We start from the raw sequence: 63,239 nt of genomic DNA, 5'->3' as shown, positions 1-63,239 counted from the left end.
CAGCCACTTTCTTGAGACGCCTGTCCAGCAGGCATTTGGCAAGGGCCCATCTTTCCCACTCCCCATGCACGTAAAAGCCGTCGCCACCGACGATTTCACGCACAATTTCGCCGGGAATCTCGTCCCAGTTCCTCAGCGTCATCTCGCAACCGTCCCTGCAGAGCATTGCTTTGGCGGATGCCAAGACCCTTTGACCCGCGCGACCATAGTATTGAATGGTCACGAGCTTGATGAGAGGACCGAGATTGTCGGGATGCATGCGCCGCATGATAGAATCGATGCTAGAGTCAACGAGGTCTTGCATGTCCAGCCAGCACGCCGTCGCAAAGAGACCCAGACACTCGGCATCTTCCTCGTCAGAGATGTCGCATCCATAAAGGCGTTTGAGAGTCAGTTCAAAGGCGTTCTGAGTGATGCATGCGTCTATCTCTTCGGGATGCAGGGTGATCTCCTTCGAGTGGCTCTCGAGCCAAGGGCCTGACAGGGCTGAGCTGAAAAAAGGAGCCTGGTCGAGGACCAGGCGATGTAACTTGTAGCTCTTGCCAAAAGCGCAAACAGTGATGTCCGAGTGCCGGCCATCGAGCAGACCTCGCTGGTAAAGGTGGACGCCGACCGAGCCCAGGGCCATGGCGGGTTGAGCTGACAGCGTTAGCTAGGTTGAAGACGTAGGTAAACTGCGCTAGGGCGTGTTTATACCTAGAGGTCTGATCTGGTTGTAAGATGACATACGTGACGTGTTAGGCGAGGGGCCAGCAAATAGCTTGTTAAGCGTGGTCAGATTCTGAAACTCGCGCCTGTCGGCAGACCGCGACGACTCTACGGGGGTGGTAGGGTCGTCGACATCCTTTTCGGCGCGGGAGATGGGCGGACGGCGCGAGGAGGCGGGCGAAGGGTCGGCTCGGTGCGAAGCGGGCGTGATGGTGAGGGCCGAGGTGATGCTACGGGTTGCTCGCGGGCGTGGACGCTGTGCGCGAGGCGGGGGCGAATCAACGGCGGGGCCAGAGGAAAATAGCGAATTTAAGGCGGTGGCGGCGCTCGGAGCATAGATGGGCAACGAGGCCCGGGGCGAGAGGGCGGGAGCATGAGCAGTAGAGGATGACTGCTCGTGCAGGGCAGGTGCGTCGAGGTTTAAGTTGGACAGCAGGTGGTGGAAGTTGCTGGCGTCTCCATCCATGACACTAACTTAGCTGGTGGGTGTATAGAGGCACTAGAGGCGGCGAAAGTGGAGAAGAAGCAGCACATGTGAGGGAAAGACGGAAGAGAAATGCAGACAGCTGGTGGTTTTGCTGGGGATGACGTTGAAGCTGCGCGTGATCGGCGGGCTGAGAGAGAAACGGGAGCAAGGGAAGTAGTGGGCTGTGGCCCCGCAGAGCACAGTAGCCGTGCTTGAGCGGCATGCGATACCTTGTCGCGGAAGTGCTTTTTTCTGGGGGGACACCTGTGCGGCGCGTGTGCTTGGAGGGTTCAGGCGTCCCTCAGGCCCTTTATTTTTTTTGTTATTTTGGGAGCTGGAGTAGGTAAGCCGTCGCCGTCATTCGCCGCTCGCTCCTGACTCGTGCCACACCGCCCGTCCCGATTCGGAAGGCTGTTATCGTCGCTTTGCACCATGTCGTACCACCAAGCTTCTTTCCCTTCTTTCCCTTCTTTCCTCCTCTTCCTCTTCGCTCGCTTCAGCAGTGATGGCGGCTTCCCTCTTTTCACCTCTGGGGCGCGTGGCCACTCCGCGTCTGCTGTCGCGCGCCTGCTTCTTCCCAGGCTCTACTACCACCACTCCTGCCATTCTCGCCGCCGTCCGATGGAACTCGACCGGACCCAAGCCCAAGTCGCCTCTGGGTGCTCTTGCCGACACTATCACTCGCGTCCCCAAGTCTCCTGCCCCGCTGCAACCCGGCTTCGCGCCCATCAAGCCCACCACCTCCGCCAAGTCCGACCCCAAGTCCGACCCCGTCTACGAATCCACTTCCGATGCCCACTCCTCCAGCTTCCCCAAAGTCAGTGACAAAAAGGTTGGCTACTGGCTGCTTGGCAGTGCTCTCAGCGTCTTTGGCATTGTCGTATGGGGTGGCCTCACCCGCCTGACAGAGTCTGGGTAAATAATTGCCTCCGCCCCTTCCCGTGCCTTCCCTTCCTGACCCCCGCCCAGTCTCAGCATCACCGAATGGCGTCCCGTAACCGGTTCCTTTTACCCCATGACCCAGGAGGCCTGGGACGAAGAGTTCTCCAAGTACCGTGCCTCGCCCGAGTTCGCCCTCCTCAACCCGCGCATGACCCTCGACGAGTTCAAGAAGATTTACTTTATGGAATGGTCGCATCGTCTCTGGGGCCGCTTCATTGGCGTCTCCTTCCTGCTGCCCACCATCTACTTCATCGCCCGTAAGCGCGTGACTAAATCCATGGCATTGAAACTCGTCGGCATCTGTGGCATGATTGGCTTCCAAGGCTTCATCGGCTGGTGGATGGTCGCTAGCGGCCTGAAAGACGACCTGTTTGCGCCTGGTAGCCACCCCCGTGTGTCCCAGTATCGTCTGACTGCCCATCTGGGTGCTGCTTTTGTTGTCTACTCTGCCATGCTTCTCTCTGGTCTCTCCATCCTACGCGAACACCGCTGGCTCAAAGACCCTGCCGCCGCAACCAAGCTCATCCAGGAACTTAGCAACAGCCGTCTCCGCACTTTCAAGCGCCTTGTAACTGCTCTGTCTGCTCTCGTCTTCGTCACGGCCATGTCCGGCGCTTTGGTTGCTGGTCTCGACGCCGGTCTCATTTACAATGAGTTCCCTTGGATGGGTCTGGGCCTGACTCCTCCCAAGAAAGAACTCTTTGACCCCTTCTACAGCCACACTCCCGACCAATCTGACCTTTGGTGGCGCAACATGCTGGAGAACCCATCGCTGGTGCAGCTGGACCACCGCTGTCTGGCCGTCACCACCTTCACTGCCATCATCGGTCTCTTCGCCTTTGCGCGCTACAACACGCGCCTCCGCGCCGCGTTGCCCCGCCCCGCGAAGAAGGGTCTCACCGGTGTCGTACACATCGCGTGGATGCAGGTCGCGCTTGGTATCAGCACACTCATCTACATGGTCCCCACACACCTAGCCGCGACGCACCAGGCCGGCAGCCTCGCGCTACTGAGCATGTCACTCATCCTCTGGAGCAGGCTGCGCACGCCGCGCGGGTTGGTCAAGATGGTCAATACTAAGGCGGCAGCAGGCCCGAGGGCTGCAAGCAGGGTCACTAGGCCGCAGTCAGCGCCGTCAAAGGCTGCGATTGCGGCTGCTTAGTGAGAATGATGGGTGAGCATGTGATTGCTTACTTGCTTGTGTAAACAGACGAACATGACTGAATGACGCGCCGGTAGAGCGTCTGTATATGGCTTCGGCCTGCTCCTTGTATCGCCCTCTTCTCTGTACTATAAAACAAAAGTTAAAATTGTCCAATTGCAAATATGGCCTAGCGCCGACGCCGAGACCAGTTTGGGTCTGGAGGCGAAGAACTCTCTTCTCACTTCACGTCGCTTCGCCATGCGCTGCTGCTGCAGAAGAAGGTTCTAGCAACACTGCTAACGCATCCCTCCATTGACGATTGCATAGCCACAGGGATGGATTTATTTCGTCAAGGGTGCGTTTAAGGCCCGCAGCATGACTACACTGTGGCACTGACTGATGGGTATCTCGCCTCGCAGATTGGAAAACAAGGGATGGTTGGGAATGGATGTGCTGGGCATGGGAAAGATTTCGTCGTGAAGGAAGCGAATCAGAAGACATGAGAAAAATCGAATGAAATAGGGTGATACTGTGGCCCACGAGGACACAAGAAAGTCGGGCTTCACGTGTGTGCCGTGAAGTTGTTGTTTTGATGGTCTCGTGATCGACATCCCCTCGTTCTTCCCATTTCCAGGGTGGAGCGTTGGTGCCCCGGTCAACACCAGCTGCAGCCCATCAGCGACAACGCCATGCGTTACGCCTCCAATAGCGCCGTTAAAGCGGCAGCAGCGAGTAGCACTCGTCCAAAGTCCACCACAGCCGCCAACCTCGACCCTACCGCAGCCTAAAGGGATAGCAACGCGGATATCCCGCAATATGTCATTGGTACCGTATGGCCCGGCTGAATCGCGGCAAATCGTCTTGTAAGTGACGCAGCTATCTACAGCTACCTACCACCCTCCACCTCCTCTCTGTTGAATAAGTGACAGTTAACGTATCATGTAGACGCCATGGATCTGCTGTTGTTGTCTACGACCAGCGCTCGAAGCAGCTCTCTCTGCGCTCTGCGCCTCACGCCTCTGGACTCGAGCTGGCCGACCCCGACTGTCCCTACTGCCATCGACCCCTGCGCGAGCAGACGCGCCACCAAAGTGACGCCGGAGGAAACGATGAAGAGCTACCGGAGACCGGGTTCGTGAACCCCGAATACTTTCGTATGCTGCATCACAGCACGCCTACCTCGACGGCATCTTCTCGCGAACCGTCGCCGCGCCGAAGACTCGACCAACGAACGCTGCGCCATACTTCCGGCAGTTCAGAATTGCACCCGCCCCCTGGCGCCGAGTTCGTCGCGAGCGCTCCTGCTTCGTCCGCATCGCCCCATGGCATCTCCTCGACCGCTTTCAGCCAAAACTACTTCAAAACATTCTTCGAGGAGGAGCGCGAGCTTGGTAGGGGTGGGAAGGGTGTCGTGCTTTTGGTCAAACATGTACTGGATGGTGTTTCCCTTGGGCAATTCGCGTGTAAGCGCGTACCCGTGGGCGACGATCACGAGTGGTTAAAGAAGGTTTTGGTCGAAGTCCAGCTCCTCCAGAACCTCTCCCACCAGAACCTCGTTTCATACAGACATGTTTGGCTGGAAGACTACCAAATCAACTCATTTAGTCCCAGCGTTCCTTGCGCCTTCATCCTTCAACAGTATTGCAACGCTGGTGATCTTCATCATTATGTCCTCAATCCGGCAAAGGAGTCCATAACCGCGCAACAACTCAAAGACCGAATGCGACGTAGGTCGAAAGGACAAGCCGAGCGGCCTCTCCATCTCAATGAACCCCGGCGTATGCAATTTGAGGAAATCTTCTCATTCTTTAAAGACATCACCGCAGGTTTACATCACCTGCATGCGAATGGATACATCCACCGTGATCTGAAGCCTCACAACTGCCTCCTACACACCGTGGGAGGCAAAACGAGAGTACTTGTCAGCGATTTCGGCGAGGTTCAAGTCGTGAACGTTGCGCGAAACTCAACAGGCTCCACTGGAACAATCTCATATTGTGCGCCGGAAGTTCTTCGACGGGAAACCACTGGGGCGTTCGGCAACTTCACGACCAAATCGGATGTCTTTTCGCTAGGCATGATCGTCTACTTTATGTGTTTCGGAGGCCTCCCTTACAAGAACGCCGATGACTTGCACGAAGAAAATGAGGATTTGGATCAGCTAAGGGCGGAGATTTCGCAGTGGATTGGGTTCGAAGATGCGCGCCGAGTCCGATCGGACCTCCCCGACAAGCTGTACTGGTTCCTAAAGCGGCTACTTTCGATGGACCCGAACGAGCGACCGACTACTGAGCAGATCCTGCAGGGCATCGGGGCAGCGTCTGGCCTGGAAGAGGTCAATGGGTTCGGATCAGCATCCATTTTTGAGGATATCCGTCCCCGGATTTCCCCAGCAGACTCGCCTTCCCCAGGGCCGGGGATGATGGGGGCTAGAAAGCAGTCGACAGGGCTTATCCGCCCTCCAACCCTCCGACCACGGCAAGCAACTGCTGAAGAGTATAGGTCGCCCAGTCCGCCGGTCAGCAGAAAACCTGCCCTCAGCCGGTCTTCAACTCCCCCGGAGTCGACAGTCGTGTTGCGGGCGAGAAAGGTTGAGCATCACTCGCCGTCCCCGCCTCCGGAGGCACTGAGTCCGACACCACGTCTTGCGCTGCCTCCGCCTTCAACATTGTCCTTACGACTGCACCATATTTTCTCAAGTCCCCTCACCATAGGCGCTGGCAAACTCGCGATATTCCTCGTAAAAGTGCTTTCAGTTTCCCGGCCATGTTCCCCCTTCGCCGCAAACCCATGGGTTGCATACCCTCTCCTTACCCTTGCAGCGTTTGATTTTGCGCTGGTGGGGTTTTCGCCAGCAGGCTTCCACGCAGGATGGGTCCTCTCGCTCGTGCTCATGACTATCCACTTTTTAGTGACTGGGGCGGCCTTGCGGTGGGATGGCCTGTGTTTGCAAAAATTGCCGGTCTGGCAAGATTTTTCTTCTTGATGGGCATCCTTGAGCGCGAATTTCCGCTGCCCAGGCGCTCCCGCCAACTAGGAGTTTTTTCTCTTTGCGGCGTTGTAGATTAGCTCGCATTAGTAATCGAAAGATCGACATTCAACATTCATGCAGCGGTATCTCCCTAGTTATCGCTTCTGCAATTGCCAGCAAGTGGCCGTCTTTTACGTGGACAGCCAAGTGCACCCCAGAGCGTACGAGTGATGGCCTTTGGCAGTAGATATTCCATATAAAATCATACATTCCAAGAGGTCTTGTTGGCCCTGCCTTAAAAGTTAACCCCACTATCACAACATCCACCAACTTCCAAGGTAGAGGTTGTAGGCCTTACATAAATCGCTCGACGGGCGATAAGACGCTGCGACTGAACGGCGCCGCCAGCGATCCTAGCTTCTCTGTAGGCGAGCAGAGCCGGCCGCAGAGTCCTAGCTCCCTTGACCCATGTCGTCGACCATCCGTGAGAGTAAGACAAAGCAAAGATAGGGCGGATTGTCTAACTCTTCTGGCCTGGACTGGTGTGTACGCAGGTCCCACTGACGTCGGCTGACAGCAGCTTACTACATACGGCAAGCACCGCAGCTAAGGAGCTCTGAGTGCGATGCTGTCTTTGCTGCTGTGCCCGACGATGATCCGCGTCGTCTTAAAAGGCGTCGTATGCCGCTGGTATAGCCGGCCAGTAGCAGCTCTTACCAGTACTCTTACGCTTAAGGTGCTGTCTCTGTTGTCCGAACAGCCGCGCTCTTCCCTGGTCCTGCCTTGACCATCCCTTCCTCCGCGCTGTCGACGAGCAATTCGCGGAAGATGCGCTTCTCCACCATTGCGGCCGGCCTTCTGGCGGCAGGCTCCTCTCTTTCATTGGCATCTCCCTTCGCGGCCGGGGGGTCTGTCGCTCGCCGAAGTGCAGGGGCTGGCATTGCCAAGCCAAAGGTCTTCATCATCAGCATGTTCACGCCGGAGGCGGACGTTTGGTGGGGGATTCCGGAGTTCGACCTCCTGGCAAAGAACGTCACGGTCCCAGGTTTCTCGCCGCTGTTTCCCGATGCTCATTGCACGGCCAATGGCGAGATCTGTCAGCTGGTTACTGGCGAAGGTGGTACGTCAAATTGTTCCTTATTTCTTTTTTTTCCTGTGTAAGATGGATTCGGAGAAAGACGATATTCAATTATTGTCACTTGCACGTGACATGCAGCCCGGCTTTCCCGAGACAGTCACTTACATTGTCCGCAGAAATCAATGCAGCAGTGACCATTGCTTCACTCCTCCGCTCTGGCCTCTTCGATCTTACCTCTACGTACTTCCTGATTGCTGGCATCGCTGGCATAAGCCCCGAGCTGGGTACGCTCGGCTCCGTCTCCTTCGCCCGATTCGCCATCCAGGTTGCGCTCCAGTATGAATTTGATGTGCGCGAGGTTCCCTCGAACTGGAGCACTGGCTATGTCCCTCAAGGCGCCAAGGAGCCACTCCAGTACCCTGTCGACATATACGGCACTGAAGTCTTCGAGGTCAACGACGCTCTTCGCCAAGTCGCCATGTCCTTCGCCAAGAAGGCCAGCCTGAACGACAGCGCCACCGCTGTGGCCTATCGCGCCAAGTATGCTACTTCCGACCTGTACGCAGCCGGTGCGCAGGGCCCTAGTGTCATTGCCTGCGATGTTGCTACCAGTGACGTTTACTACAGCGGCACGATCCTGTCATCTGTCTTTAGCAACTACACCAAGGTTATCACCAACGGCACGGGCGAGTATTGCGCTACGGCGCAGGAGGACAACGCGACACTGGAGGCAATGATGCGTGGTGCTGCCGACGGCATTGTTGACTACAGCCGCATCATCGTCATGCGCACGGCGTCTGACTTTGAGCGCCCTTACCCTGGCCAGGCAACCATTGACAACCTTCTGACGGTTGACCAAGGTGGATTTGAGCCTGCGGTCCAGAACATCTACCTTGCGGGCGTCAAGATCGTCGAGGGTATTCTGGATGGCTGGAACAGCACGTTTGCTAGTGGCGTCAAGGCCACCAATTACCTTGGAGACATCTTTGGCACGCTTGGTGGTCAGCCGGACTTTGGACCGTACGGCCCTTCGAACCCGGCGCTGAAGAAGAAGAGTGTGAAGAGGAACGTTAAGGGCAGACGGAACGTGCCCGTCAAGGTCCGCTTGTAGGTGACGCATGTAGTTATGAAATAGTGAATAGTATTTGTACTGCCCGGATGCGTAAACAGTAAACAGTAAACAGAGAGCAGAGTGGTGGGCTAAGCGAGCTGACCTCACGAGAGGCTTGGCGCATGTTTACCTTTCGCGACTCCCCTGCAACCTTGAACACACCCACAACAACAACAACAGGCGACGACTCTTCTCTTCTTCACGAGACCACCACCCCCGCATCACTGGGGCTCGCATGCTCTTTTAACCCACTGATAGCATCCTGCATCTTTGTTCTGGCTGCCGCTCAATTGCTACCTCGCATCTTATCTTGACCTAGACGCGCCGTGAGCTGGCCGTCGCGCCGCGCCATCCGTCCCCGCATCACCCGCCCGAAATGGCGCCTTCCCCCAACACCAGCGAGTCGCGTTCGAGGCTCATCCGCGAAATGTCCCAGAGCCTGAGAGAGTCCCGCAGAGACTCCGGCAGCAGCAGCAGCAGCAGCCAGCTGCCCTTCCCCACCTCTCCCGCCCGCGAATCCGTCAACAACACCTTGCCGAGCGCCGGCGACCTTGACCTTGGAACCGGCTCCAGCTTCGATCCCACGGCCGACGGCGCGTTTGAGTCGACGCGTAAGATTGACGAGACGACGCAAAATTTTCCCAACATCCGCTCGAGCGCGCAACGTATGAAGTACTGGCAACCACCACAACCTGCTCAGAACGTGAACACTTCCATGGTCGAACAAGAATTCCAAGACTTCTCCGACGAGCACTCTGGCGACGAAAGCAAATCCATCGAAATGAGTCGTGCTCCTCCAAGGAGTTTGCGGAACACCCCCAGCAAGATTGGCGGCGACTTATCGCGGAACAACCTCAGCATTGCTGACGACAGCCTTTACAACCTTTCCGAGGCGCGCAATCGCCCGCGCCCTACACCCAGGAGGAGCGCCGACGGTGTCGAGCGCGGTAGCCTCAGACGTGACGCGCAATTGAGGAGAGCTGCCTCTCTCCCACAGAAGGAGTTGGAATTGGCTTCGACACGCGCCACGAGGAATAACGACCGTGTTTCACCGGAAAAGGCGAAGAACAACGATAGACGCCGTAACACACTGGCGCAATTCCATGCCAGGGCATCGGAAGATGATACTTCCTTCATTGATGAGCGACCACCTACTGTGAACCTGTCCGTCAAGAACACGCGCTTTGGTAATGCGCGATCGCGTCAAGCCTCGGGTCTTCAGAATGATTTCCACACCGCATCCAGTGGTGGCTTGGACCGCAGCATACGGGAGGTCCAGACACCCCAGAGGCCTACGATTGGAACTCCTCGTTCCGCTCCTGGAAACGCGACCAACCAGTCTTTTATGCTTCCCGACCTGCCCAATTTGACCGAACTCGTTTCTGGCGTTTTCAAGGATGGTACGCCAGTTTTCTCTCGTAGCGCAAAGGCTCGTTCCCGGTTCTCTGCTGCGCCCATTCCCAGCCGCCTGAAGGAAGAATCTTCCAAGCACTACCCAATCGAGAATGTCCCAGTCCCTGCGGACGAGAAGGCTCTTTTCGCCGCCTTGCAGCTGCTTAAGGAAAAGCTCTCGCAAATGGAGCACGAGAAGACCGAGGCGGACAAGAAGATTGAAGATTATGAAGCCGAAGTCGCGGGTCTGAAGGCTGAACTTCGCACGCAGGAGCACAGGAAGGGTAGAGACAGTGCGCTTGGCTCCACGGATAGCGAGAGCAACAAGAGAGATAACTGGAGGGTGGAGAAGATGAGTAAGTGTTGATTTATGTAACAATAATGTTGTTTCGTCGCTAACCTATTGGAACAGAACTCGAGTCCGCGATTGATGCTCTTCGAGGCCGTGTGGATCGCGCAGAGCGCAAGAACTCTTTGTCGGAAATTGCTACGAAGCGGATCACTGAGGAGCGTGATAACGCCGTCACCCAACTAGGCGTTGCTTACTACAACTCCGAGGAGCTCAAGGGAGAGCGCGACGCCTTGCAAGCCGAAAACGACACCCTCCGCAATGAGGTCGATACTCTCCGTATCGAGAACGAGGAGCTCCAAATCCGCCTTGCGCAGTTTGAGGAGCGTTCTGAAAAGCTTCAAAAGAGAGCATCTCGCGGAGATAATGCAGTTCGCAAAGAGAACGAGACTCTGCACGCAGAGCTCGAAAAATTCCAAGCCATCCAGGCCGAGCAAGCCAAGCTCAAGGGCGAGAATGAGGCGCTCAAGGCTCAAGTGAATCAAATAAGACAACAGCGCGAAGAGGATACACGGCGCCGCAACCGCAAAGAGGCCGAGCTCCGCAGCAGGTTAGACCGGAGGGATGAAACCATCCAACAACTTCAGGACATGACACAGGAGGAGGTCAACGATACTCTCCGAAACGAGAACGAGGAGCTCCGTATCCAGTTGGCACAACTGGCAGCCCAGCGTGATGATGACGCCCGTGACTGGGCCAAGAGAGAGGCTCGCCTGCAGAGGAAGGTCGAGAAGAGCCAAGACACCGCGCGCGAGGCGCAAGATATCACCAGGGAGATTATGAGCGTCAGGCGTACCGGCTCTCAGAAGCGTGCTTCTAAGGGCGATGACAGGCCTACTCAAACCGAGGTTCGCAACTCTCAGACTACAGGCCGAGAGGAGCCAACTTCCACCTTCCGCTCAAAGTCGAAGTCGAGGCCCGCTCCCGCGAAGGCTTATCGCTCGGCATCCGCCCCTGAGACCCGTACTCAGCAGGACATGGACATCAGCGACGTCGAGTCCACCACGGACCTTGATGCAATGAGCCATGTTCGTAACCCAGGCCGCAACGATGAGCCCACCGGTAACACCACTGAGCTGAGCTTCATGGGACATGATGAGGTCGCACGTTTGAGAAAGGCTCTTGAGGAAGAGCGGGCAGCTGCTCGCAAGAATGTCAGCCAAACCCGTCAGGATGACACTACGCGCTCCCAACGCACTCAACCAGTGCCGCGCAAATCCTCTATGAAGGACCTGACTAACGCATCGGTTCCCATGGACATCACTGAGAGCAAGACTGGACGTATTCTCAGCGGCCACCTTCTCGAGCCCACCTCTACCATCCCCGAAAAGCAAGACACGGAGCGCTCGATCCTTGGCCGGTCTACCCGTCGCCGCCGTCCCAGTGGACCTGGTGAGATGACTTCGGCTTTCATTCTACCAGACATCACTATGCAAGCCAAGACTCCCCTGACCCCCGAGGAGCCCCATGAGAGCACCAACTGCACCGTCTGTCGCAAGACCTCTTGTACAGAGGAGCACTCTGTGCCCATCGACATCCCGGAACCGGTCCCTGTTTCCGAGCGCATGCCTGATGACGTCGACGCGACGATGCGGCCCTCGCAGCCGGCACCGCTCGCCCTCGCCACTGTCATTAAGGAGCTGCAAGATGAGCTCGCGCACCTGAACCTGCAGAAGGCGGCGTACGACTCCCTGCTCCGCGGCCATGATGCCTCGCTCAGCAAGCGCAAGCGTAAGGCCATCGAGGGTAAGATCGCCGACCTCTTGGAGGCCATCAGCACCAAGTCAGACCAGATCTATGCGCTGTACGATGTCGTGGAGGGACAGAAGGCTGCAGGGCAGCTTCACGAAGACAATGACAACAATGAGGACATGGGCGAGAAGGAGATTGAGGAGACGCTGATGAGCGTAGGTATTGACCCTGAGGAGATGCGCGAGAAGACGCAACATAAGCCAGTGCCGGCGGCGGGGCGGAACAACAACAATGGCAAAAGCAAAGGACCGGCCAAGAAAGTCGTCATTGAAGATGGGGGCCACAGCGCTGATGAGAGTGAGGAACTCCCTTGGGAGGGTATCAGTGACTCGGAGAGCTTGCCGGATCTGATGAGCGGGAGGGCGTGGAAGAGGAAGACGGCGGCTTATTAAGAAGTGTATGTAGGTGCCGGTGTTGAAAACGGTTCGAAATCAGGGGAGTGTGCGGTTTGGTTGGGCCTAGGGCGTCTGCGGCTCTCTTTCGGCTACAGTTTGGCGGCGTTGTTAATGGCTAGGATTGGTTGGGGTTTTGGTTACGGAGCTTGTGGATTTGAGCGCTTAGGTTGCTACTACTACCACTACTACTAGCTTTTTATTGGCGGTATCATCATTGCATTTATATATGACAATACTGCTGTGTGTGCTGCTTCTTTTTGTGATTGTTTCCCCCTTAGTCTATTGCCAACATTATAACATTATGGTGTACTATTCATCTATCTTATACATTCAAGCCTTCGCCCCTCCTGCAATGCAGCCCCTCATCCCATCATGTCCTCCACTTCCCTCACACCCACAACGACAACCCTCTCCCTTCCCCACCCTTTACCACACACACCGACACCGCCCACTCCCAGTTCTCTTACCCTTGCCCCGCCCTCAGCACCAGCACCAGCGTGCCACTGACAACATCCCCCCGCACTAGGCCCGTGCCCGCAGTTATGACACGCCCAGAGCGTGGCCCCGTTGGAGGCGGCGCAGGCGCAGCAGTCCCAGTAGGAGGAAGACGAGGACGAGGAGATGGAGGAGATGGGGGAGGCGGGCATGTGTGTTTTTTTGAGTGTGTATGCGAGAGAGAGAGAGAGAAAGAGACCTCTGTCTCTTTCTTCTGGTGTCGTTGGTGGTAAGAGAAAAGATGATGAGGGAGGCGAGGGAAGCGATGATAAGGAGGTGGGATTGGTGGGGTTGAATTGCTTTCCTGAGTGGGTGGACGGATGGGTTTTCGGGCGTGTGCGTGTGTGTGTAGGATGAAGACCTTGAGACTTGCCTGGTTGGTGGCGACGTCTGGTCCAGATGGATGGGTTGTTGGCTCGCTGGTGGATTTCCTTTCAGGTGCGTGGACAAATGTATGTCTAGCCAGGTGAACGGATTCCTAGTAAGACGATGGATATTGGATCCGCGGATCCAGAAATCAAGAGAGGAGGATTGACGATCTCAGTGGCTGTTCTCGCGCGGAGAACAGAGCTGGATATGTAGACGAGAGGCAGTGCCGTAAAGCGGTGGTGATGAATGTTTTATGTTGTTATTTCAATCGCTGTACTCTCTACGACTGCTTCTGATAGATTGGTTGTTTGACTGCCCGCTTCTTAGATAAAATAGGGTTGTAGTCTGGTTTCCGTCTCGCGGTTCGGATGTTTGTGTTTGATGATATATGTATGTATGGATGGATAATCCGCTAACTCTCTCGACAAGTGCTCCGCGATGTTGAATGGACGGCCCGGTCGATAGATGAATAAACAGATAGATGGATCAATGGTTCAATGGATGGATGGGCGTCGCTTTTGTCATATATTGTGCTTCCAGGCACCACTCAACGACAGCGCCACCCATAAGTACCGGTCCTACAGCCATGCTCTCATCATGCCATCATCAGGCGGCGCCGCGAATCTCGTGGTCTCCTCGGCCGCGCCCCAAACGTCCACGCCATCCCGCCCTCTATCAGGCTAAGCGGCCGCCGCCTCCCGCCGCCACGTTGTGCGAGCCGTTCGCTATTCTCCTCGTCACATGCTAGTGTAGACACCAAGACAGGTCCCCTTGCAACCTTTTAAACATATTACCCTTTCCATTTAAACTATCTACTGTGCGCCCTTTGTTCCGGGGAAAGAAGTGCCCCCTTGTCCTCGCGCCCGCTCGTCCTTGCGGGCTAGCTGCATCTCCCTCAAATTGTGTCGTGGACAACAGCAATAATCAGAAAAAGGAAAGTGTGAAGCAAAGATCAAATACGCCTTTTCCCTTTCGAAGAACCGGCTCCGTGGCCCTCCGCCGCCGTCATACCATGGCCATGCAATCTGCGAGCAAGTGCAAAGGAAAGAGACGACCGGTAAAGCAGGGATTGTCGAAAAGCATTAAAAAGTGTTGCGCGTGCAAAACGTTGGGGAAGTGGGGTGGGGTGGTGTGGTTTGATGTGGGGATGATGCTGGAAAGTGGAGTGGAACGGCGAAACGGCAAGATCGTGTGATGGATGCTGCCATCCACGGCCGCAAATGGAGGTTGGGTCATCTCGAATGGGGTTCATGTCCGAAGTAGGGTTTTAGGAAAGATGGAACGCGCCCTGGCCCTCCTTAATGGCGACGAAGAGCTTCTCGCGCAAAATGTCGACGTTGGAGTAGTCGGGCATCTTGAGATAGTTGACGCAAGTCATGACGCTAGGCAGGTAGTCGTCAGACGTGTACGGTGGTTCGCTTGGCTTGCACACGACAGTGAACATGGGCGTGAGAGATTTGAAGCCTATTGCGCAGTTAGCATTTCTGTAGATAATTCAGTAAAGGAATTGAACTGATACGTACCTCCGATGGGAAGCTTCGGGCTGCCAGTCACGAATTGAAGGAAGTCGCGGCGTTGTGGCGGAGTAAGCTCGCTCATAACGTGGAGCAAGTTACGCACGCTCTTGCTGTCAAGGTTGTAGCCGTGATCGGCCTTGATCGAGTCCATGAGTGTCTCAAGCGACCAATCTTCCTCAACGCGGCCAAAGAGCATGACTAGCTCGTCCGATGTGAAGGCCTTCAAGGCAGAGTAAGGGAAGACCTGGGAAAAGCCGATGCGGAATGACTCGGCCTGTCTCTCAACGCCGCTGCCGAGAGTAAAGTCCAAGACCTTCTCGACATACAAACCAACATTGTCGATGGTAACCGGGATCTCAGATCCACCCGGAATCAAATCGATCGGGTATCCGGGAAGCGTGAAGTCGATGCCCAGGTCGTTAATGTGGCATCCCGCAACTTGGATTTCCTGGACTGCCTTGACCTTCTGAGCAGCATCAAGGTGCGGAGTCTCATCGATCTTCTTCTTCGCGTTGGCGAACTGCTTGAACATCGCGAGAGACTTGGCAAGATCCTCGTCGACCGACTTAACCATGCCCAAAGAAGGTGCAGCTGCAGCGCTGTCCCCGATACGGAAGAAAGTAGGGTTGAAAGAGACATCGACGATGCGCGAGTCGAGCATCGAGCGGGCGACGAACTTGCCGAGAATCTTGAAAAGGTGAATAACCTTCTTACCGTTCTCGGTTTCCGCTTGTTCCGCACTCATGGGTGCTGGGAAAAGGCCACGCTTGCCAAAAGCAAACTCATCCTGCTCGTTTGACTCGTTCTCTCTCCACAGCTTGAGCTTCTTCTTTGAGAACTCCTTGGAAACAGTAGAGTAGAACTCCAATGTCGGACCCAAGCCAGTACCAACTTCTTCGAAATACTCCACTTCAAGCACGCTAGGAGACGAACCGTACAGCTCCATGACCTTGACAGCCGATTCAAGAATCTTGGTTCGAGAAATGCGCACCTTCTGTCGTTGCAGCCTGCCCAAGAAGGGCCTCTCATCTCTATGACGATCGTGACGAGAGTCGTTGGCTGACTGTGCGTTCTGCCATCTAGTCATTGACCGCGAGTAACCGAAGGACGTTGACTGAAGGAAAAGGTGACGAGTCTCGAATGGGAAGAGGAAAGGGTAAAACCTCGCAAGGTCCTCGCTCCAGCTAGGCAGGCAGTTGCTCGCGACGATCAAAGGCTCTTCAAGCTGCCGGTTGAGCTTAGCAGTAAGTTTTGTGTTGACAAACTGAGAAGGTGGCTCGCCATTGACCTTGATCTCGTCCTTCTTCTCAGAGAGGACATCATCAAGGTTGGCGTTGAGCTCATGGAGAATGCTCAGCAAACGCAAGATAATCGAAGTGGTAGGATTCTTGTTCAAGGATTGCGGAATGCCAGAGGTCGACTCTAAACTTGCTTCTGGTGGAGGAGTGAGAGAACTCTCCGCTGGTGGTGGTCCTGCAGCACGTTTGAACTTGATAGTGTGAGTTGGCGACCAAATGTTGCGCGAGGCATCAGATCCTTCGGTCTGGCTCATGTGAACGGCACGGTAGATGGTCGTCTCATTGGAAATGGGCTGGTCGTTGACGCTGAACTCGATGTGCCAATCCTGAGGAACGGTCTGGATGGCAGCGGCATAAGACAACGGTCGCGAAGACGATGTAGAGCTGCCACCAAGAGCGCGCTGATAGGCCAAGTTGGCGAGTTGTTCGGTCGCCATTCTCTCTGCCATGGAACGGTCTGCCTGGGCCGCGCGTGCAGAAGAGGGCGTAGCACCGCCAAGTGGAGTAGCGACCCTCGTCCCGTCTTCTTGACGAGCAGTCACTCTTCCGGTTGAGGCGACTTCTACGTTAACCGCAGACGGGTCCGGTACATCCTCGTCCATTTCCTCGTCGAGATCATCAACAATGTCAAGGTCGCCTCCGTCTCCCATATCCTCATCCTCATCGGATAACTGAGCTTCATCAGCACATTCCAGAGTATCTCTGATATCATCCAAAGATGATGCCGCTGGAGGCGGTGGAGGAGGCGGGGGGTTTTGCGCTTGTTCATCGCGTTTCCTGCTCGAGCGCCTCGTGCTGGTCTGCTTAGCAGGCGTTGCACTCGACTCTGGGGCGGCATTTGCGGTAGTTGAGGACTTTGGCTTCGGAGTCCTTCTCGACGAAGACGCGCGGTTCGTGCTGTGGTGAGGGGCCGGTAGAGGCGGTGTGCCAGGGGCATCTCTTCCTGCCATCATGCCACCGCGTCCAGCAATTGCAGCGGCGTAGGCCGCTATGGCACCTGAAACGCCATCCCTGCTCCGCCCCGAAGGTCTAGGACGATCCGCAAGAGCGATCCGAGGCCGTAGATAATCATCCAGCGCCTTGAAATTGGCGATGGCGTGAATAGACACCATGATGTTCCTGTAGGAGCGCGGAATTCCGGAGTCTTCATCAGCAACCAATTTCAACCGCAGCTGTTTGGCCAGCATAGATGCGGCAGAACTGCGATTACTGTCAAATGTGTTTTGATGGACAGTGATGACCTCAAAATGCTCGGCACGGCTAAGCAGATCTTGTAGCTTGCTCACGAGGATGCTGAAAGGAGTGACGGGCGAGGCAATGCTTGCGGTCTTCTGCTTGTTTTGAGTCGTCGTGCCCATGAACGCTTCGAGGAATGCAGTCCTCGCCTCGACCTTGCCCTCGATATTTGAATCAGAGAACAATTCGAGCAAAGACTCGACAATACCAGAGGTAAGCAGTTCGTAGCTGGTTATGCTTTCAAGAGCATCACCGTCGAAATAAGAGGCCAGACGTACGAAGAGGTTGTTGCCGTTGCCAATGTAATCGCCAGTGTAAGAACCCTTGATTTCTTGAGCTAAGCTCCTCAGGCCTTCCAGGATTGCAAGTGCCTTATCGCGCATGTCTTTACCTTGGTTGCTTTCATGGACTTCCATGAACTTCTTCGCACGCATCGTTATGATATCATCAATATTTGGCAGAGGAGCGACCAAGCGGTGGTCAGAGGAGGAAGAAGAATCAGAGTCGTCATCCTCATCATCTTCGTCGTCATGGTCATGGCGGCCCTCATCGTCCTCTTCGGAATGCATGTCGTGGTCCTGGTCGTCGTCCATGCCGCGTTCGAGCTCCTCATCACCTGCCAAGCTGCTCGCTACACTCGAAGTCCCAAGGGGATCACCAGCAGAGGCTTTCTTGGGAGATTTTGGTTTCTCCTCCAGGCTCTTGCATGGCCTCTCGGCCAGTCTTGAGATTTCGGCAATAACGCCCTCGCGGTAGAACTGGTACCTATAAATATGCTCCAGGCGCTTCAGGAGAAGTTCCGCCGCCTGTAGAGCAAAAGTAACTAGGGTCGAGTGGTCTTGTTGAGAAAGGATAGAGGCCAAGTAGGAAGCATACGGCACAGCCCGGAGTGCTTCCTTCAGAATTTCTTCGTCCAAATTGGAGAGCATTTTGAGCTGAGCCGTCAAGACCTTTTGACGTACGCTAAGGTTGACAGTGCTCGAGTAGGCATCGGTCAGGGTTGGCAAAAGGATGACTGCAAAGCGTTTGAGTTCATCTCTGCAGCTTTCCAAGAGCTCCAGCCTCTTCTCGTTCGGAGACTTTTTTGATCTGGTAGACATTGACATCGAGTCATCGCCAGGGTACCCAGCATCAAGTAAATCGTCCAAGTACATGAGTCCATCCTTCTGTACACTAGGTAACAACTCACAAATGACATTCAAGGTCTCGAAGATTTGCTCGCGCGGCCGGTGGATAAGTGCTTGCATAATGACCACGCTATCGATCTTGGTCGCAATGTCCTCAGTACCGTCAGGTGGTGATACACCAGTCAGGATCTGGTAAAGGGTATCCACCACCTGCATCTTGAAGAGCTCCACCGAGAGCCGCGGGCTGGCCCGGGCCGTGATGGAGAGAACACGGAGGAAGAGGGTGTGGATGTTTGGACCGATGAGGTTCGTCGAGCCCGGTAGTAGGAGGCGCAATATAGTTTGAAGCAACTCTGGGCTCACGAGCTCTTCGAGCCTGCTCTCTTGGTATTTGAAACTCTCGACAACCCTCGAAACACAATAGCAGCCTTGCTCAACAACACGCTGGTCACTGCTATTGAGGACGTTGAGGAGAATTGGCATCACGTCCCGGACAGTAGCAAAGCAGTCTCCAGGTATGTTGCGGCAGCAGTTAGCCGCAGTCGTGACAGCGGTCCTCTGCGTGCTCGTGGGGAAAAAGTCCAAATAGGTCAAACAGGCGGTCAATCCGCCTTCACGGACGATAGAGCCAGGGAATTCAACCGAAATCTTTTCGAGTGTCTGTAAAGTGATTAGCATAGGCGCTCCTCTTATTTGCGCCTGAGAGAACTTACGCTCAGGGCCTGTTCCGCCAGATCAATGAAATGAATCTCCAGCAGCTTCTGACACAGAATCGGGACTGCGCCCCCGTAGACGACATTGGCTGTGGCCGCAGGAAGAGCTTCCATCAAGTTTGCGATGCAACGACACGCTAGAAGCATGATTTCCGGATTCTCATCACCGTATTCGTTCGGTTGCATGAGGGTGACTAGCTCTTTGACATACTGGTCTGGCGAGAAGTGACCCGCAAGATTATCTTCAGTCGAAACAAGCAGAATCTCTGAGAGCTCCTGCAGTGCGATCAATTGCACTGATGGGTCGTCTTTGTTTCTCAAGTTCTCCAGTATGTTGCGCAGTCGTGAGGACATTCCCGACATCATGCCACTCAGTGCCCGAAGAGTATTCGACAGCGCTCCTGGCCCACCGCGGGCGAGGAAGCTACCTCCAAACGGATCATCGTCGTCTTCTTCATCGTCCTCGTCGTACCGTGGCATACCCTCACCAGTGCTGTCATCGCTCATGCCATGTCGACCTCTGTCTGCACCCTCGTCTTGTCCTTCCGGAATGTCGTCCTCATCTCCCATGTCGACGTCTTCGTCGGGCTTGCTCGAGTGTTTCTTCGAGCGGCGGCCCGGCGAGGTTGCGGAGGTAGTAGGGTCTAGAACGAGTTAGAGACATCCATGGTTTATGTAGCAATGGCAAGGAGCTTGCGATACTCACCTTGTGCTTCCTTTCTGCGGCTGCTCTTGCGGCGCGTCGACGATGAAGGAGCGGGCGCGGGATTCTTCTCCTCCGAAGGCCCAGCGGATGCTCTGCGCACGTTAGCGTGGTGAGAGTGGGGGAGGGGGGACGAGACGACGGCATACCCAGCACTGGACATGGCTGTGTCTGCTTTACGCTTCCTCCGGGTTGCCGTCGATGGAGCGGGGGGTGGCGGGTCTGGAGCCTCGACTTTGGTTCGCTTGGCGCTCCTGGAGGCAGCGGCTCCACGTCGACCAGCTACGCGAGCTGGAGCAGACTCCTGGGGTTGATCTGGGCTTGGATCGCGAGCTGGTGCTTTCCGTTTCCGAGCAGAGGGCGGCGGCGGAGCAGGTGTGGCGGGGGGCGGGGGGTCGGGAGGAGCTGTGGAGGAACCTGCTGCTGAGCGCCTCGCAGAAGAGCGAGTTACTCTTGAAGACATGAGAAACTGATTGATCTGGCTGAGTGAAGGAGCTCGAAGCGCCGACTGTAGCCCGGCGGGAGGGCGTGGCAGCTATCGGGAGCAGGGCACTCGGCACAGCGGGTGGGTTTGATGGGCGGTGGCGACAAAAAGATGAAGGGCTGATGAGAAGTGGTTGGGGTTGTACCTGGAAGAGACTGGGGTGGGAGTCGAAGCAGCCGTGTGAAGCAGTCCGGATGGTGAATGTGCTGGCGACTGACACTCCCGGTCCATGCCATCAATCTACGACCGGGCGGCCATAGGCGAAGCGGGTGGGAAGCGAGCGGCAAGGCGGGAAGCAGCGAGCTCTTTCGAATATGGAAGGGAGGGAGGGATGTAGATGGTGGCTACTCTCTGGTGCTAGGCCGAGCCCGCTTAATCAGAAGCTTTGGATGGATAGATGACATGGGCTTTCCGCGCGCTTACAGTAAGGTGCCGCTTAGATGGAGGCTGCTGGTGGTCAGCCCTATGCACCACCGCTCCACCCAAAACCTCAGGCCATGGTTCTATCGTCGACGAAACTATATTACCTCACGTCCCTCTCGGCCGTTTTTTCAAGCCAAGGCACGCCGCGATCGTGCGTGAGAATAGTCTCATGTCGGCGATTGCGGCGGCCCCCCCGGACTCGGCAGGGTCTTCTTCTTTAAGACGATCGCGCGCTGCTCTCGTCGGCTTAGGCTAAGCTACCTAACGCCCTCCTCCTTCTCGCGCGACCCCGCCGTCTTTCCATCCATCCACTTCCTTCCAGCCGGTTGCGTCCTCGTTACCTATTTGACCCCTCACCTTCCCACCCTTCCAACCGTGCCCGCCTCTCTGACCTCCGACCGACCTGACCGAACTTCCCGGCCCGCCGCCGTTCGCCTCGGACGTCATACTTCGACTCATATCCGCTTCACCACCGTCTCAACCCTCACCACCTCTCTCCCTCTTCTTTTCCACACCCACCACTTTTTCCCTCCCCAGACGCCGCCATGTCGCAGTCCCCGCAAAATGGCGTCTCTGGCCACTCCACGCCCGCTCTCGAGCTGGCCGACTACCAGTTTCCCACCCAGCGCCTGAAGAAGGTGCTCAGCGACAGCGGCAAGACCCCCCTGGTCTTGGTCGCATGCGGCTCCTTCAGCCCTATTACCTACCTGCACCTGCGCATATTCGAAATGGCCCGGGACTGGGCCCGGTACAACACCGATTTCGAAGTTATCGGTGGTTTTCTTTCACCAGTCGGCGACGCCTACAAGAAAGCTGGGCTCGCTTCTGCAAACCACCGTGTACGGATGTGCGAGCTCGCCGTCGACGACTCGCCTTGGGTCGTCGTTGACAAATGGGAGCCACTGCACAAAGAGTACCAGCCCACGGCCCGTGTGCTAGACCACTTCGACCATGAGCTGAACGAAGTCCTTGGCGGTATTGAGGATTACACGGGCCAGAAGAAGAAGATCAGAGTGGCGCTCCTTGCTGGAGCCGATTTGATCCAGACCATGTCTACCCCGAATCTGTGGGCACCCAAGGATCTCGACCACATTCTGGGAGAGTATGGTGCATTCATTGTCGAGCGCGAAGGCACCGATATCGACGATGCGCTTGCCAGTCTCCAACAATGGCGGAACAACATCTACGTCATCCACCAGCTTGTGAAGAATGACGTTTCCAGCACGAGAATAAGGCTGTTTTTGAAGCGCGACATGTCGATTCGTTACTTGGTGCCAGAGCCGGTCGTCAAGTACATCGAGGCAAACGCACTTTACAATGACGATGTAGCTTCGGTGGCTGGCAAGGACCAGCCCGAGAACAAGGGGAAGGCTATTGCTGAGGCCTCTGGCTCCACGACGGTCTAGATTGATTCTGGACAGCATGCTGTGTTTCGACCGACAGGGGTGGTCGACTTTCTTATTTTTGCCGTTTACGATGGGATACCATGCAATCGAGGCTGGGTAGGTATGGCGTTGGGTTAAATTTAGATATCAGACAGAGAGCCGTCACCGGCGCCACATGGGCGGCTTCTGTCTTTTGTGCATAGAGTAGCAAAGAATTGCAAGATCTCTCACCTATGGATGACGCTCGGCACGGCCCGATGTTGCCCGAGTAACAATTGATTGGCTGTCACTTGCCCATGCAGTCCCTCAGCAGCCTAAGATAAACGCGTGGCTGTGACGCCTCTCCCGCCAGCAAATCACTAGGTATATCCCATCTCCTACACCTTCCCGCCCCGCGCCCTCGTTCCCTCTACGACCGCCGCCCTGATTCCTCCACGCGCGAACCGGCTCCAATGCCCCGGGACTCGTACCGCCGCGACCGCGACTATTCCTACGACCGAGAGCCCGAGCGAGACCGTGATCGTGATCGGCGCCGGGAAAGCAGAGATCGGAGCAGAGCTGCGCGGGGCTCCAGGCACAGAGACAACAGCACCCGCGACAGCGGTCGAGAGAGCGGCAGAGACAGCGACCGGGAAAGAGAAAGGAGACACCGCCGTCGCGAGCGAGAATACCACAGCGGCTACGAGTCCAACAACCGCGACTACGACACCGACCGCGCACGCCGCGAGCGGCACGAGCGCCGCGAACGCTACGAACGCCGCGCACGCCGCGAACGCCCACGCGAGCACGAACATGATCATGACCGCGATCGCTCGCAGCGCAAGCGCCGCGGACATCGCGCGACCGACTCGACGGGGGAGTTGCTGCCAAGGCCGGAGCGCTCGTACGACAGTCCTTACCACGAGGGAAATCGCAGCCCAACCAAATCGCGGCATCCTCGACACCATGCCCGCGGCGAGTCGGCGCCCGATACGGGCGGCAGCGGCGGCCCGCTGCTGATGGACAGCTTGGCGCAGTTGGACAGGCAGAATGCGAAGGGCGGGTGGCGCAGGTATGACGATGAGTATGTGCGTGAGGTGAGGGAGAAGGAAAAGGAGCTGGAGAGGGCACGGAGGAAAGAGGAGAGAGAGGAGAAGAGGGAAAGGGATAGGAGGAGGGAAGAGCGCAGGGCTAGAGAGGTGGAAATGGATAAGAGGAAGAGGTACGAGCAGGAAATGGGTTTCAGAAGGAGCAAGGCCACAGTGGATCCGGAGCTGGAAGACGAGCTGTTGAATCATGAAGAAGACGATGATTATAGTGATGAGGTGGACACGCACTTTGGGCCGGTCCCATTTTTGGATTCTCCCCGAAAAACCAGGCGCAGCGAATATTTGCACTCTCCCGAAAGGCCACTCAAAACCGGCTACACGGAGTCTCCAGGAAGAAGGAAAGAATACACCGAGTCTGAGCTTGATGAGATGGAGGAGCGGCAAATGCAAAGGAAAGGGAAAGCCTACGCCAGCGGCGCCTTTGTGGGAGGGAAGCCCAAAAACCGGGTTGTCAGTGGTCCTTTGCTGGAGAAGGGTGCTCATGAAGAGTACGAATACCATATGACCCGGAGAGGCGGTGGTGCCAGTGTGCCGTCAGATTATGATGATGTTGGACAAGGGAAGCGGAAGAAATGGAAGAGATGGATTATTATTGCGGCCGTCCTCATCGTAATTCTCGCTATTGTCATTCCGGTGGCTGTGGTGATGTCGAAGAAGAGTTCAGACCACGACAGTCCAGCCGCCACTGCGTCTTCGGGTCCTAATAACAGCAACCTGGACGGCATGTCTGAAGACGACATCCCTAAAGATGCTCAGGGCACCATACTGGATCCGTTTACCTGGTACGACACACTGGATTTCAACGTCACATACACTGGGGAGACCGTGGGCGGCCTCTCTGTAATGGGCCTCAATAACAGCTATAATGACAATGTAAGAGCAAACGACAAGGTGCCGCCATTGAACGAAACATTCAAATATGGCAACATGTCAATCCGTGGGGTCAACTTGGGAGGCTGGCTGAGCATTGAGCCTTTCATCACACCATCCTTCTTCGAAAGCTACAGCACAAAGCAAAACGTAATCGACGAGTTTACCCTAACGACAGCTCTGGGTGCAAGCAAAGCTGCCTCCAAGCTAGAGCAGCACTACTCGACCTTTGTAACACGCAAGACGCTCGAAGACATCCGCAACGCCGGCTTCGACCACGTGCGCATCCCCTTCAGCTACTGGGCCGTTAGGACATACGACGACGACCCATACGTGCCGCAGATATCGTGGCGGTACCTTCTCCGTGGGATCGAATGGGCGCGGCAGAATGGGCTGCGGGTGAACCTAGACCTGCACGCGCTGCCAGGGAGCCAAAACGGATGGAACCACAGCGGGCGACAGGGCGTCATCGGATGGCTCAACGGCACCGATGGCGACCTCAACGCGCAACGCAGCCTCGATGTCCACGACCAGTTGTCCAAGTTCTTCGCGCAACCGCGCTACAAGAATCTCGTGACAATGTACGGACTCGCCAACGAGCCGAAAATGGTCGACCTAGACACACAATCCGTACTGGACTGGTACAACCAAGCCATCCCCCTCATCCGCAACAACGGAATCGAAGGCATAATCGTCTTCGGCGACGGCTTCATGGGCCTCGACAACTGGCAAGGCAAGCTGCAAAACTACACGGACCTACTCCTCGACGTGCACCAATACGTCATCTTCAACGTCGACCAAATCGTGCTCTCGCACAGCGAGAAGCTCAACTTCGCCTGCAAAGGCTGGACGCAGCAAAGCACGCGGTCGATGAACAAGGAGACGGGCTTCGGGCCCACCATGTGCGGCGAGTGGAGCCAGGCCGATGCCGACTGCGCGCAGTACATCAACAACGTCGGCTGGGGCACCCGCTGGGAGGGCACGTACAACACGGGCAACGACAGCACCAACGTACTGCAGCCGACGTGCCCGGCCCTGAACGCGACGTGCAGCTGCGCCAACGCCAACGCCGATCCCGCAGAGTACTCGGAGCCGTACAAGAAGTGGCTGCTAGACTTCGCTCTGGCGCAAATGTACAGCTTTGAACAGGGCTGGGGCTGGTTTTACTGGACGTGGAAGACCGAGCGCGCCACCCAGTGGAGCTATGAGCTTGGTATGAAGGCGGGCATTTTGCCCCAAAAGGTTTGGGATCGGGACTTCAGCTGCGAGACTGATAGTATTCCGGATTTTGGGGAGATGGGCTTGCCCGACTATTACTGAGACCGAATGGCTGGGACTAGAATGAGGGAAAGGGGGTATGGTTGCATGGCTTTGAACGCAGGACTGGACGGCATGGCGTTGGGGTGTGGTCGTCGTTGCTTTTGTCTTCGTGCGACGTCTTCGAAATGGGTTCTTGCTTTTTTCTGGCATCGGTCAGCGGTCATGGCATCTTTGGCTTTTCCACCAGCGCGTCGTATAAGTAATGTCGTCGCTCATATGATGAGGATATGCTTTTCTTTACGCATAGCGAGTCGAGGGCTTATGGGACGGCATTTTGTAGACGTCCGAGCTGGTCTCTGGATGTCCAGTTACACGTACATTAGCGACAAGGCGTTTTGCGTTAAGAATATTGGTCAAATGAATCATATTGGAACAAAGAGTCTGCAAGCATTGGAATACCCTGTCTACATGCGAGAGACTGAACGATGTTTGGATAAACGGCCAACGTTGATGGCACCAAACTCCAAAGCTATGGGGTATGACTATACGCCAACATTGTAATATCCCAACTCCCAGATAGATCCGGTGTACAAACAGCCACCCCTATAGTCTCGGTTCCCAATTAATCCCATCTCGTACTCCATGCGAAACGAACAATCTCCGGAACTCCAAACACGACGCGCCCCTATCTCACTTTTTTTTTCTTAAGATCTCCGGGCCACACCCGTAACGATCAGTTCGCCGCTCCCAGCCTCGTACTTCCATCCCTCTTGCATCAACATCCTCCCGACCGCCGGACCGATCTTGCTCTTCCCATCCTCGTTATGCCTGCCCTTACCAGTGATGATAGTGAAACCATCACCGATTCCCCCTCTTCCACCAGAATAACTCTTGATCCTCGCCTCTCCTAGTCCCGCCCACCACGCATTGACGCGCTCTCGCGTGATCCTGGTCGCGTCCTTGACACTTACGCCGTGCAGATCGAGTCGTGTAGGCGTGCTTTGTGCCGCCACGAGCGCGTCTGCCTCCTGTGCGCTGGCGACCTTGAGCGCGCGACTGAGTTCCCGGCCTTGTTCGCCGTAGTACCCGGCCACCGCTTTCATGAGCTTGTCCGACTTGCCCCTGCGGAAGGCGTTCGAAGCCTGGTCGAAAGCCGCCGAGCGGGCGGCGCTGAATGCCGAAGCAGTGGTCCCGAGGGGGGTTGATGCTGGCGCTGCCGAGCTTGCCCGCGGCAAAAGTGCAGAGTCGGGAGATGAGAGGTCGACTGGTACATATTTGGGGATGATCTGGATACCTCCGCTGGGACGAGCAACGGTCTCGGTAGCGGTGAGTGCTTTGGCGAGTTCGTGTGCTGCGGCTGAGGATGGGTGGGTCATGCGGATCAGGGCTAAGGCGTGCGGCAGGTCGATCGCGGGGAACTCTGCCGTGAGATCGATGGAGTTTTGCAGGACGACCGGGTCATCGGCTTGTGCGTCTTCGTTGGTCTGTATGTACGGCTCGATGAGCGCAAGGATGGTTGCTGAAACGGATCCACCGTTCTTGTGATAGATTGAGGTGACCGACTGTGCGGATATGTTGGCACGCAACGATATAAAGCCGACATTTTCCTTTGCTGATTGCCATTTGTTGCCTGCTACGACTGCTGGCTCCGAACTGGATCGCGAGTATTCGTCGAGGTTCATGTACTTGGTGCCCTTTTTCTTCCCCTTGCCCTTCCGGCCGCGGGGTGCTGCATCATCTACAGCAAACGAATCGATACCTTTCCTCTCGATCTTCTCTTCGCCTTCAACGCCGTCTAGTTCTTCGAACAGAGCATGATTCAGTAGCTCATCTGTCGCCTTGCTGTAGTCTCCCTTGCACTTTTTCAATACATGTGCGATGGTGAATGGCTTCAATGTCGGAAATGTTTCCATGAGTTGCAACTGTTTAGCATCACCACTGAGATTTTGAAAATATTCGGTGAAATCGTTAGACCCCGTGGGCGACGTCGCGGGTGATGCATTTTCGCCTACGCCGAGAGACGACATGGCAGTAGAAAGACTGGTACATGCTGAAGGAGAGTCGTCGCTGCGCGCTGATAGGTCGCCGCGACCCGAGGGCGACGATGCGGGCTCAAAGGCAGCCTGACCACCGCTGCCCGATGGGTCAAAGTCGGTTTGCTGCTCGAGAACGGCGTTCGCCTTGAGGGGCTCAAGCAGTTGGCGCGTCAGTTCAAGGGCATTTTCCTGGCCAGCATAGTCATGATAGATGGCGTAGACGATGGTGGCGTCCAGAGGCGGACAATAGTCCTTCTGTGGCATAAATCAGCATTCTGAGGGGTGGGAATGTGGATCAGGGCTGTACTTCGAGGATGGTCAGGTGCTCCTGCATTCTGGGGGATAAAGATAAAGAAAGAAAGGAAAAATAGATGGAGAGAATCAAAGGTATTATACAGGGGAGAAGAAATGCCAGAAACAACCAAGCAAGACAATGTCTATGTTAACGCCAACACCCGTCGAACCATGGCTTCCATCGATGACGCGCCGACGGGCCTTTCGGTGAATCGAGGAAAGTGGCCGTTCGTCAACGGAGCATTGTTTCGCCGTGTCGGCTGCCTCCTGACCCTCACTACTGTTCCATTTGGATACGAAACATGGCACGCTTTGCTTTGTGCATTTCTCCATGCTCTCCCGTGGGATACTATAAAAAAAAAGTGGAGTCTAGCTACAGTACTCCCCAATCATGCTGCTCGCTTCTTTTGAAAACCCCTGTTAGGACGCCGTTCCTGAAAATGAATTCCCCAGCTACGCCGACCATATGAACATCAAATCATCCTGCCCTTCCCATTCCCGGGATCCAAAGCCGCACTGCTGAGGGGGGCTGAACGTTCGAGATCGTTTATCCTCCACCCTCGACATGACGACGTGGCTATGCCGCATCCCTGTCGCTTCTCGCACCTTCGTCGTCTTCTTCAACATGGTAGAATCGCCTATACCCGTCGTTAGGTTTGCCGCTACGAACGGGGTTCACTTTTTGAAATACAAGTGTTGTTCGTAGTACGCGAGCATCTGGCGAGTGAGCAGTTAGCGGCGCAGAAACAAACAACCAAAACAAAAGATCTCTTACTTTCTGCGGGCACTTGTGGTTCAACACCGACAGCTGGTGGCGCGACTTGTGCTTATTGTTCCAGACAACGAAGGCATAGCGCTCGGGGTGGCCGGTCTTGGGGTTGGGCTCTTCTTCGATAGTATCAATGTGCTGCACGTGTTCCTCCCAAGAGCCGGCAGGAGGGGTCCATTCCTTCTCCTTGCGAACCACCGCTTTTGTGTCGGGAGTTCCGGACCCCTCACTCTTTGCTTTCTTGCCGCGATGTCCGGAACCCTTGGGCTCGGGTGTGTTAGAGGCGGCTTGGGAAGACTTGCGCTTCTTCTGCTTTGGCTGCGCAGTCGGGCGGCCACCGATCTTGTCAAAGTATTCCTGGAGGGCGTCCTTGGCGCCTTCACTTTGGGTCCGTTAGCATCAGCTTATCCGAGGTATTCAGCGTGTCGTAGGGCCTACAGATTCTCCTCCGGCTCCCAGGTCCTGTCTGCCGCCTTTTCGTAGCCCAACCACTTGACTTCGTAGTTGATAGAGCCCTGTCCATTATCAGCGCGCGGGCCTAGTGACATGGCGCGGGCATTATGCTTACATCCGTGTCGATAATGTGGCTGACGATTCTCTCCACGACATATCTTACGACTCTGGTTGGCTCAATGGGGATCTGGCGCGCGTACGGGCAAGCTTCTTACTCGTCTGCCTCCTCATCGTCGTCCTCTTCCTCTTCAGGATCGGCATCAGCCCGGGCGGTGGGCTTCTCGACCTCCTTGTAGGGGATGTCGGCGTCGGAAGTGGAGGCTTCGTCGTCGCTGACCATAGCTATATTTGCAGTCGCGTCAGTGAGAGTCGGACAGATGGGCGCGCGGACGGGAAGGCTCACGAGGCATTGTCGCGGGACGCTGCGATACGAGCCAGGGGGATTGACGCGGACGCGGGGTAAGAGTGAGGGAGCAAACGCGTTGTTTGGTTGCGGGCGCACCTAGAGAGAGAGAGCGGCGCGCGCGGGCGTCACGTCTTGTCGCCGCGTCGAAATCAGAGGCCCGAGCTTCCTCCGGGTCTTTGGCCCGCGCGCCGGCCGCAAAGACTCCAAACCCGCTTGCTGTCCGCCGCCCGAGTTTTTGTCCCGCAGCAACCCACGCGCCCGCAACACCACCTTCTCTCAGGCTTTGGGTGCGCTCTATCTCTCTCGAGCTCCTCCGTTTACTTCCTGTCATCCCAAAAGCTCCGTCTCGCCGACCGAGCACGCTACGGCAAGATGGCTATGCGTAGGTTCTCCTTATATGCCCCTCCACAAGCTACTGGCTGACGGTAATTGCGCCGCAGAACTCGATATGTCCAACGGTTAGTCTCGCCCATGGGGCATTGGTTCGCAAGCTTCGCCCCCGCTGACACAAAGGTACAGCCCAGGTGATGAAGGATGAGACGGGAAGGCCCTTCATCATCGTCCGGGACCAGGGCAAGAAGAAGAGACAGCACGGCAATGAGGCGGTCAAGTCACACATTCTTGCCGCCAGGACGGTCGCCAACATTGTCAAGACGTCGCTGGGCCCCAGGGGTTTGGACAAGATTCTCATCTCCCCGGACGGCGACATCACGGTCACGAACGACGGCGCCACGATTCTTTCGCAGATGGAGATTACGAACCACGTCGCCAAGCTCCTCGTCGAGCTTTCCAAATCCCAGGATGACGAGATCGGAGACGGCACCACTGGTGTAGTCGTTCTGGCCGGCGCGCTGTTGGAGCAGGCGTCGGACCTGATCGACAAGGGAATCCACCCCATCAGGATAGCGGACGGTTACGATGCGGCTTGCGAGGTCGCCGTGGCTCAGCTGGACAAGATCAGTGACGAGATCCCCTTCACCAAGGAGGAGACGGAGAATCTGTTCAAGGTCGCCAAGACCAGTCTGGGAAGCAAGATCGTCTCCAAGGCCCACGACCAGTTTGCACAGATTGCCGTTGATGCCGTGCTCTCGGTTGCGGACCTGGAGCGGAAAGACGTCGACTTTGAGCTTATCAAGGTCGACGGCAAGGTCGGCGGTGCGCTGGAGGACTCTCTGCTCGTCAAGGGTGTCATTGTGGACAAGGACTTCTCGCATCCTCAGATGCCTTCCGAGGTCCGGGACGCGAAGCTCGCTATTCTCACCTGCGCGTTCGAGCCGCCCAAGCCCAAGACCAAGCACAAGCTGGACATCACGACCGTGGAGGAGTTCAAGCGCCTGCAGCAATACGAGAGCAGCAAGTTCACGGAGATGATTGAGCAGATCAAGGCGACCGGTGCCAACGTCGTCATCTGCCAGTGGGGCTTCGATGACGAGGCCAACCACCTGCTCCTCACCAACAGCCTGCCTGCTGTGAGATGGGTCGGTGGCCCTGAGATCGAGCTCATCGCCATTGCCACCAACGGCAGGATAGTGCCAAGGTTCGAGGACCTGAGCGCTGAGAAGCTTGGTACGGCTGGCGTTGTCAGGGAGATGAGCTTCGGCACGACGAGGGACAAGATGCTCGTCATCGAGGAGTGCGCGAACACCCGGGCCGTCACCGTGTTCGTCAGGGGAAGCAACAAGATGGTATGTGAAAAAGTGGACGCCCGTTTGAGGTGGAGAAGTGCTGACGGAACACGTAGATCATCGACGAGGCCAAGCGGTCACTTCACGATGCCATCTGCGTCGTTCGCAACTTGGTTAAGGACAACCGCATTGTGTACGGCGGTGGCGCGGCCGAGATTGCTTGCTCATTGGCCGTCGAGGAGGCAGCGGTCAAGGTAAGTCCAATTGGCCCGGAGTTGTTGTCTTATCAAGCGGAGGATTTGGCGGCTGACCTTAGGGACAGAGCCCCGGCCTCGAGCAATACGCCATGCGCGCGTTCGCCGACGCGCTCGACGCGGTGCCGATGGCGCTGGCGGAGAATTCTGGTCTCAGCCCGATCGAGACGCTTGCGTCCATCAAGTCGCGGCAGGTGAAGGAGGAGAACTCGCGGTTAGGTGTTGACTGCATGCAAACGGGCACAAACGGTAAGTCGATTTTCGTGCATTCTAGACCTCCTGCGCCATGTTTGGCGCGCTCCCTGTCCGCATTCTGCAGCCACCGTTGCCAGTTGTTATTGCCGCTGCATGTGGCTGCTCATCATACGCGGCGCGCAGCGAGTGTAACACCCGCAGCCTGCACGATAGCGGACAGCCCCATGCTGGCGCTGCAGCGGCTCGTACCTTTCTTTTTGCGCCATCTGCCTCGCGTCCCGTCTCCGCCTCGGATGCCATTCGCCATGTCGCACTGCAAACCGAGAATTGTGGCAAAGAGCTGACCCGGGCGAAAACAGATATGCGCGAGCACTTTGTCATCGACCCCCTGATCTCCAAGCGCCAGCAGCTGTTGCTCGCCACGCAGCTCTGCAGGATGGTCCTCAAGGTATGTCACAGTTCATCTCATCTATCGATCGCCCTCTGCCTCCCCCACCAGTCCCACCCCCATACGTCACCCTTGCAGCCCTCCCGGCGCGGCAGTCCAACGCACACTGCATGGTGCAGCGCGAGGGCGCCGTCCCGACGTTCCCCACAAGCCACAGTCACACAAGAGCCGGGGTTGCTGCTCAACCGACCCTCCATCGGTTGTCACATCTCACCCCCCCACACGCACTCCCTCCCTCCCGCACATCATCAGTCATTGCAGCTGCCTCCACACGTGTCACCCACACCCCGGGCTGCATTGATACGCGCTCCGGGATCCCCGATGCGATCGCACCGGTGCGACCGTTGGCCCAGGATTGTCGACGGGATCTAGCACCCGCGCGCCCATCCCCATCTCCCCGGCCGCGCATCCCATGCCGCATCCTGGCCTCAGGATGCCTATCGCTAGCATTCTGGGCCTCACCGCTTGTCTGTCGAAAACAACCCATGGCTAATACGTGCTCCAATAGGTCAACAACGTCATCATTGCCGGCAGCGACGAGAACGAGTTTTAAGCCGGACCGGCTTCCCCGACTGTAAAAGGAGGGCGCGTGTCCATGCAAGGAGGTGGAGGGGGAGGACAGGAGTAGAGAGAATGTGTGTCAAGAAAAAAAGAAAAACCATTTTCTTCGTAGCTGCGATGTTAATGCCATGCCATGCGATGCATGTGGGACGTTCGCGGAGACGCAGGTGGGAAGCCCCGATGAACACGGCAGATGGAGGGCGGGGGCACGGCGTGGTACGGTACGCGCGGTTTTGCTGCTGCTGTGCACCGCTCTGGCTGCAGCGGCGGGAGGGTTAGGGGTTGCACAGGAAGTACTCCGCATTTTCTGTAGACTCGAAATTTTCAAGATGCCGTGTGGGGAAGAAGAGACGTTGCTCGCCGTCGTTGTAGTTGGTGGTGCTGTGAAGAGCTGCTGGCGGTTGCAGTGACATGTGACAGTGTGGGAAGGTTGTTTGGACGTTCCAATGATTAATTATTTCACGGCGTGCCGTCGTTGTCGTAGAAGACACTGACACACTGGTTACTCGGCGCTGCTGTTACTATTGCTATTACTATTGCTATTGCTGTCATAGTTACTGTTACTATCAATGGTGTTGCTGCTGTTGCAATCTACGTAGTACGTTGTCCCCAGCGAGGAGAATGCAACACCATCGAGCCATTTGCACGTTAGGTGGACCGACCACCGCAACACTCAACACCGACTGATATGATAACCGCACGCACCAATCTGCGTATCTCCAGCTATCTACACCCGGCACTCTCGGTGCCCTTGCGGGTCGGACTCCCTCCCTCCTAGCTCTCGACCAAGTGTGGCTAGGTCCCGGTATCATAGAAGTGGACTTGACTTCTCCACTCGTACGGATCATGTTATGGAGAAAACGATCCAGACCAACAGTAGGCGCCACATACGGGCGTCGGCGAGCTGGAACGTGAATAGAAACGGTCTTTGGGCCTGATCCGGGCCGGTTGGGGGAGCGTGTCATACGCGCTTATGGAAACAGGTTTCGAGAGGGGTTTAGGGGAAGCGGAGGGTTCCTGATCGATGGATGGGAGTTTAGATTGATCGATCACACAGAAGGCCAGGCGCCTTGTGCTCTCCGGTTTATGGAATCCACCGTGCCCACACCAGGAACCACGACCGATGTCAAAGGCATGGCAGTTGGGTGGCCTCTTCTTGCCGCGACGACGACGACGGGCACCAAAACCTACCGTTCCTAACCACCAACTGCGCAGTCCATCCCCATTGTTTGGCATTATTCGCCATGGCTCTACCAATCCTCCCGTGTCGATCTTGTCTCGTCTCAACTCGTACTCGAGGCCGAAGGATGCTGCGCCTCCGATGTTTGGCCGCGTCCTGCGTTGCGCGTTTGCATGCCTGGCTAGGCTATGGCATCTAGGCCGGCTGGCAGCTAGGCCGACCGTCACGCCGTGCCAGTAAACGCTGGCCGTGGACCACGTGTGAAGCCATGAAGCCATGCAAGGAGGCTGCGTGTTCGAGAACGAGGCCAACTCGTACGCTGGTGCGGCGACGGGAAGGGTGCCTGATGGAAGTGTCTACACTATGAGTATTGAGTGGTGGTACCTACAACACCCTCCCCTAAAAGTCAACAGTCGGTCTGCCCGCGATTGGGCCCAGCCCCAAGCCAGCTAAGCCCTAGCCATGTCATAACCTTCTCCCCGTGAGTGGCTGTGCCAACACAAGACACAATTGTCCGAGCGCGGCGAAACTGGAGAAACTCGCTGGAGAAACCCCTCGTGCCTGGACCGACCCGGCCGGTGGCTGATGCGGCGGCGACCAAAGGGCATTGAAAGTCGTTTGCCGCCAGCCTCGGCGTCAAGACACGTGCCGGATGCTTTGCTTTGCTTTGCTTTGCTTTGCTTTGCCTTTGTTTCCCTTGCAATTCCATCGTTAGACAACTTTGCATTAGCTACGTTTAGTCAGCATTGTTTATTACCGAACCCATACGTGACTTTCGTGCTGACTTGCCGCGCGCTTCACCAAACCACCAAACTCAAACTCGCACCGCCATCACCCCGCGCAATCCTCCGCCCCCCGCCGCCCCCAGGAAGCCAACGCAGCAAGCCCGTCGTTGCAACCAAACTCGCGCACGCTGCCGCCGCCTCAGCCACACGACGCGCACGTGCGCGCGGAAAAACCCTCGCGGACGACCGCCGCTTCTCTCCTTCACGTCCGCGCAATGGCCTCCATGAACGATGCCCGCGATATCATGGGCTTGGCCGCCGGCCAGGACCTGCCGAAGCCCCCGCCGCTCAAGAAGCAGAAGTCGGCTCCGGCAAAACGCGTCAGTACGTCGCTGTATCCCATCTAGATGGCTGGGTTGGAAGCTAGCTGACACGCGTCGCCGCAGCTGGCATCAACCGCGAAGTTCAGGCGCTCTACGGCGAGCGCGCCCCGCCGGTAGCCGTCGTCGAGGCGGGCAAGTCGTACCAGCCCAAGCGGAAATGGGGCGCAAACAAGGGCCCGGCTCAGAAATGGTAAACATGGGCGACGGATCGCCGCGCGCTGGGATTGCTGAGCTGACGCTGGCACAGGATACAGAGGCCCTTCACGAACCCGGCGCGCACTGACGGACTCGTTCTGAGGCACTGGCAGCGACTCGACCCCAACAACACACCACCGGCACAACAGGATGGAGACGTCACAATGGAGAACACTGAGAATCAGGACCCTCTTCTGGAAACCGACTACCCGTTTGCCAAATTCAACATCCAGCCCGACGGGCCCGAATACGACGATGAGCTGTACGAGGCGCATCTGCGCAGCGACGAATGGAGTAAGGAGGAGACAGACTACCTGGTTGAGACGGTCAAGGAATACTACCACCGCTGGCCGGTCATTGCGGACCGCTACGACTTCCAGCCAAAGCAACCTTCCGCGGACCCCAACGCGCCGGACGGAGCCGCTGCGCCACCCGCCATTGTCGCCAAGAAGCGCAGCATGGAAGACATGAAGTTTCGGTACTACCAGATCAGCGCCAAGCTGATGGAGCTGAAGACGCCCATCGCGTCCATGACCAACGCCGAGTTCGGCCTGCACGAGATCTTGACCAAGTTCGACCCGGACCGCGAGAAACAGCGTAAGAAGGTAGCGGCGGCCTTGCTCGAGCGCTCGGTCGAGGAAATCGCCGAAGAGCAGTTCCTGCTCGGCGAGCTGCAGCGCATCAACACCAACTACGAGCGGCTGTGCGCCGAGCGCGATGAGGTTCGTGCACGCCTCGGCGCTCCCCAGACGCAGGCCAACACGTCGGCGGCGCAGTTCCAGTCGAGCGCGGCGCTGTCGCAGCTCTTCAACCAGCTGCTGGCGCACGACCGCAGCAAGAAGCGCAACGGACGCCTGTCGCTCAACACGTCGGACAGCATGGGCGGGGGCACGCCGTCCGGGCACCAGACGCCGGTGACGGGCGGCGGGCTCAGCGGCGGCGGGCACCGCGACTCGCTGGGCGGCGGGGGCGCGCCGGGCGGGCACAACAAGCGCGCCAGCCTGGTCGGCCCGTCGGGCCTGGCGGCCCAGCAAGGCCAGCAGCAGAGCATGCCGCCGCGGCAGCTGACGGCGCGCGCGCAGCAGCGCCTCGGCGTCACGCAGCACGAGCGCCTCACGTCGGGCGTCACGTTCCGCAGCGACCGGCTCAACAAGCTGCGCCTGGCCAAGTCGACGATCCAGACGCAAAAGGTCGCGGCCGCCCTCGCCGAGCTGCGCATCCCGGAGATAGTGGCCCTGCCCACCGTCGACGTGTGCGACGCCTTCGAGGGCCTGGTCGGCAAGATTCACAAGCTGCTCGACCTGCGCAAGCTGCTGGAGAAAGAAGAAGCCGAGGTCGCCGTCGCCGAGAACGTGCGCAAGGAGCGCCTGAGGCGCGAGGCCCTGGAGCACGGCGAGGACCCGGATGCCGCCACTGCCGCTGCGGAGGAAGAGGGCGAGGCCGACGCCAACGCCGACAAGGGCGACGTCAATGGCAATGGCGAGGCGGTGGCCGCGAAGGGCAAGGGCAAGGCGGACGCTGAGACGACGAATGGCACTACGGGGGAGGCGGAGCAGGAGGAGCAGGAACAGAACAAGGACGCCGATGTTGATGCCGATGTTGATGCCGACGCGGATGCGGATGCCGACGCCGACGCAGATGCAGATGCAGACGCCGATGCCGATGGCGAGGCCGACACGCCCATGCCGGATGCGCTGCCCTCGACGGAGCGGGACGAGGCAGGGCCGAATGGCGTGGAGCACGATGAGGGTGGAGGAGCAGGCGGGGAGGCGGCATCATCCGCGGCGGGCCAGAAGCGCAGTGCGAGCGAGATGAGCGGGACGAGTGGTGGGAGTAAGCGGAATAGAAAGTAGGTACTTTGTATGTAGTATGGATGTACGTGAGTTAGAGAGTGAGAGTAGGTGGGTGGGTGGGTGTAAGAAGAAGCATAGCTATGGATGATGACTTGTAGAGTTTATGAGGATCATTTTGGTTTTGCGTCATGAGGATGCCTGCATAGCGGTGGTGGTTGTTGACATTGATACCTAACCTAGATGTTGACGCGCATGCAAGCCATCTCCGCGTTTCGCTAGCAGCAACAAAATAATACGTGCCAAGAGAAAACGTAACAAAAGAAGCGAGCGGTTATCGTCCGAAACTATCGCCCAAGACCAGTTTAGCCGCATCCAAACCAAGCCTAGCATCCTTACCACGCTAGCAGGGGCTGGGAGAGAAGTAGGAAAGTCGCGAGCGAGTGCTCGCTCCTCCCTCTCAACAGCCCGCAACGCAACGGTGAGATGCCCACGTATGAAAGGCGGGCGTGCGCCCTACGCCCGTGGCGCCGTGCCCGGCCGTCTCTTGTACTTTCGCGGATCTGTAGCGCCAGTCGCCGTCGCGTTAGCCTTGCCCTGTTCTGTCTGAAGCGGTGCGTGTTCAAAGAGCGGGGCGACATTAATGCTCCTTCTTCATCCATCCGTCCACGCCATCGTACGTTCCCCCGCTGGTCCGCGCGTAGCCGGGGGAGGGGATGGCGTGGTGGCTGGGGTGTGTGTGTGTGTTTTTGTTATTTTTGTTGTTTGGGTCTAGGAAATAGTCATTACGTACCTTTGCGCGACATCTTGGTCTTGTCGCGTGTGCCTGTGGTCCGGAAATAAAGAAGTTAGTGCCGGATGCGGTCATGAGCAGGTCATGTGTGAGGGAGGAGAAAAAATGTAAAAATGGAAGCGACCTAGGGAGAGGGCAGGCAATGGCATGGTAAACAATGGACGACGACGACGACAACAACAACAACAACAACAACAACAACAAAAAACAATGGTGAGGGCGGAAAATCGACAGAGCATATGACAAGCCTCCGGATGCAGGGATCAATGGTTCCGGCGCGGGCTATCGGGGAAGTGGCCGCCAGACCCCAGATTTCGCCAGAGTATATGCAAGAGGGCGAGCCTCAAAGCTAAAACCCGGGGGGGATCATGTGAAGAAAAAGCCTAGACGGGGCCACGAGCCATGGGGCCGCGGGCAGCTCGATCAAAAATCGACACCTTGTGCCAAAGCAGGTCATGTTTTGGAATGGCTGGTTCCCGGCGCCCCGGCTGGCGGTCGGCTGGATGCAGGGGCTCATCGGGTAGCTGCGGGCCGGAAGCGGGTGAGGACAGCAAGCCAATGTGGCCGGCCATGGTTGGAAGAGGGCAACGAGAATCAGACGTACCTTTACCGCCTTCCCAGAAGCCGGAGCCTTTTTTCCCAACGAGCGTCGCGTGGCAGATGGCGCAATCCTCCGGGCGGTAGTTTTGTTCGCGCGAGCCTGAGGGAATAAAAGATAAGTATGACGATGGATGAGATAGAGATGGCTGACTCACAAAATCCACTAGATGGAGAGGGAAAGAGAGACATGGTCAGCACAGATGAGCAAGATGGGAAGGTGCGGGGCACGCGCGAGTCATGTGCGGGGGGGTGACGACCGTGACGTCGGCGTTGTGGGGAAGGCAGATCTGGGGGGCTCCTTCCCTGAACGTGACCACCATCGTACTCACCAGATCATCCGGTTGGCGTGCTCATTGGGATGCTCGGCCTCCTGATCATGGCACCTTTGCGCTCCTACGTCAGTCCATGGCGCAAATGGCGTCGAGCGTTGTGAGATAAGTACCTGTCGCAAGGATACACCTGGCCCCCCCTCCGTGTCAGCCCCACGCCCCCAACAGTCAAATGCAACATGTGCGTACCTTGCTGCAACACGAGAATCTGCGCCCTATCGTCAGCCCCATCACCAACCTCCCAATTGCCGGGTGCGTGCCGCTCACCGGAACCATCGATGGCTCTTTGCGTAGTGCGCGCATCGCCCGCGCTTCGGCAGCTCCTGGCCTGCCACAATGCCCAACTTCTCCTTCGCCTGCCGCCCCGGTCAGCCCAGGAAAAACCCATCGCCGCGCCAGGGTCGCTTGTCCCACCTTCTTCCGGGGTAGCGCGCGGCTCGCTCGAACTGCTCACTCCGTTAGAAATGCACCATGGCTTTAGGCTCACCGGCTCGCATCCCGCCTAGCAACTTGCACCACCTACCCGCAGATGCGCTGACCAGCAGGAATTTCACCTCGGGAATGCGGAATGCTGACGCCCCAGTTAGCCCCGTTTGAGGTAATCATGGCTGCAACACCCACTCATCTTGTGATGGCACTCCCTACACATGGCCATGGACGATTCGCCTCGTACCGACACCACGCCCGGCGCCCCATACTGCGTCGAGCATTCTGAGCAAGTCGGGACGAAGTTGCTAATCACGCCTGTTAGCGCCCTGCTTTTCAATGCCCGTAAGAGCCCTTCAGTGCAAACTGAACCTGGGAAGCATGTCGACTGGCGTGCAGCCGTCCAAGTCGAGGTACCCGGCCCGGATCGAATTCCCGTGCATCAAATCCATACGATAGCCTTTTGCCTGCGTCAGTCGCATGACCCCGAGCCAGATGATAGATGCCGTCATTTACCTATTTCCATGGGGTACGCGCACTTTTTGCACGATTCAGAGCGCACGCCAGTATGGCTTGTGTTAGCACTGTTCTTGATGTTAGTAACATCCATCTGATCCTTGCAACGAGTGCATTTGACGGTGAGGTTGAGGGAGACAAGCTCCATCAGCTCAATGCCATAGAGCTCCAGATGAGGAAATGACATCATGATTCCTCGTTCAGGCCCTGATGTTGGAGCCATTTGGGTGCCCGCGGCGTCGTCTTCACCTCCACTCTTAGCATCCGAGTCATCTGAATACGAGTCGGAGCTGTCTTCATCGTCATCCGTGCCTTGCTGGACCGTCCATTCGGGAGGTCTTGGTATCGTGATGATGTGGCTACGGTCTTCATCTGCAATGTTAGCATCTCTAAGAGGTTGCGACCCGGGCTGGTCTATCTTCAGAACCTCCAAATCAAGTTCAGTCGTGTTTTCTGCTGTGGGGGCCTCTTGCTGCGCTACAGGGGCTGGAACCGTAACTGGTGGTTGCGGAGGCTGAACCGCCATTGAATGCATGTTCTGCGAGAGGTAGTTTACGTGGTTCATCAAGGACATGGCAGGGTTCTCCCGGACCCTAGCCTCGAAAGCCTCTTCCAGGGGACGGGCTGCTTGCCTGTCAATGCCCATCAACTCTGTTCTGCACGGCTCCAGAGGGTAAATTGGGGGCACCAGTAATTTGATCGTCTTAATTGCTTGGAGGGCCACCGGTAAATCTCCTCTGCGCCGGGGTTCTACTGGCACGACGAAAGCATCGTCTGAGAGCTTTGCGAATTGAGGCAGTCTCCCCAAGCGAGCCTCAAATTGGCGAGCCTCCTGCTCTCGTTTGGCCTTGGCCAAGGCCTTTTGCTCGGCACTGTAGACAGGTGCAGCCGGTTTGACCACTGACGGCGTAGGCAAAGCAGCGGGCTTCTGAGTCACGACTGACGGCGGCGAAGGCTTTGGTGCATTGGGGACAATGGAGATTTTGATGGTCTCAGCTTTCTCCGCGGTCAAAATGGTCTCCAATTGACGATCGAGCTCTTTGAGCATGCCCAGCAGCGTCTGTTTCGGGTTGGATGCAAGGGCCTCGAAGCCCTTTTCGACGTTGATTTGGTAGCCCCTATCCATAACCTTGTTTGTGACACTCAAGGATGGACGTGCCCCGGATGGATAATTGAGCGGAACGCGAAGGATGCAGCCCAATGCGTCGATATCAAAAGGAAAGTCGGGATCAGAGGGCTTCATGTCAAATGTCAAGACGGTGCAGTCTGCCTCTTGGGTTTCATTCGGGGAAAATCTGCGCCTGAGCTGCGCGATCTGAAACTCGCGCGGATCCTCGACCTGCGCACGTGGGGTGGGACGCTGCACCACCTTGGAGGGATCGACCGGGGCGGCAGGCTGGTGTCGCATCTGAAGCGGGGGATTGCTGTTTGATGAGCGGTCGTCGGCAGGAGTCCCTTGCGGCGGCTTTGGACCCTTTTGCTTTGAGCGGGAAGGGTCGTGGGAGAATTGACAGGCATTGCCGGCCCGACAACCTAGAAAAGGTGCAGAGATATCAGCTCCGGAGTCTGGTGATCAGAAGAGACTTGACACGACCCCACGTCTCGCTTGGGCGTGGGGGCGCGAAGGCACAATAAGCAATCAGCCATTACCGGACTTGGAGGCGAAGAAGCGGCAGGCGGGCATGCTCCTGTGAGGCTGAAGGGATGCCAGCTCAGAAGGGCCGTCGGGTCCTGAGATGTGAGCAGATGACCCGGGTGCAGGCGATGCGCTGTCAACGTACCAGGGGCCGGGCGGAAGGTGGACGGGAGCTCCGCGGTCATGGTGATAGGGCGAGGAATTGCGGAGGGAGGCGATCCGGGTCAGGCGCGAGCGCGCGCCCGTCTTGTAGTTAGGATTGCCTCTTCTTGTGACTCAAGATGAATAGTGAATGAGAAGGGTATGACGCAAGGGCAGGCAAAGTCACGGCGGGCATCTTTGCACTCACGCTCTCTCTCCTGTGGCCTGCATACGCGTTGGGGGACCCGGCGCGCGAGCGAGAACGACCGGTGGAGCCCGGCCTGTTTCCCTAGCGCCGATGCCGCGGGCGCAGGCGGCTGCCGCCGGCCCTCCAGCGCCCTCGACTCACCCACTCACCGCACCGTTGCCGCCCGACTCGAGTTTCAAGAAATGTCCACTTTTCCCGCTAAACTGATTACCATCTACATGCCGTGAGGTAATGTAGCCCTCTGCCTCGCGGTGGAGTCGCCAATGCAACCGCACCCCACCGCTCCCTACAAGTACACATTGAATACTGTTACAGGGCCTGGACGGCTCACATGTGAAACCAATGCAACCGGGCCTGAGCCTGTGTCCCCTCTGAGAGCCGCCGCCGTCCAGTGCTTGGATAAAAAGGAAGGAAGATTTCGTAGCATCGTTCGTGCTGCTGCTGCTTCAACAAAGTGCAAAGATGGTATCCCGGAAATTTTCAGCAGAAGACAGAAAAAGAGAAAAAGAAAGCAAAAAAAGCAAGTAGTAGTAGTAGTAGTGCCCGTCCCGCCCCGCCGTCATGTCAAGCAACGCCGTGTCGAAAAAAAGAATCAAAATCAGATCAGAAAAAGAGCATTAACAGAAAAAGCAATGTGCCCGGAACACCGCCTCGCTATGTTCGCATGAAATGCAATCAATGGATGCCGTTGACCCCCCCATCTAAATGCGGGGGCGGGGGAGGAGCGTATTCGTCTCGGAGGACGGCCGACGCCGCTTACCAACCCCTCTCGTGATATTCCTGAAGTCCACTGTCGAAGTAGTTTGCTCCATTCGTGGTCCAGGAGTTGTTGCCCTTGGCGGCCGATTCCTTGACGACTGCAAGAGGCGCCGGTTGAGGCTCGCCAGGGTAGTGCTTAAGGTTCTTCACGTCGGTTGAAGTATGCCTCCTCTTGAGTACTGCATTGTTGGTCGAGTTCTTCTGCTGGCGTTCCCAGAGGAGATGCTTGCGAAGAGATTCCGTCAACTCTGTCGTAAGCATGTTCCGCCTAGTAGTCCGAGGAGAAAGTGCAGGAGGAGCGTGAGTGTTGGAGGTAGTCATGATGATAGGCTTGGACCGAGGAATTTGGCTTTCCTGCGGTTGCTGCGACTGCTGCTGCGCCTGTTGTTGTTGTTGCTGTTGCTGTTGCTGTTGCTGTTGTTGTTGTTGTTGTTGTTGTTGTTGTTGTTGTTGTTGTTGTTGTTGCTGCTGCTGCTGCTGCTGAGACTGCAGCTGCTGCCGTTGCGACGACTGCTTTGATGGCTCGTAGCGCAACGTGTGGGGTTCGGGGGTAGCGCCCATCGGGCCGTTCAGTGTGGAGGTCCTTGACCGGCGCATCGCTGGCGTGGACTGAGAAGCTGCGTTTTGCAGAGCTTGGGCGCGGTCACCCTCGTGCATCAGGGAGGTGAGGAGCGAGCGGCGGGAGGTGAGGTTTGGTTTCGAGTCGACTCTCTGGAATGACACCTTGTCATTGACGCTGGAGGGTCCACTTTCATCCTCGGAATCCTCCCACTGGTCATCGTCATCCTCCTCAATTGCACTCTCCGAAACTTCTTCCTCACTGTCGCTCTCGAAGACGCCTTCGCTCTCATATGCTTTGGGATCATTGATCATGCGGGTCTGGATCTCGTCCTTGAATGACGTTTGCTTCCGGCCCATGTAGGGCCTCTTCAAACCGGCAGACAACGAGCTGCGCAGAGTGTTCATTTGCATATGAGTCTCGAGGGAACTCTGGCCATCCTCGTCGGACGATCCGCCAAGAGTGAACATTGCACCCTTCTTCTTAGGCTCAGGCCTGAAATGCGACTGCTGCTGCTTTAGAATGGGAGTGGGAACAGCCGCCGCTTGTTGAGCGTCTTGCTGCAGGTTGGTTCTAGACCTATACGAGGACGAGATGCGGCCGGGTGAAAAGCCGCGGACGACGCTGTGAGTGCTGTTCTCGGTGGAGGTGCTCGTGTCGGATTCAATGACTTGGCTTTGTTTCGACGAGTCACTGTCGAGAGCCGTGGCGACGGTCGAGGTCGATGACTGGGCAGCCACGGTAGCCGGCGCGGGAGCCTTTTGGGGAGTCGTGTCATGTTCGTCCGCAATGTTTTCGCACAGATCGCTGGCCTGGACAGGTGGGGGCATGGGCAATGGTTGCAAAGGCTCCAGCTCTTTCTTCTGTTTTATGGAAATGACTAGGCTCTCGAGGTCGACGGAAGTGAGGTGCTTCTCGTTACCTCTGCTGCGGCTGTCGGTGGAGTCTTGCCTGCGAATTTCCGGGCGTGAAAATGACGGGGTGTCGAGAGTTGCGCAGTCGGCACGCTCGTCCGAAGAGTCGTCCGAGTCGACACTCGACGACAGAGCGGGCATGGACAGAGACTCGGACTCAGAGCTGTTGCGCGTGAAAGTCCAGCGAGGGGCGGCAAACAAGGGCTTGTTGTGGTCGGGAGCGCAGCAGAACGTCTCGCGGTTCCACAGGCGCCAGCTCAAGTTTTCCAGGCGCTTGCCATCTTCCATGGTGTCGGAGCACTTGGAGAAAACTAGAAGCAGGTCCCGGTCAGCGGGACATAGCGCGGGGTGAGCGGAAGCGGCTTACTGGACCAAAGGCCAAACAATTGCTCGGCGGAGCGCGTGTCGACGGTGTGAATGGCGGCGGACTCGACCTGGAGTATGGGGACCTCTGGTTTAAAAGGCATGGTGGGCCGGTACCGAGGGGAGGTGGAGGAAGGTAGAGTAGTAGGTGTGGGTAGGTAGGAAGCAGTAGTGCAAGAGGGCTGTTTCCGGTGTTGACGATTGCGTCAAGATCGGCGGACCCGAAAACCGCGGCGCTGGCGATGGAGTGCAGGCGTTCGGCTGGGGCTCATAAGTAGAGCAGCAGCATGCCCGGACAGCGTGGCAGGTGTGGTGAGACAGACGGGGAAAAGGTGGTGTGGTAGAGATGGTTGAGGGAGGGTGGAGGGCTTTGACGAGTGGCGGCCTTGCAGCAAGCAGGCAGGTGTGGTGGAGCGGGCGGAATGGGGAAGGAGCTGGGGGACTTGGGATCATAAGCAAGAGCGTGGGCGAGACAGTGCTTTTGTCTGTCTCGCTCGACTTGCTGCGCGGTGGGACGGGGCGTTTGCACTTCGGCAGCACAGGGCACGGGCAGGGGCAGGGGCCCGGCGGGCAAGGGCCTTTGGAGGCAGGCGCGGGCGGGCGTGGACAGGCGTGGGCAGGGGGGGCCGGGGGGAGGGCAGGCGCGGGCAGTGAAAGAGAGTGAGAATGAAAGCAGCAATCATCTTTTTCCAGAAGGCGCGGCGAAGCGTAGCAACGGCCGGTCTTTCTCCGGCCCGCCCACGGTCGAGACGCGAAAATTTGCGCCGCCCCTGTGGCTGGTCCATCACATGCCCCGCCGCGCGCAGCCTTTGGGAAGGTGCGACCAACTGTTTGCAGATGACCCGGACCCCGGTGCCACCGCAGCCATCCGCTGCCTGCTGACCCCCCAGCCGCACCGGTCAAGCCCATATCCCGCCCCATCCAGCTAATACCAGCCTAACCACTCACGTGCTTCCCTCACTCATCATCAATCGTCCCTCCGTCCCTCCCTCCTCGTGATCGCCCACGTGCTATGCCAGCCGCTCCCGTCCGCTCGTGGCCGTGATTGACAGCGTGTTCCGTGTCGTGACACTTGACGATAGCCCATGGGCATGTCATCTCCCCGGATTGCTGTCCCCAGCTTTGATTTCCCCAGACCGCGCCCTCCACGTCGCATCCATGTCTCGGCCACGCTCCTTTGCAGTCGCACCTGAGCAAGGAGCTTGCTGTCGTGTGCTGCTTGCCAGCTACCTACTTCCAAGTCGTGCAACGGCCTGCGCTGCGAGGCGGTGAAATCTGAGCCTACCACCACGGCATGTGACGGGCACGAACTCCTGAGACACTCGTTCATGCCTTCGTTCTGCCCGCCAGGTAAACACTCCTCTTAGCATGGCCGCCGTTATTGATGGGCCCCGACGACGATCAAACCCGATGAACGATAACCACGCAACGCTCGCGTAGAAACGGTCCTCTCGCCCTCATGCCATCTGTCCGACGGCTGCCATGATGAGCAGGGTGCGAGATCAAAAACAGCACATTCCGCAATACAACGTTGCGTGCTTCCTTCCCCTAGAATTGCGTCTCACGACTCACGATTCAGGCCGAGCGGAGGGAGTGTGTGTGTGTGAGAGAGAGAGTCTTGTGTTGGAAACGTATTGCCGGACTGACTGTTTGCAACTTCGCTGCAAAAAAAACCACCACCAACCAGTATCCGGTACGACGGGAGCGCCACTGGCCCGAGGACCCGGTAATGGCTGGGCTGGCTAAGCCGCACTGGGTTCGGGACAAGACGGGCTTGCCGCCTTCGCAGTGTCGCGTGGATTCGTCTCCCTGACACCTTCCCCTCCGCACCGACTCCTGTGCTTTACCCGACCATTCAGCCTGCCTTCGCCGACGTGTCCCGGAAACACACCGTCACTACTTTCCGCGCAATGACTCGGTCGGTCCTGTATGCAGTACCTATATGCTCCCGCCTTGCGTCGAGAGTCTCACTGTCTGCGGCAGAATCCACCAAAAGTCCGTACACATGGCCTGCCTAATTGACTTTCCCAGACCCCAGAAACTATTCTTCTTCGCGTCTTCCTCTGCGTCACTCGTGCACCCAATGGCGCCAAAGCAGTCGGACGCGTTGTGTTTCAGCGGACCAGCCGAAACGCATCCGACTCCATGGGCTGCGCGCAGGCAGATACGAGGGTAGTGCGATCCATCATCATTATGCGGCCTCAGCTCTGTTCAGCTTCGCGAGCGTAAACTTTCGCTGCCCTGTCCATCAGTAGCCGGACTTTCGCCCAAAAGCAATTCTACGGCACCTAGTTTGGGCTCATGGCCAACAAGCCGGACGCGGTACTAGACACAGTAGTGCCGCGGGAAAGCCTTCCGTCGGAAGTCAACTACGGTAGTTCCGCTGTTGACATACATAGGACCCCACGTTTGAGACGTGGATTGGCGAGGTGGTGCGGCACACCGCATCCTGGAGGTCATCTGCCTCCAGCATCCTCTTGCGTACTCGCGGCATCCAACACCCAAGTACTCGGTTACCAAGGATACAGGATGCTCAGATGCGTGGAACATCGGAGATTGGGACGCACTGGAAGGAATGAATATCTTCAATCTCCGCACAGGGTGCACCAGCCAGCGTACCATTCGCACGGACTCGGGCTTGTACCTGGGGAGCCCTACCATGCCTCTCGCACCCTTCCGAGGTACGTGCTAGAATCTATCGAAGACTTTACAGGAACATCGTGCAAGGAACTGTTTAGCACGGACTGCCTATGGGAGTCTCGACTGCTATCGTAGTCAAAGGGCAAAAGCAACACCAGTACGTCAATGCCGTACTCGACATGCAGACCTTCCCACCACGTACCACTTTTTGTTTTATTTTACTGACTTGACACCCGTTGTATGCCTATTCCGTCGTCTGTCAAATGTCACTTTCCTTTTGGCTATTTATCTCCTTTGCCAGCATTCGTCTGCTGCGACGGCGACTTATCACCGCACTTTCCCCGTATCACTCTTCCCCACATCGAATAACATCAGCGTGCATGCCCTGAGCGCCCACGTGCTTCATTACACGCCGACCCATACGCTCGGGTTCCCCGAGGACAGCTTACCTGTTTCAGATGCCGTTGCGTTGTTCCTTCGCGTTGGAGGCTACTTGCCTCTGTACCATATCTGCGTGGATGGCAGAAAGCCGGTCGGTACCATTATAAGCCCATGGATTCTCACCTTTAGCTCTTGCAACCAATACCAGCATGCATACTTGGGGAACTTCATCTTGCGACCAAAGAGATCCGAGCGGACCCGGTGGTAGTTTCTTCGAAATCTATTCGACTCAATAAAAATTGCCGACTATCAGAGGACGTTTGTCGCTCACTACGGAAATTCTAGTTGCCGTGATGATTCACGATGCAGTGCACTGACACTCCTGCAACCATGGTTGACGGGCCATTCTTCTCTGCAACGAAGTCGAAGACGGCATGCATGACGCCTCGAGCGCCAGCCGCCGCATTCATTTCACCGTACGTCTGTCTTGACTTCAGCTGCGGGACCGCTCTGCCGGGTCATAAGATATCCAGTCGACCTTGTCTATATATTGAGTGTACCACACTCCTGATTGCCACCTCAATGCTCACGCGGACGACCATTCTGATGCTTGGTGGTACAGCGTTCAGCTACGTACCGACATCCCCCAGACACTTGTCCTCCGCCCACGCTGCATCCTTACGGAAATAGTAACAGCTCAATGTATCCTGCGATACCCCGGCTCGGCAATTCACTGCCTAGCGGATAGTATGATATCGGCCTTGGCGGAGAGACGAACGTGTCATGGACGACCCAAATCCGTGGGATACTACCACTGGTGGGAGTCATAGGACCGGTACAGCCTCATCAATTCCTCAGCTCACTTTCTCACATGCCCAACTATCCGACAGGCAACGTTGTCATCAATGATTGCCCGCCCGAAGGCCGAGTCCCGCCCGGCTCGCACCATCTGTCAGCAGCACTCGGCGTCGCACGAGTGGGGGGCGCACCAATCACACGGTCAGCCGCTGGTCGCCTCACCACTTCACATCAGCCCCTCCCTCCACCCCGTCAGCTGCCAGGCGCAAGCCCTAAATCTCACCGGGCGCGGAACGGCGCGCGATCTGTTATGCGCGCCATCCTTGCAACGGCTGTCAACGTTATAACCTCCAGGCTCACCCCTTGACAAATCCCCCGACGATCTGCGATTCGTAAGGTTTTGTCAGGCGTGGGCTAAGCGCGTGACATCAGCTTCCTCGGACGCTCGTATCAGCCCTCTGCGGGGGAGCGTGGAGTGTCAGCTTCTGACAGTGCGGGGAGGAGGCCTTGTGGGGGCGCGCAGTGGAGATGATCCTGAGACAGGGTCCATGTGGAGGCGGTGTTGGGTTCTCGGGAGGCGAGGAGGAGGCGTGGCAGGGGCTGGTGGGCTCGGTGGGTGGTGATCAACAGGGACATTATGTGGACTGACTGCTGCTGCCCATGTGCTGAGGAGAGCTGGCCTGGACCTTCATTTCAGCACGACTCCGGGGGCATGTGCAAAGGTACGTTGGTTGTAAAGTGGTCAGACTGCGTATCATTGTATCATTTCCCTGCAGCCAATTTCCCTTCTGGAGCCTCGCGCGCACTCCATTCCTCACAGCACATGCTATTTATGAACAGCGTCTGTCAGTCGTCCACTCCTCGTAATTTCCAGCCGCGGTTTTCATCCATCATGTGCTGTGCAGTTGCGCATACTTTCTACTTCTGGTCCTCAGCTCTGTGCGGGCAATGCGATGAAGTGAGATGCTCCAAACCTCGGTGCCCGTCAGCGCTATAAGACTCATATTGACGCGTGACGATAGGTGGTAACAGGAGAGTGGTGTTGCAGACGGTTTGCTTGTGGTCTGCCTGACGATGATGACTGCGCCCCTTCTCCGTGGCTAAAAGGGGGTATAAGCTTCTGCTTGGCGTTAACGTAGGGTCAGCTCCTTCGGCACAGCTAAGCAGGTGCAAGGTCCCGTTACGGATGGTAAGCCTGTGGGTGCAAGTTGTACACCTGGCATTGTACAACGCTTGGTCGAACTTGGGTGGCAAACCGCGAATATACTCATGTCCGAATGACCTAATACGGACTCGGGAAATTCTACTGGCCAAATTCAACACGCATGTGGAGCCGATGATGGCGCGGACTTTGGTGGTGGCCGACGTACGACTCTACCACTTTGTAACTGCTTTTTCCGGAACACCATGTCCGGAGTCTGCCTGTTTCTGGATACCCCTCTTGCTGTACATCATCGCTTGCAATTCGGAAGATTCATTTTACAACACTTTGGCGAAAGAGACCAAAGCCAAGGATGAGTTATCTTTCGTTCGAAGGGCCACCGTTGTTTAATTTGACAAAATCTCTACTCGCAAAGACTTAATTAACGCCAAACTCCACCCTCTCGAAAGACCATTATACCGATCCAGCACTAGTCAAATGAACGTACAAGCTTTCGCTGCAGACAGACCACAGCATACCCACAGCCAATTCGTTTCCAAAACCGCGCCGCTCACTCACTCACCAATACCATAGAACCGCAGGGCATCAAACCCAGCCAAAAGCTCCATGGGCAGAGCGTAAAGGCCAGCCAAGGCCGCACACCCACGTACACATGTCGTCCCCATAAAGACCGGCGGGCACTACTTGGCGGGCGCGCCCGCCGCCCGCGCACCCACGGTTGGGCACACCAGCCACGCCGCACGCCAACCGCCCAGCCTCCCCGCGCGAAAAAGCGCGTGGCAGGGCCCCTCACGGCATGCCCCCCAGCGCAGCGTTCAAAACCAGGGCGCTTGCCCGCTTTGTTGGGTACCGAATTCCAGACCTTTTCACTCTCGCTGCTGCGATCTACGTTCCGTTGCTTGGTCCTGCCCGTCGTCGCCGCCGTCGCCCTGCCACTCAGCCCCCACCAAGCCATTCATCATTCTTCATCAATTGCCGTGTGCTTCGTTGCGCGCTTGTTGTGGAGATAGCCATCCATCATCCCTCAGATGTAAGCGACTCGTCGTGCGCGCGGTTGCGGTGCGCGGTGCACTCTGAAGTGCCCATTTGCTGATCTCCCCCATAGACGCCCTGACTGCCCACGCGTCTTTGCTTCGCGCGCGCCCGCATCTCGCTACCCACCTACCCGGCGCGCGCTTCTTGTTTGAGCCCAACAAACGTGTTGACTGTATTGCCATTTCTACCGCTTGCTTCAACAATTGCGAAAAAGAAAAGGATTGAAAAAGAGAGAAAGACTATTTATTCTGTTCAATTTTTCTCCATCGTCGCCATATCTCGCCATCTACGCACCACCTCCACCAACCAGGCTCTGCCAGCATCCACCCACCTAGCCTCCTCGTCAGTTGATCGCAACCCGCAACCATGAAGCGCAACATCGTCATCTTCCTGATCATCCTCATCCTCTTCATCCTCATCGCCCTCATCGCCTACGGCATCTGGTTCCTGCAAAATCGCATGAACTACTCGCGCGGCGGCGTCACCGAAAGCGAGATGTCCGAGGAGCACCACGTGTGAGGATTAGGGAGATTCTCGTTGCGGCTGCGGCGACGAAGGGAAACATCATTTTTTGAACTTTACGCATATACGACTTCTCGACCTGGGCGAGTAATGATCTGGATAATACCTACGGAAGAACAGGGCGTTTTGGGACTTGATCAGCGAGTTGGACCGGGGAACCACGGATAAGGCGTTTTGCATGGCAACGCATTGCATGCTTGGTGTTGGATACGATACCGTACATTGTCGACTGTGATAGTTGGTTGACATGAATATGAAAGATTTCTTGCTGTGTCCACAACATGACCAGGTGCTATTTTCATTTGCTTTCAGCGATCAGACGTCCAAACTAAGGCACCGGTATGAACAGAACAAAAGCAGCTGTTTTGCAAAACTAACAAACGGCCACAACCTAGGTATCTCTACTCCGATGCTCGCCTCACAAACTTCAAACCCCCGCTCAACTATGCATTAAGCCCTATACTTTACTCTCGCCGTCATTCTTGAACTTCAGACTGATGCTGTTGACGCAATGCCTCTCGTCCGTCGGCGTCGGGTAGCCCTCGCCCTTGAAGATGTGCCCCAAATGGCCGCCGCAGTTACTGCAAACGATCTCCGTGCGCTCCATGCCGAAGCTGTTGTCCGTGTGGCGAACAACGGCGCCAGGCACCGTGTCGAAGAATGCCGGCCAGCCGCAGCCGGACTTGAACTTTTGCTGCGCAGTGTAGAGTGGGGCGTCGCAGCCGGCGCAATTGTATGTGCCGCTCGAGGGCATGTGCTTGTCGTATTCTCCGGCGTATGGCGCCTCGGTGCCTTGCTTGCGGAGGACGCGGAATTGCTCTGCAATGGCGGGGTTAGTACATACAGTCTTTTAAGGACGAAAATAGAGCGTACCAGGAGACAGGACGGCCTGCCATTCATCGTCGGTCTTCTGGACGGGGTAGGACATGTTGTTTCTGGTAGAAGTGCCGAATAGAGAGCCCAGGAAGGGAATGGTTGGTATAGAACGGAGGGTTGGCTGGCGGAGAGAGGTGGTGGGAAGGCGGCGAGTGGTGGCGTTGCCGAAGAGGTAGAAGGTGCGGACGATGGTAGGGAAGGAGGGAAAGCGCATGAGGTTGTGAGTGAGGAGTCGAAGAGTATAGAGTCAGAATGTCCAAAGGCCAAAGGAGTGGAGGAAGTGGCGACCGCAATGTCAAAGATGTCATACCCCAAACGGCCCAAGCTTCTTCCCCCATCGGGCGAGGGCACGTGACGCACACCTGCCTTACTCTTCGTCGTCCGTGTCGTCGCCGGGCAACACAATCTCATGCCCCGTCCCCTCCCTCACAAATGCCCCCGCAACAACGCCCAAGACTGCTATGCACGCCAATCCCCACCATGCTAGACCAACAACTCCCAACCTCAGTCCCACTCCGAATGCCCAACCACCGACCATCGGCCCAATCGTGCGGGCCCCGCTGCTAACAGACTGGCCGAGGCCGTGGACTGTGCCCAGCACGCTGGGATGTGGGCAGCAATTGTTGACCAAAATCGTCGACGCTGGCAGCGCAAACGTGCGCCCCAACACCACGACGAACAGCACGCCCGCAACCCCCATCCACACCAGCGGCCCGGCCACCGGCCCTGGCGCCGGCCTAGTCGACGGTATAACGGCCAAAAACGGCATTATGGCGTAAGCGACGGGGAAGAGGGACAGTGCCATCCGGTACGATCGTGCTGTTCCCAGCTTCGTGCTCAGCCATGGGTACAGAAACAGCTGAAGTATAATTCCTATGGCCCCCAGAATCGCCAAAGCAATCCCGATCCGTGCTGGCGGTAGACCAAGCCCACCAGTGAACTTGATGGGAAGTTTCTGCGCGGCATGCTCTGGTGGACTGGGGTGTTCTGGGTCAAATCGCGGCGTTGAGAGGAAGACAAACCAGAGGCTGTTGAGGGTCCCAATATGCATTGACATGAGACCGTGGGCCAGGAATGTCAGCAATAGGTTGCGTGTCCATATAAGTCGTAGCGGAAGCTTCTGTCGCCCCGCCGTCTTAGTGGGCTTATCCGCAAAGGTCGAATTTACCGGTGTCATCTGCATCTCAATTTCGGTTGACGAAATATCGGCATCGTCCTCTCGGAGGGCAACATACTCCTGGTGGGGTCTCATCTGGAATATCGTCTTATTTATCCAACGACCGACCTTCAAGCCGTAATCCGACCTGTCTTGTAAAGCATCTAGTGTCTACCATGGATCAGTTACCGCAATGACGAATGGACATCAGGGGTACGTCTCTCTTACTTCTTCCAAGCCAAAGATGATGGCGAGCGAGGAGCAGATTAAAAAACCCGCATTGATGAGGTTTGGTAAAGCATATGGCCACTTTACCATCCAGGCAACACCACCTTTGCCACCAAGCAACGACTCTTCCCCAAAAAGGTTTGGATAGCTCTTAACAGGGTCAGCCAATAGGCCACCTAGTATGGGGCCAATGATGACTCCGATATTGAACATCATTGGCAAAAGCAGAAAGGCTCTTGATTGGAACTTTTTCTCCTTGATGATTTCAGAAATCAAAGTCCTCATGACTCCCACGTTACCGTTCAACACTCCGCCCAGGCATCTAAAGGTTATCGCTGTGGCAAAACTCCTGGAGAAACCGAACCCGATAACAGAAATGGTCGTGCCCAGCAGGCCAATGAGTACGACCCTTTTCCGGCCAACCCATTCGGAATCGGCCGCTCGGCCCCAGAGCATTGCTGTCACGAATTGCGTAGCAGTGAACGCGCCTTGAAGCGTTCCTGCTTGGAAGGAGATTACGGAGTCCGAAAGTGTGGGATCGAAAGACCTCAGTTGATAGAACATGTATGCCTGGAGTGACGTCTGCGTTAGAGGCTCCGACAATCGCGCAAGGGCCAGAATGATCAACTGGTCTTTCCGGGGAAGCGACATCCATGTCACCCGTTCCTTTCGTGCTTCCGTAGTCAGCTCACTAGCTCTAGCAGCAGTTTGCGAAACATATGCGTCTGCAATCGTGTTGATGCTTGGAGGGATGCTGTTGCCACTCTGCTCTGCCTGGTTGGGTTCGGGTTCGGCGCACTGTTGCGCCTTGGACAATGGACTTGAGGCTAGGTCTGGCCTATGAGACGAGTGACCAGACGTGCGTGCCGCATCATAATTTGGATCCGGGAAGCTGCTATCACTGGAGTTTCCGTGGGTGTTCAGGCGCTGATAAGCGGCACCTGAAGTGGTTTCGGAAGTCATCAATGGGACTGAGGATAAGCGATTGGTATAAGGTATGGAGTATTGGAGGGTTAAAAATGGCCTCTACACGACACAGAGTTGGAAGAGGCGACAAGTGATGTCTGTCGCTTCATAGCGGTTATCGTACGCGTACTAGGCTAAAGCGGCTGACTAGAAGCTTTCCCGAGCCGCCATCATTGATCTGCATGGACATGCGCCACAATCTCTTACAGGAAAGCGCGACGTAGTTTGGTTCCCACGTTCCTTTGGGACATCTCTTAAAATCCCGCTATATACGTGCTGTTTAGTCGTGTCCGCTCCTATCAACAAACGGGCCTTGTTGCAAGATAGCCCTTGCTCTTCCTCAAATTCCTGTCTAAATTCGGTCTTGGGATGGTCATGCCGCTCCTTTATGCTGCACTATTTTCTTTCGTAAGCTTTTTATGCATTATTACTCTTTCGACTGCTACCTAGTATCCACCCTCGGAGCAGGTTAATGAAATTCGCTCCTATGGATTACCATGGAAGGTGTTTGTTCATTCCGAAAGACAACAGACGCTGTATAGCCAGACTCCAAACTTCTTGAGGTACCGAAGACTCGTAATAGCTATCTCGTTGGACAGCAAATTCCCATTTGACGGTGACGGACAAGATCTCCCTCTGGTCCAGCTTTCTCCTCCATCCGAAATATTAATGGAAGCTTCTTTGGCCCAGGTGCTCCCTTCGAGAAGCTGTCGACAACATTGTCAATCCCGAAGTTTACGTGTTCTCTTGCATGAAAGGGTTGACTGAAGTGGATGCAGTAAACGGAATCAGTGAAACCTCCCCTCGACTGGTGACAGATTACTCCTCCGACTTGAAGTGTTGACCGGTGTGCATACCAGGCGCATCGTATTGGCCGCCCAGATGTTGTGTCGTCCATGGATCCTCTGTGAATGCTTCTGAAACTTGGACTTCGAACTCCGAGGATACAGATTCCTGGTCATTTTGGTATCCGCGTGCATCAGTTTGGTCCACATCATAACCATTCCCGGACTTGATATCGCCGCTAGATGCATTGGGAGGGAAAGTCGAATAGCCAGGTGCTTTAAGGGCAAGAACAGCTTCTAGAGTTTTTTTGACCCTAGTAAAGAGCCGTTGAAAGACCTGACTTGCAAGATTTATCAAATTGAATGCAGCAATCGCCCTTATAATGAGGACGATATACTGCATAACTTGCATAGGACCTTCCTCCCCGTAGACCGTGTCGTATTCGTGGGACCTAACGCGAAGATCCATCAAAAAGCCCATGAGATGTTGCCTGATAAGGTCCAAGAACACCCAAATGGATTTTGCCATGTTGTGGGATTCCAAAGTAAACGGGGAATCCGAGGACCATGGCATAGCTGGGTGTTCGGTGATGGCTCTGACTGGTCCAGAATTGCTGATATGGTGGCCGAGATTGGTAAGTTGCTGGACCATAACTTCGTAAAGTAGGGTGAGACTAGGGCCGATGATCTTGACGCTGAAAAGGTAGACGAAATGATAGGCGAAAAGGTAAAGGAACATTGCCGTATCAGATAAGGCAAGTGCCGTGATTAGGGAGAATAGTACCATGGACGAAAGCTAAAGGAGAGAGATAAATCAGCAATCGAGACCTGGGCCGAATAGGTATAGACTTACAAGATACCAAGCAGTATCCCAACCATCCTCAGTGACGTCTCTAGTGGGACAACCAAGGAAAAGCTGAAAGCCAAGCAGCAATGCCACGATGGCGACCACACAACCGTCGTCAAGTGAAGCCATAGTTGGCTATACTTCCAACTCAGGCGGGCATGAGTGGTGACTAGATGGCCGGAGGTGGTGGGAGAAGAATAAAAAAGAAAGAACGGGACACGCTTCGGCCCTTATATCATGTGCCTACTGACTTAACACAAGGTGATGTGAAACTGACGTCAGGAGTCAAGGCGCATGTTAATGAAAGGGCACCGGATAATTTACCCATCCCCTCTAGATATTTTGCCCGCCCCAAGTGATAGCATCTACAGAATTATATAACGTGTTTTCTACTCTTTAAAATTTTTGGTCTCTATACCCTTATAAGTACCTTCATACCCTTCGATTATTTTATTTTTATATCCTCGTGGATACTCTAGTAGTCGTATATCTATATCCTTAAAGAATACTTTAGAACTCGTATTTTTTACCGTTATATCTTTTTAAGTACTATACCTTATATCTCTTTACTTTTATATATTTATATAGTGCCTACTGGTTGTAGCATTATAGTCTTGTTATAACTACCTAAGGAGTACTCTGTAAGTATCGTAAATTTTAGTTTTTGCCCAATATGTAGTCAAGGGGTGGATAAAGTATCTAGAAGGGGTGGGCAAATTATCCGGGGCGTAATGAAAGGGTGTTGGCCCAAGCCTTGGCGGCATGTGGCTTTTGGTAACACATACAAACAAAGACTCAGCTTCATAATTTGCTGCATCAGGCACAACCCTTTTGTGTGTCGGTATGAATTATCTGCCATTGTTCAGCCTGAGCACATGATTTCTCGTTATCTCATCCGTTGACATCTTTTTAAAGCACCGACGGAAAGGCGTCCAACCGACATGGCTTTGGTGTGTCGTGTGGGTGAAGCCCTAGGCCTGCCTTTGGACTGTGACAACAACGAGTGGTTATCCGACATTTGGGATGCGAACTGGTCCATGGCGTTGCTTCTGTGCATAGTTCTTTCGTACCACAGCAGAAATCATCTATCGAGGATCCTAGGATGGATTCTTTTCCTCTTACGACAGGCGCATTATCAGGTTCAGATGTTGCTGGGCCGAATGATGCCATGGCGCTACTCGACTCAGCTACAAGCTTTGCAGCTTGAGATGATCCTAAGGAAGCATATGCCTGGAGCTTACGTTGCCGATCTTACGGACCATAAAGAACTGCGAGGCCTTTTTCTCAGCCAGTCGCAGCCAGAAAAGTGAGTCTGCTTGGCGAGAGTCTTGTGCACTTGGCTAACCCAAAAGTTTAGAGAACGTCGTCAACTCACCTTCCTATCCCTTCCTATCACAATCAGACAGCGCATCTACGAGCTCGTACTCACCGATGAAAACAACTTCTGGTGGGATGATGACCAGAAAGTTCTACGTGCGAGTATCAGCCCCTCTCTTCTCAGAATTTCTCGGTCCGTCCGCCAACAGACCATCTCGACACCTTTAAGCAACAACAAGGTGATCATTGATGCAAATCCTAAGGCGCAACACTTAAGTCGTTCTCCCGATTGGTATGTGCCAGCCTCTCCGAATGGGCGCGAGCAGCTGCTCGAACTTCTCATGACTTTGTCGAATCCACATGTCTCTACTCCGCTACGAAAGTCCGTCGACGCTGCAAGAAATAAAGACGGCAAATGGTTAGTGGAGATTCGGGAACCTTACCTCAAAGTCTGGGGTTACGATATTGGGGTCATGGTCCGCTACCTCAGAGATATCTTCCCTCTCCTCGTCATCAACTACATAATTTTAATTCCTGCGGATCTACCTCAGCCCGTCTTCAAAGTTCAACATCTCGGACGCCAGCTCTATCATGCTATTTCGCAAGGCCTTCGGCATCCGCGATTCAAAGTCCACTTCGAGGGAATCGACTTATGGGAGACGGCGGCGCGAGACAGCAGCTATCAAGGACGTGAGGTCATTGATAAGGAGCTGAACAAGCTCAGGCGCTACATCCAGCTAATAATGACGTCGGATTGGCAGTGGAGTGAATCGATACATGTATTGCATCGAATAGGCGCAGCAGGCAATTAGTCGTCTATTCCTACCGAATAAACACGCACAAATGATGTGTGCTTGTTCCACCGGATTAGACGTCTCTTTCGGTGTTATAGGCCGCATAGGGTGATCTCCTGACTCGGTTTTCAAGCCGATCTTAACTACTTATTATTCCCTAACTTCCTTATTAAAAGTTACTTTATATATAACAGGAATTATTAATCGTAGCTAGCTTGTAAATCTGATACATACTACTGTAATTTCCTACGAATAAGCACGCACAACAGCGAATTAGACGACTAATCTGTTGGAATAAGCACGCGTCATCTGTACGTGTTTAATCATGCCAAATAGACGTCTATTCTTACCGAATAGACGACTAATTGCCTGCTGCGCCTATTCGATGCAACACATGGAAGGTCTGTGGAAGAGGCATTGTGATAGTTAAATCCAATGCACGGACCGAGCTCCCTTCGAGGTTGCTTTCATTTTGGACAACGGAGAGAAGTCTACTGCAACTGATGGTTCCACCAAGGCAACGAAGCGGTTCAGCTAAGTAGGGCCTGAGACGTAAAAACGGACATCCGAGATGAAAACTTTCACTCTTTTTGGAATAGTCTGCAGTCTTCAGGGCACAGGAAGGCTTCTGTGAAACGCTATGCCAAACATTAGCATAAATCACTGATAACGAAAGGGCGTTACTGGTGATCAGAGAAACCTGTGTTACTAGCAAATGTCGGAAAACCTCGTACGAGGGGTTCTATCTTGTTCGCAACTACCACTAATATAAATCGAAAACTTTCAGAATGCACATAAGGAACGCGCCATGACCGGAAATAGAACAAGGATTGAAACGCCGCGTACTCCGGCGAAAAGTTAAAACGAAAACGCAAGCACTCCAATAGGGTATTCAGGTGCTGGTGGGTAATTTCAGACCACCAACTCCGAGGGATATCTATCCACAGGCACTGTGAAGTGAAACCTTGCTCAGTACGCCACCACCAGATGCAACAAAAGAGACAATTTTTGCTAGCCCCGCCAGGCAGCCTTTGCGGATATGTTTCGAGATTAGGAAGGCCACCGAGTGTCACGCCATGGGACGCCCAGGGATGGAATCTTAAGAGAGCGTAGATCAGACCGATCGACGAAGGAGCAAAATTCCCCGGCTAAGATCTCACGGGAGAGGCTCCGCGACCCAGGCCCAGCACCTCATCAAACTGAATGGTGAGGGATCCTGGGTCGATGACCTTGACATGATCCCAGTCGCCCTCGTCGCCATGTGCCTTTGTTACGTCGGCCAACCAAGCAGATTCATCCTGCTCGATGGCGGTGCCGGACGACGAGGGCCTGCTGTCGAAATGCTGGATGGGAGGAAAGCGCTCCATGAACAAGCGCGGATATTCGGTTGCCATCTTGGAGACTTCATCGGGGTTGGCGGACTGTGAGACATCGATCAACTTGCTACAAAGGGAGGTAGTGTTAGTCGCTTTCCCGGCCGGTAAATGTGGTAAGGGTAAGGCCTTACTCCGAGGTTTGCGCGCAGATGCGCTCCAAGGCGTCTCGCTGGCGGCGAATTTCCTCCGGGTCTAGCTGGGGAGCGCCGGTATGGGGCATCTGGGGACCAACGCTGCCGTAGTGCGGCTGGTAGTCACCCCCGAGGAGCTGCTCAGCATCGGAGGGCTGCGTAAGGGCCAATGGTCAGCGATGCCACGTCGCACAGGTCGCGATCGCGGGACATACATCAGAGGGCGAGGCGCGACGGCCAAGGCCAAGGCATGACGAGCAGATGCCCATGAGGAATGCTAGGCGACGGTAGGCTTCGGTGCGAGGGTGGCGTTTAGGCCAAGGCCGAGGGCATACTGAAGCCAGACGGGGGGCTGGAAAAGAAGGGCGAGGGGCAAGGGCGACAACGAGGGCGAGAGCGAGGGCGAGGGAGAGAGAGAGAGAGGAAAGCGTGGTGGTGGTGATGTTTGATTTGAGGGTCTCGCTTCGGCTTCCCTTCCCTTTCTCTTCTGCCCGCCGACTCCTTCCTGCAACACCAGAGACTCCAACTCCAGACTTGCACACTCCACGCCGCTTTGTGTCGCCCGCAGTTCCTTTTTTTTTTTTTTTTTTCATCCTTTCTCTTCTGCTTCTTCGTCGTCGCCGTCGTTGCCCAGCTTTTGCCCTGCATACTACGTTCCGTCGCCGGGCTGGACGCGCCTCACGCGTCGGACGCGACCCTCTCACATATCCCTTTCTGGCGATGCGCCGGGCACGTTGTTCTAGTCATCGAATAGGCTGCAAAGCAAGGGCTGGCCTCCTAGCTACCCGAAATGGAACGATCTTCCTCACTTTCTTTGACCGTTGCGAAGTCGCCATAGCCTGTCTCAAACCTCCACCATTTTCAATGCACCGCGCACGCGTCCAATTGACCCACCCCATGTCACGAAATGCTCTGCAAGGCACAATCTTCTCCGCCACCCCGCCAGCGGGAGAAGGTTGGTCGTCTTGTATAAATCTTTTTGACTGCCGCCCCCGATTTGCCTTCCCATCCATCACCCTCACACTCACTGGTCGTGCACGAGCATTCACCTTCACTTTTGGGTGCTCAGTATGCGTTTCGCTCGTTCCACCCTGACGGCTTTGGCCGTCTACCTTTCCCTGCCCATCTCCGAAGCTGCCGTGGCTGGCACTTTACCAAACGAGAAAAGAAGTGGCTTCAGCAACCTTTGGGGAAATATCTTTGCCAAAAGAGAGAACGCCTGCGCCCCGCAAAATGATTACTACCAGGTTCTTGTCAATTATCAATCCGCTAATGATCTCTGCGCCACCTTGGTTGGCGTCTCGACCGTCACCGCACCGTTTGTCGTAACCACCACTCAGTCTGTATTCCTTGCTGTTGTTGGCCCCTGCTGATATCGGTTCGACTAACTGCCGTACTTCAGAACAATCACACAGGTATCTGCTACTAGGACAGCAACTGCCATCGAAGTTATCAGTTCCACAATCACTAGGACATCCACTATGAGCAACACTGCTCTCAAAGCCAGAAGCATTGAAGAAACTCCAGCTCCTCGGCTTGAAGAAAGACACGACTTTAGAGGAGACATATACAGGTTCATACGCCAAGCTGTGGACCCCTCTTCAACTTTAGACTCCACAGCTACAGCATTGAACTCAATCAGCTCCGGCTTATCGACAGCGTGTGATTGCCTCGATCTCCCGACTCCGGTTACGACAACTTCGACGTACACAGCTCCTCGTGTTGTATGTCTTACCCGTCACCTTCTGAAGTCAACTCGCTGATACTTTCCAGTTGACCACAATCCATGCTTTCGTTAAGACCACCGTGACTTCAACAAGCATCATCTCCTTCTACACTACCACGACAGTGACCGCGGGAGCCACTGACGTACCCACCGGGGATTCTGGCACCACCACCATCACTGACCTTTCCACAACTTCCAGTCCCTCCACGATTTCGAGTGCAGCTGTCACTCCGACCGCTCCCAACGTTTCCGGACCAACCATTAACTGCCCCGCAGACAACGGTACTCTGAGGTCCTACCAAGTTGCTGACCGGACTTTTTGGTACCAGATCTACTGCGGTGTCACCTTCACGGACGAGACGTTGACTACAGCCGGCGTTGATACTGCAGGCGACTGCGCCGCACTATGCTCGGCGTACAACCAAGGAGCGAACTCACCGCTGTGCGCTGGTTTCGATTACAACGCTAGGTCCGAGGCTGGAGGTTTCACTTGTATTCTCAAGAGGTCCATGAAACTGCAAGAATCCTCTAGAAGATCCAACAGTGGTGCGTTGGTTGCAGTCGTGGCCCCTGAAAATGACGCGTCCTCGTTTTCTTCCACTGCTGCTGCCAATGCGACTGCATTCCCAACCACTGCTGCATTGGCTGTGGTTACGCAGCCGCCAAACTGTGACAGTGCTGGGAACAGCGCCCAGTCGGCAACCTACTTCTCCACCAACTACACCGATGTCGGTGGCGCTGTGCACTACAGTTGGTTCTCTGCCTACTCTTTCTCGGCAGCATCATCAGAAGTTTGCACGTACGACAGCGTTGAGGTCTACACTACATCAATTGTTGTCACAGTTACAGGTGCAGTCATTAGCACAGCAGCTGCCACCGTCACTGGTGGAGCAGCGGCTTCTGGCGGAGGTCTTGCATACACCTCGTACACATCAAACGGAACAGTTTTCGTCTCGTACGGCTCAAGCGGAGTTGCCCCAGCTGCTACTGCCACTGGCATCACGTCTGCTACTGCGACTGCTACTGGAGATGCATTGGCCAACAGCGGTGGTTCTGCGGTCGGTCCAGCGTTTACTGGCGGAGGATTCTCCAGGAGCACATCTGTCATCAACGGCCAGACCGGTGTCTTGGTGTATACCACCAACTCGGCCTTCACCAGCCTTGTGACGATTATTGATGAGTCTTCTAGTGGCAATGCAACGGCCGGAGGGAGTGCTGTCTTCTCCACCGAGACTTCGGGGGGCACCTCGACCGGTGGAGAGGGAGTCATCTTCACTACAATTACTGTTGAGGGCAACGCAACTGTTATAGAGAGCACAGTTTTCTCTACGGAGACTCAAGGAGGCTCCTCAACCGGAGGAGAAGGCATCATCTTCACTACGGTTACCGCTGGCAGCAACTCAACTGCTGGAGGAAGCGCTGTCGCCCCGACTACTACTGCAGAAGGCAACTCTACCAGCGAAGGAAGCGTTGTTCTTACCACAGTTACTATTGGAGGCGTCTTGACGGCTGTTGAGACTGTCATCGCCTCTACGGCTGTCGAGACCATCGTATCCTCTACTGCTACTGTTGGGGTCAACTCAACTGGTGGAGGAGGTATTGCCATCCCCACAGCATCTTCGGGTGTCAACGCAACGAGTGGGGAAGGCATTGCCCTTCCTACCGCATCTGGGATTGCTAATATTACTGCGGGTGGATCCGTTGTTGGACCTACTACTGTCACATCTACCACGACCACACCTGTTACCTCCACCAGTGGAGCAGATGTCAATACGACCGGCGGTATCATCCCACCTACTCCAGGCTTTAACGATACTGACTCTCCACGAACTGGTTCCTTTACAAGCTCTGCTCCCGCAAACGCCACTACAACAGCTCCTTCAGGAACGGGTATAGTTTCGAGCCCGGCTCCCGTAAATTCTACCATCACTACCACTACCACGGATGTTCTTCAAATTTCGAGCACTACTCCGGCAAATTCCACTACGTTCGGCATTAGTCCTCCATCGTTAAACTATACCATATCCGGTACTGGTGCGACACCGACTCCCACATCTACCACCGTAACAATCAGTGGTACAGTCATTGTCACATCCACAGGCTATGCCTTCCCGACTTATGCAGGGCCAACTGATCTGGAGTCAACCACGCCGGCGCCGTATTTTTCGAACACTGCGGACGAGAGAAACGGGCAGTTCACACCTAGCACACCTGTACCTTCGGGCCCGGCACCTAGCAGTGGCTTCCCGATACCCTCTGCTAACTCCACTTTACCTGGATTCAATAATTCTGCAGACAACCGAACCGGCACTTTCCTGACCACTGCTACCGTTGGCCCACCGGTTTTCACGTTTATTAGCCCTACTGCCAACTCAACTGCCCCTGCTGGTACTGGAAGTCCAAGAAACCGCACCGGTGTATTCACTTCAACGACCACGACTCTGACATCGATCCTAGTGCCCACTGACTATGTACCCCCTTTCACTTCCGCTAATTCAACTACACCTGGTTTCAGCAACAGTGGAGACAACAGAAGCGGCACCTACCCTACCACCACCACAACACTGGGCATAACTATCAGTAGCGGGTTCCCTGTGCCGTCTGCGAACTCGTCTGCGCCTGGCTTCAATAACACTGGCGCTGATAGGACCGGCACTTTCTCTCC

The 63,239-nt window shown here is 55.8% G+C and overlaps 21 protein-coding genes across 21 annotated transcripts in view; 11 read left to right on the top strand and 10 right to left on the bottom strand.

Moving 5' to 3' along the window:
* Positions 1-1,174, bottom strand: part of K452DRAFT_237455 (uncharacterized protein) — a gene marked incomplete at both ends in the record, with an annotated part of 2,976 nt that extends 1,802 nt beyond the window's left edge. The window contains 2 exons of the mRNA XM_033537590.1: positions 1-639; positions 697-1,174. The exon at positions 1-639 is cut by the window's left edge and continues 1,802 nt beyond it. Of these exons, the coding sequence (XP_033392185.1) occupies positions 1-639; positions 697-1,174 (1,117 nt within the window). The remainder of the gene's footprint in view (positions 640-696) is intronic.
* Positions 1,175-1,679: 505 nt separating this feature from the next.
* Positions 1,680-3,278, top strand: K452DRAFT_237439 (uncharacterized protein; the record flags this gene model as incomplete). Its single annotated transcript, XM_033537589.1, has 2 exons — positions 1,680-2,089; positions 2,144-3,278. 2 exons carry the CDS (start codon positions 1,680-1,682, stop codon positions 3,276-3,278), a joined length of 1,545 nt encoding a protein of 514 aa, XP_033392184.1.
* Positions 3,279-3,936: 658 nt separating this feature from the next.
* Positions 3,937-6,355, top strand: K452DRAFT_279942 (uncharacterized protein). Its single transcript, XM_033539436.1, has 2 exons — positions 3,937-4,123; positions 4,206-6,355. Exons 1-2 carry the CDS (start codon positions 4,077-4,079, stop codon positions 6,244-6,246), a joined length of 2,088 nt encoding a protein of 695 aa, XP_033392183.1. The 5' UTR covers positions 3,937-4,076; the 3' UTR covers positions 6,247-6,355.
* A 582-nt stretch (positions 6,356-6,937) lies between these two features.
* K452DRAFT_259059 (uncharacterized protein) lies at positions 6,938-8,521 on the top strand. The gene is made up of 2 exons (XM_033538483.1): positions 6,938-7,351; positions 7,486-8,521. The coding sequence occupies exons 1-2, from the start codon at positions 7,060-7,062 to the stop codon at positions 8,418-8,420; spliced, it is 1,227 nt and encodes a 408-aa protein (XP_033392182.1). The 5' UTR covers positions 6,938-7,059; the 3' UTR covers positions 8,421-8,521.
* Positions 8,522-8,796: 275 nt separating this feature from the next.
* K452DRAFT_313159 (uncharacterized protein) lies at positions 8,797-12,305 on the top strand (the record flags this gene model as incomplete). Its single annotated transcript, XM_033543632.1, has 2 exons — positions 8,797-10,168; positions 10,225-12,305. 2 exons carry the CDS (start codon positions 8,797-8,799, stop codon positions 12,303-12,305), a joined length of 3,453 nt encoding a protein of 1,150 aa, XP_033392181.1.
* A 2,134-nt stretch (positions 12,306-14,439) lies between these two features.
* K452DRAFT_302736 (uncharacterized protein) lies at positions 14,440-19,929 on the bottom strand (the record flags this gene model as incomplete). Its single annotated transcript, XM_033542630.1, has 5 exons — positions 14,440-14,636; positions 14,696-19,010; positions 19,064-19,707; positions 19,770-19,861; positions 19,916-19,929. 5 exons carry the CDS (start codon positions 19,927-19,929, stop codon positions 14,440-14,442), a joined length of 5,262 nt encoding a protein of 1,753 aa, XP_033392180.1.
* An 804-nt stretch (positions 19,930-20,733) lies between these two features.
* K452DRAFT_292382 (uncharacterized protein) lies at positions 20,734-22,307 on the top strand. Its single transcript, XM_033541370.1, has one exon. The coding sequence runs from the start codon at positions 21,219-21,221 to the stop codon at positions 22,077-22,079; it is 861 nt and encodes a 286-aa protein (XP_033392179.1). The 5' UTR covers positions 20,734-21,218; the 3' UTR covers positions 22,080-22,307.
* A 121-nt stretch (positions 22,308-22,428) lies between these two features.
* Positions 22,429-25,717, top strand: K452DRAFT_292381 (glycoside hydrolase family 5 protein). Its single transcript, XM_033541369.1, has one exon. It carries the CDS (start codon positions 22,511-22,513, stop codon positions 25,334-25,336), a length of 2,826 nt encoding a protein of 941 aa, XP_033392178.1. The 5' UTR covers positions 22,429-22,510; the 3' UTR covers positions 25,337-25,717.
* Positions 25,688-27,782, bottom strand: K452DRAFT_322408 (uncharacterized protein). Its single transcript, XM_033544502.1, has 2 exons — positions 27,620-27,782; positions 25,688-27,567 (listed from the first exon to the last, which is right to left on the bottom strand). Exons 1-2 carry the CDS (start codon positions 27,644-27,646, stop codon positions 25,981-25,983), a joined length of 1,614 nt encoding a protein of 537 aa, XP_033392177.1. The 5' UTR covers positions 27,647-27,782; the 3' UTR covers positions 25,688-25,980.
* Positions 27,783-27,911: 129 nt separating this feature from the next.
* On the bottom strand, positions 27,912-29,324 carry K452DRAFT_292378 (uncharacterized protein). Its single transcript, XM_033541368.1, has 6 exons — positions 29,232-29,324; positions 29,044-29,170; positions 28,944-28,986; positions 28,814-28,890; positions 28,382-28,757; positions 27,912-28,323 (listed from the first exon to the last, which is right to left on the bottom strand). The coding sequence occupies exons 1-6, from the start codon at positions 29,236-29,238 to the stop codon at positions 28,282-28,284; spliced, it is 672 nt and encodes a 223-aa protein (XP_033392176.1). The 5' UTR covers positions 29,239-29,324; the 3' UTR covers positions 27,912-28,281.
* A 282-nt stretch (positions 29,325-29,606) lies between these two features.
* K452DRAFT_302731 (uncharacterized protein) lies at positions 29,607-32,309 on the top strand (the record flags this gene model as incomplete). The annotated part of the gene is made up of 7 exons (XM_033542629.1): positions 29,607-29,616; positions 29,675-29,692; positions 29,754-30,919; positions 30,976-31,113; positions 31,182-31,362; positions 31,668-31,756; positions 32,265-32,309. The coding sequence occupies 7 exons, from the start codon at positions 29,607-29,609 to the stop codon at positions 32,307-32,309; spliced, it is 1,647 nt and encodes a 548-aa protein (XP_033392175.1).
* A 1,990-nt stretch (positions 32,310-34,299) lies between these two features.
* Positions 34,300-36,694, top strand: K452DRAFT_362510 (uncharacterized protein). The gene is made up of 3 exons (XM_033546507.1): positions 34,300-34,606; positions 34,669-34,795; positions 34,853-36,694. Exons 1-3 carry the CDS (start codon positions 34,498-34,500, stop codon positions 36,651-36,653), a joined length of 2,037 nt encoding a protein of 678 aa, XP_033392174.1. The 5' UTR covers positions 34,300-34,497; the 3' UTR covers positions 36,654-36,694.
* Positions 36,695-36,879: 185 nt separating this feature from the next.
* K452DRAFT_129743 (uncharacterized protein) lies at positions 36,880-41,282 on the bottom strand. Its single transcript, XM_033535277.1, has 15 exons — positions 41,036-41,282; positions 40,905-40,985; positions 39,255-40,787; positions 39,111-39,198; positions 38,934-39,046; positions 38,815-38,883; positions 38,727-38,761; positions 38,580-38,668; positions 38,502-38,520; positions 38,426-38,442; positions 38,313-38,366; positions 38,139-38,146; positions 37,988-38,083; positions 37,384-37,416; positions 36,880-37,153 (listed from the first exon to the last, which is right to left on the bottom strand). Exons 1-15 carry the CDS (start codon positions 41,073-41,075, stop codon positions 37,107-37,109), a joined length of 2,322 nt encoding a protein of 773 aa, XP_033392173.1. The 5' UTR covers positions 41,076-41,282; the 3' UTR covers positions 36,880-37,106.
* A 713-nt stretch (positions 41,283-41,995) lies between these two features.
* On the bottom strand, positions 41,996-43,938 carry K452DRAFT_313150 (uncharacterized protein; the record flags this gene model as incomplete). Its single annotated transcript, XM_033543631.1, has 2 exons — positions 41,996-43,782; positions 43,839-43,938. 2 exons carry the CDS (start codon positions 43,936-43,938, stop codon positions 41,996-41,998), a joined length of 1,887 nt encoding a protein of 628 aa, XP_033392172.1.
* A 6,278-nt stretch (positions 43,939-50,216) lies between these two features.
* K452DRAFT_302727 (uncharacterized protein) lies at positions 50,217-50,607 on the top strand (the record flags this gene model as incomplete). The annotated part of the gene is made up of 2 exons (XM_033542628.1): positions 50,217-50,365; positions 50,493-50,607. 2 exons carry the CDS (start codon positions 50,217-50,219, stop codon positions 50,605-50,607), a joined length of 264 nt encoding a protein of 87 aa, XP_033392171.1.
* A 222-nt stretch (positions 50,608-50,829) lies between these two features.
* On the bottom strand, positions 50,830-51,462 carry K452DRAFT_237469 (uncharacterized protein; the record flags this gene model as incomplete). The annotated part of the gene is made up of 2 exons (XM_033537591.1): positions 50,830-51,191; positions 51,246-51,462. 2 exons carry the CDS (start codon positions 51,460-51,462, stop codon positions 50,830-50,832), a joined length of 579 nt encoding a protein of 192 aa, XP_033392170.1.
* Positions 51,348-53,283, bottom strand: K452DRAFT_353917 (uncharacterized protein; the record flags this gene model as incomplete). The annotated part of the gene is made up of 3 exons (XM_033545857.1): positions 51,348-52,500; positions 52,534-52,575; positions 52,633-53,283. The coding sequence occupies 3 exons, from the start codon at positions 53,281-53,283 to the stop codon at positions 51,616-51,618; spliced, it is 1,578 nt and encodes a 525-aa protein (XP_033392169.1). The 3' UTR covers positions 51,348-51,615.
* Positions 53,284-54,417: 1,134 nt separating this feature from the next.
* On the bottom strand, positions 54,418-55,359 carry K452DRAFT_313148 (uncharacterized protein; the record flags this gene model as incomplete). Its single annotated transcript, XM_033543630.1, has 2 exons — positions 54,418-55,179; positions 55,237-55,359. The coding sequence occupies 2 exons, from the start codon at positions 55,357-55,359 to the stop codon at positions 54,418-54,420; spliced, it is 885 nt and encodes a 294-aa protein (XP_033392168.1).
* An 812-nt stretch (positions 55,360-56,171) lies between these two features.
* Positions 56,172-57,316, top strand: K452DRAFT_313147 (uncharacterized protein; the record flags this gene model as incomplete). The annotated part of the gene is made up of 3 exons (XM_033543629.1): positions 56,172-56,536; positions 56,588-57,237; positions 57,309-57,316. The coding sequence occupies 3 exons, from the start codon at positions 56,172-56,174 to the stop codon at positions 57,314-57,316; spliced, it is 1,023 nt and encodes a 340-aa protein (XP_033392167.1).
* A 709-nt stretch (positions 57,317-58,025) lies between these two features.
* K452DRAFT_292364 (uncharacterized protein) lies at positions 58,026-59,161 on the bottom strand. Its single transcript, XM_033541367.1, has 3 exons — positions 59,064-59,161; positions 58,849-59,003; positions 58,026-58,784 (listed from the first exon to the last, which is right to left on the bottom strand). The coding sequence occupies exons 1-3, from the start codon at positions 59,115-59,117 to the stop codon at positions 58,490-58,492; spliced, it is 504 nt and encodes a 167-aa protein (XP_033392166.1). The 5' UTR covers positions 59,118-59,161; the 3' UTR covers positions 58,026-58,489.
* Positions 59,162-59,416: 255 nt separating this feature from the next.
* K452DRAFT_292363 (uncharacterized protein) lies at positions 59,417-59,956 on the top strand. Its single transcript, XM_033541366.1, has one exon. It carries the CDS (start codon positions 59,713-59,715, stop codon positions 59,941-59,943), a length of 231 nt encoding a protein of 76 aa, XP_033392165.1. The 5' UTR covers positions 59,417-59,712; the 3' UTR covers positions 59,944-59,956.
* Positions 59,957-63,239: the final 3,283 nt, after the last annotated feature.

The sequence above is a fragment of the Aplosporella prunicola genome (assembly GCF_010093885.1).
Source record: "Aplosporella prunicola CBS 121167 unplaced genomic scaffold K452scaffold_47, whole genome shotgun sequence".
Taxonomy (NCBI): Eukaryota; Fungi; Ascomycota; class Dothideomycetes; order Botryosphaeriales; family Aplosporellaceae; genus Aplosporella; species Aplosporella prunicola.
The sequence above is the reverse complement of the archived record's forward strand: the minus strand, read 5'-3'. Positions and strand labels throughout refer to the sequence as shown.

What these genes read in the sequence shown, in the direction of transcription:
- K452DRAFT_279942 (XM_033539436.1), top strand. Translation starts at nt 4,077, where the DNA reads ATGTCATTGGTACCGTATGGCCCGGCTGAATCGCGGCAAATCGTCTT. An exon ending in GAATCGCGGCAAATCGTCTT is followed by an intron (nt 4,124 to 4,205) that starts GTAAGTGACGCA and finishes CGTATCATGTAG; the next exon opens with ACGCCATGGATCTGCTGTTG.
- K452DRAFT_292381 (XM_033541369.1), top strand. Translation starts at nt 22,511, where the DNA reads ATGCCCCGGGACTCGTACCGCCGCGACCGCGACTATTCCTACGACCGA.
- K452DRAFT_292364 (XM_033541367.1), bottom strand. Translation starts at nt 59,117, where the DNA reads ATGGGCATCTGCTCGTCATGCCTTGGCCTTGGCCGTCGCGCCTCGCCC. An exon ending in GTCGCGCCTCGCCCTCTGAT is followed by an intron (nt 59,004 to 59,063) that starts GTATGTCCCGCG and finishes GCCCTTACGCAG; the next exon opens with CCCTCCGATGCTGAGCAGCT. An exon ending in ATCTGCGCGCAAACCTCGGA is followed by an intron (nt 58,785 to 58,848) that starts GTAAGGCCTTAC and finishes CTCCCTTTGTAG; the next exon opens with CAAGTTGATCGATGTCTCAC.
- K452DRAFT_362510 (XM_033546507.1), top strand. Translation starts at nt 34,498, where the DNA reads ATGGCCTCCATGAACGATGCCCGCGATATCATGGGCTTGGCCGCCGGC. An exon ending in GGCTCCGGCAAAACGCGTCA is followed by an intron (nt 34,607 to 34,668) that starts GTACGTCGCTGT and finishes GCGTCGCCGCAG; the next exon opens with CTGGCATCAACCGCGAAGTT. An exon ending in AAGGGCCCGGCTCAGAAATG is followed by an intron (nt 34,796 to 34,852) that starts GTAAACATGGGC and finishes ACGCTGGCACAG; the next exon opens with GATACAGAGGCCCTTCACGA.
- K452DRAFT_322408 (XM_033544502.1), bottom strand. Translation starts at nt 27,646, where the DNA reads ATGCAGGAGCACCTGACCATCCTCGAA. An exon ending in AGCACCTGACCATCCTCGAA is followed by an intron (nt 27,568 to 27,619) that starts GTACAGCCCTGA and finishes TTTATGCCACAG; the next exon opens with AAGGACTATTGTCCGCCTCT.
- K452DRAFT_292382 (XM_033541370.1), top strand. Translation starts at nt 21,219, where the DNA reads ATGTCGCAGTCCCCGCAAAATGGCGTCTCTGGCCACTCCACGCCCGCT.
- K452DRAFT_292378 (XM_033541368.1), bottom strand. An exon ending in GCCACATTATCGACACGGAT is followed by an intron (nt 28,891 to 28,943) that starts GTAAGCATAATG and finishes GATAATGGACAG; the next exon opens with GGCTCTATCAACTACGAAGT. An exon ending in TGGGAGCCGGAGGAGAATCT is followed by an intron (nt 28,758 to 28,813) that starts GTAGGCCCTACG and finishes ACGGACCCAAAG; the next exon opens with TGAAGGCGCCAAGGACGCCC.
- K452DRAFT_292363 (XM_033541366.1), top strand. Translation starts at nt 59,713, where the DNA reads ATGCACCGCGCACGCGTCCAATTGACCCACCCCATGTCACGAAATGCT.
- K452DRAFT_259059 (XM_033538483.1), top strand. Translation starts at nt 7,060, where the DNA reads ATGCGCTTCTCCACCATTGCGGCCGGCCTTCTGGCGGCAGGCTCCTCT. An exon ending in GCTGGTTACTGGCGAAGGTG is followed by an intron (nt 7,352 to 7,485) that starts GTACGTCAAATT and finishes CATTGTCCGCAG; the next exon opens with AAATCAATGCAGCAGTGACC.
- K452DRAFT_129743 (XM_033535277.1), bottom strand. Translation starts at nt 41,075, where the DNA reads ATGACCGCGGAGCTCCCGTCCACCTTCCGCCCGGCCCCTG. An exon ending in TAGGTGGTGCAAGTTGCTAG is followed by an intron (nt 38,762 to 38,814) that starts GCGGGATGCGAG and finishes TAACGGAGTGAG; the next exon opens with CAGTTCGAGCGAGCCGCGCG. An exon ending in CTTCTGGGAAGGCGGTAAAG is followed by an intron (nt 37,417 to 37,987) that starts GTACGTCTGATT and finishes TCCGGACCACAG; the next exon opens with GCACACGCGACAAGACCAAG.